This window comes from Leuresthes tenuis, unplaced genomic scaffold, assembly GCF_036924035.1.
Source record: "Leuresthes tenuis unplaced genomic scaffold, fLeuTen1.0.hap1 SCAF_14, whole genome shotgun sequence".
Classification (NCBI taxonomy): Eukaryota; Metazoa; Chordata; class Actinopteri; order Atheriniformes; family Atherinopsidae; genus Leuresthes; species Leuresthes tenuis.
Window position 1 is genome coordinate 15,214,355 of NW_027325368.1, and position 72,089 is coordinate 15,286,443.

At 38.0% G+C, this 72,089-nt stretch overlaps 3 protein-coding genes across 9 annotated transcripts in view; 2 read left to right on the top strand and 1 right to left on the bottom strand.

Moving 5' to 3' along the window:
* Positions 1-758, top strand: part of tnr (tenascin R (restrictin, janusin)) — a 153,710-nt gene extending 152,952 nt beyond the window's left edge. For all 5 annotated transcript variants that reach the window (XM_072363524.1, XM_072363527.1, XM_072363526.1 and 2 more), the window contains one exon: positions 1-758. This exon is cut by the window's left edge and continues 2,677 nt beyond it. The gene's annotated coding sequence lies outside the window, so the exon portion shown is untranslated.
* A 9,051-nt stretch (positions 759-9,809) lies between these two features.
* LOC140268951 (uncharacterized protein KIAA0040 homolog) lies at positions 9,810-15,183 on the top strand. Its single transcript, XM_072363949.1, has 2 exons — positions 9,810-9,987; positions 13,304-15,183. Exon 2 carries the CDS (start codon positions 13,938-13,940, stop codon positions 14,268-14,270), a length of 333 nt encoding a protein of 110 aa, XP_072220050.1. The 5' UTR covers positions 9,810-9,987; positions 13,304-13,937; the 3' UTR covers positions 14,271-15,183.
* Positions 15,184-22,567: 7,384 nt separating this feature from the next.
* tnn (tenascin N) lies at positions 22,568-58,919 on the bottom strand. Of its 3 annotated transcripts, XM_072364587.1 has the most exons (19): positions 58,777-58,786; positions 52,219-52,419; positions 51,792-51,992; positions 51,172-51,546; positions 45,435-45,568; positions 45,215-45,344; positions 42,242-42,424; positions 41,449-41,538; positions 35,248-35,511; positions 32,734-32,997; positions 32,126-32,389; positions 30,483-30,746; positions 28,331-28,461; positions 27,661-27,799; positions 27,403-27,554; positions 26,888-26,984; positions 26,607-26,771; positions 25,916-26,079; positions 22,568-23,285 (listed from the first exon to the last, which is right to left on the bottom strand). In XM_072364587.1, exons 2-19 carry the CDS (start codon positions 52,415-52,417, stop codon positions 23,136-23,138), a joined length of 3,366 nt encoding a protein of 1,121 aa, XP_072220688.1. In that variant the 5' UTR covers positions 52,418-52,419; positions 58,777-58,786; the 3' UTR covers positions 22,568-23,135. The 3 variants fall into 3 exon arrangements, with proteins under 3 accessions (XP_072220688.1, XP_072220686.1, XP_072220687.1); XM_072364585.1 differs by lacking the exon at positions 32,126-32,389 and having other exon boundaries at positions 58,777-58,919; XM_072364586.1 differs by lacking the exons at positions 32,126-32,389; positions 32,734-32,997 and having other exon boundaries at positions 58,777-58,919.
* Positions 58,920-72,089: the final 13,170 nt, after the last annotated feature.

The following is a 72,089-nucleotide window of genomic DNA, read 5'->3' on the forward strand; positions in this document are numbered from 1 at the left end:
CCCTGCATAAATAATGAAAAAACAAACTTAGTAATATTTTCTTCTTTGCTTTTAGGAAATTACGTCAGATTGTGCAAATCTGTCTGTGTTGTCTTGGAGACATACTTCAAATTATGTAGAAAGGACAGCCTCAAAAAATTTCTTGATTATATGCATAATTTGATGTTGTTCAATTTAGTATTAAGTAATGTTTAAGGTTGTTATTTTGGAAGGAAAGAGGGATGTGTGTATGAATTTGGCAGTATCTCGTCTGTATTGTGTTCTTCATCATGTAAAAAAATGAATCTGTACTGTACAACATTATGTTTAAAAAGAGCATCTCCCCCACCATCTAAAGTAAGACTCAGTCCTGGAGACCAGAATACATTCACATTGTGTTTGTACTGAGCTTCTCACAGAACAGGAAACACGTTTCCTTATTTATTTAACTGCTATTTATTTTCTACTTTCAGCGGAAAGTTAGCCCCACATGGTTCCCTACAGCATGGGGACAAAAATGCTTTATTCTGTGATTGAGTTCACAGTTTGATTTTCTGAGAATCTGTAACTGCAGTGATCTGAAATCTCACTGGTGTGGAGATGTAAATTGTTGACAAAATGTGATCTTGACTGTTTGAAAAGCTCATATGAGATGAAATTAAGGATTTATCGTTAGATATCCTTGGATATTACTGTCAAATTTAGCTCTAGTTTGACTTGAACATGTACAATATAGTTCCTTTTTTAATACATTTTCTACATATTAATAAAATATTCAAATAGTGTGATTTGATGTGTGGTTCTCCTTTTGTCTAATTGGGTGTTGCGTACACGTTTTCATATATAAGGTTAACGGTACAGTAAACAGGCAAAACTTATCTTCATCGTCTGCTTTTGAGTTAAAAATTATATGTATCTAGTCAAGCCTTGGTTACTTGCTCCCTGTTTTACCCTCATGAACTAACTTAATACTAAGAACTGAGTCCATAAACATATCAAAGTCTCTCTACCTCTAATTGGAGGCCATTTAAAGCCTTATCAACTGCTCCTGGTTAACAGTGACGGGTGCAGCTATGAAAGCAGAGTGGTGTAGACTGAAGAACTCTTAATGTACACTCACACACTCATAAACCTGACATTGTGACATGACAGATAATTCAATTTACAATAAAGCCTAGGAAACAGTATGGATCCCAATTTGAACTCAGATTATTCAAATTAATGAAGATCGTAAAAGAGAGTCTTAAAACTCATTGCCAGACAAATAGTGATGTTGCATCTCCTCACACTTGGCTGATTCAGACCATATTCATGCATTACAGCAACAAGGAAGTGCTTTAGTCTTGGAATATTGTCAAAGATCACAGTTACACTGGTAATCTTTCATGTAAAAAGAACACCTGAACACAAAGCAGTTTTTTTTTTAGACAATCCTTAATTACTGTCAGGTGGAATAGGACAGTTTCTTTGTTTTGCTTTGCGCATGTATTTAACTATGGAAGAAAAAACTGCATTTTCACCTCCTTACCTCTGGATAAATTCTGCTTTTTTATTCTAATTTTCTGAATGATAATGTCAAATTTATGATTCTACATAACTGGTGAGAACATTCAAAATGCTGCAAGTTGAAGCATATTTTCTCAAGCTGCAAAATTATGCTGGTCTTTTGATACACATGCATTATTATCATAAATTGAAGCCACGGAGTTTACCATAAAATTATCAGAAACCCTCATTTCAGCAATTTTTGACTCACTGTTTAATTATGGCATGTTCTAATTATCTATTAATTCTACATTCAGGTGTCTGGTCAGCAAAAAAAAGAACACTGTAAATAATGAGCCTGTGTAAAGTTGGTGAATATATTAGCGTCAGAAACAAAGAAATGTGCAACACAGCATTAGCAGTCCAGTAAAGGTCAACGAGATTAGCTGTTTGGTTCAGTGTTTACAAAAGAAAACACTTCATATGCACAGCTGCATTATGAAAACAATGTTTTCAATTGGTCAGTTCTGTGGAATTTCATATCTGCAAACTGTTATGAATTTTGAATACCTGGATGAGGATGATTACCAGGGGGGAAAGGTTCATAATAGGAATTATGGTGGTGGAAGTTTATTTTAAAACAACTTTGTTCGTATTAGTAAAACATCATGGTGCAATGACCTTATTAAAGCGTCTACTTATTACAGTTCATTTAGTTCACTCCTTCTGCAAAATACACAAATGTGATGGAGGCAAGAGGTAAACCTTCCACGAAAAACATTGCTTTTAGGTGTCATGAGAAAAGCTCACAATTCGTCCACCGGCACAAACACATTTCTTTTCATGGCATGCCTATTTTATAATAAGATAAAAATAATTTGCATTGTCGTAGAGGAACGAATATGAATTCCTCCAGTTTTTTTCTTTCTTTCTTGTTTTTCTTTTCGTGTATCTGTCAACAAGATTATAACTGCCAATCTGAATTTCATCAAACATGGTGCAGAGTTGCAGCATGTACAAAGGACTTAACAATTAACACATGTTTTATTGTGTCTGTTGAGAGAGTATAACTGAAATAGACATAGAATTAGATATAAAATGCAAATGAATAAAAGCGTTTAGAATTTTATTGTAACCAAAATAACCAATCCTCATAATTTTATCCACTCTATCTGTTTCAACCCTTTCTCTCGTTTTTTTTGTCCATACTATTCATCCAGTAACACATCCATCCACATTGCTCCATAGAATTGAACACAGAGCTGGCCATGGCATGAAACTGATGAAAAGCGGCATTGTGAGCCATCCCCAGCCTCTCATGCGCTCCCAAAGTCTCTTTACATCTCACTGAACCTAGAAATCTAACAGACCCTGGCAGGCATCTGAATAAGAGGGAGGTGCAACCCAGATATTCCGGTCAGACTCTCATTGTGATTGAGTGATAAACACTGGGGCCTAATTGGGCGACCAGCCACTGAACAGCTTGATTTTCATCAGACATTTATTGATGCTCAGAGCTCCATGAGCTGGAATGGAAGCGCATGAACAGACAGGGGCTCACATAAATCACAAACACAAGGAAAAACCTCGGCAAAGATGAACATGAGGTAAGAACTCGTATGCTGGTGGAGCATCAGACTGATTTTCTTTCCCCCCACATGTATGCTTATTTTTTGTTTGTTCTTTGCTGTATATCAAAGGAAAAATTGAAAACACCTTTGATTCAGGTTCGCTGCACATTTGAACACTTTCATTTAAAAAAACGAATGGAAGTTATATACGTTTCAGAGTGTTTGACGAGGCTATTTTTCTACGTTATGACTAACAGCAACGCAGCACTAACACCCTGCACTGTACATTTTGATGTCTCTCTTTTCTACTTCTACAAAGGTTTTTTCTAACCACAAACAAAGCCTAAAGTAGTCACTAAAAGCACTACACTCTAGTGTCACCTGTGATCTGACAGATCATACAATGAGGTTATGACTTCAAGGTCAGACTAATAGCTGGGCTCCAGCAGAAACAAAGGGACGTTTAAAAAGAGAAGTTAGCATGCTTGCGCTTTTGTTTTGAGCTGATTTCAAGGAGATAAGCGAAACTTCCTTTTTCACTCCTGACAGCCATATTAAGTGAGCACATGCATCACTTCGCATTTCGCATACAATACTGATAATGTAGATGGATTTCTTTTAAGAAATTGTTCAGCAGTATTTACCTGCAGATAGAAAAATGCATCTGAGTCCATAAAAGGAATGCCATGGTAATCCTATTATTGTTTATGCATTAGGCTTAGTTCAATTATACAAGAAGTCCCCAGTCTGAATTGAGAATGTAAGTAATTTGTTTATACCCCTCAATACGGCCCATAACAGATTCCATTAAAGTATGGCTTAGTAAAACAGGGAAATATGAGCCTGTAGACCACGGCAAAGGCCAGAGACTATACATGTAGCAGAAGGCTATGTCTCTGTTGAGGGCAACTTGTGACCAATGCCAATTTGACACTGGTAACTGAGCAACAAGTGGTGGCAATGAAAGGGCAACCACTCATTCAACCAGGGTAGTGAGCTGTGTATCTAATACAGCTATCACTGTACCATTCATATCTTGACTGTGCATTAGCTTAGAGAGGCTAACAACTAGCCTCTTGGCATTTTGGCATATTTCTTGGCATTTATAGACTGGCAACCATCATACCAATGCTGATAACCTACTCACTTAGAGGAGTGTATCTCCTGTATATTGTAAAATCTAAAAGCATATAAAGCCTCAACACAAGAGGAGCCCATTTTTGTTTTGTCAGTGACTTCCAATAATTTTGACTATCATTGAATAGTAGGGTTCTCTCGATTTTATCCAATAGAGCTGCCAAGGGCATATTCAATTTTGAATATGCCCTTGGCACCTGTTTTCGGTGTATTGTCTAAATACCAAGTTGCCTTTTTCTGTTGTGGTATGATAATTTACACCAGCTGATCACACCTGACAAAAATCTGACAAACTTCTTCCAACCCAACTATTTAAAGTGCATTTGATTCCTTGTAAGCTGTAGTTTTGTATAAGTGTCAGTAGGTGTCACCATGAATGCTATGAGTCTGTGAAACCTAACACCACCAGCTGCTGGAAAAGCTTTCTTTGAAGACATTTCACCAAAGTAAAAAAAAAAGCACTGCTTTAAACATCCATTTAATTAAAACTCAACTCATTTATACATACCTCAGGCAATAAAGTTACTAACACAAAATAAGGCCACTCTACTTAGTAATGGAAGACCTTCATTTATAAAAGCTGCCAAATTTGCAATTCTTCAGCCTCTATTGCTTATGAGAGTCACTAATGTGGGATATATTTGGATACATTTTAAATCTATTGAGATGTAGTGCTTAAGTGAAAACGTACAACAAGTAAAAAAAAAAGAAAAAGATTTTTACGTTGAGAATACAAGTTGCACAAAAAGGATGCCCAAACACAGTAAGCAAATGTCTTTTCTACCGGTGCTCATGAAGATGCGTTTAACTTTATGTACGCACCCAAAAGATGCCAAAACATGTAACACCACAAAGTTAAAGATTGTTGTTTTCATTTTTCTTTTGATTTGTTTTTTAAAGGAAGCCTTTTAACAATTGATTCCTAGTTTATGGTAGGAGCCACAAACTGCAGTAACAGCCAAGTCAGCAGTAGCTGGCGGCAGCATACTTCACAAACTGCAGCCTAATAGAAAAGAAAATGAGCTAATGCAGCAGCTAATCCACTCTATTTCATCATTCTAACAACCAAGCAATAGATGGTTTGGCACGTTGCAGCCTAGAGCTGTAAATGCCTTGCAGAAATAGTTACAAGCTTGGGTCTGGGGTCTTGGGACTGGATCACAAGCTTAGAGAGTCTAGTAATTAGCCTCCCTAAGTTAATGCACAGCCAAGAAAATGGTTCATCCAATGAGGAGCCACATTTGATACATGTGTTACAACCTTGGTGAAAGGAGGGGTTGCCACATGGTCCTTAATTATTTTTACAATAAGACTGAACCTGCATGGATGTCATTTTACCCATAACCTGCAATTGCTCTTACAACCACTAGAGATTGCATATTCTTTTTCTCCACATATAATACAACCAGCAATGGCATTCATCTATATGCAGTTTATGCAGTTAGACTAACATAGCGGCTTTATAGTGATACCGTTGCTATATTAAAGATCAGAATGTGAAAATGTTCTCATCATAATGTTTGCTTGTTTTCATCCAAAACACTGCAAGATCGACTCTATGTTTTCCAGATTATGTTTTTAAAGTTATAAAAGTCCCCAAAATGTTGTGTCCCACACCCTCAAAAAAGCAGTAACTGTATTAAAAAGAGACTGATGCATCAGTACTAGCCAACAAATGTTCTAATCTAAACAACTTATTAGGTGACCCACTCGTATCCTTGAATGCTGTAGGTGGCATTCTCTAAACTATTGTACCCATAGACAGGGTGGATAAATACAACTCATATGAGCAATTCCATGTTGGTGTAAACTTTATTCTCTCAAGCTAAAACCTGAATCAGTGTATGTCTAGAGTAGGAGTATGTCTGTAAATGTTTCCTGCTTTCTTTGCAAGTTTGATTTTGCTGTGCGTCAGCCAGGATTGTTAATGCTGCCTGCATTGGCTGAAATAAGTCCTCCGGAGCCCTTTGGATATAACAGCAGAGACACGTGAAAGTTTCTGTCAGAGCTACAGTGACCTGAGAGGCGAGCTCAGCAGAGACTTTGTTCTGTACTTTCTCACATCACCTAGAGGAAATGCAGTGTGTGTTATTGTGTATAAGATCCCTATTGCTCTTTGAGATTGCATTTCAGTTCTAATTAAATGCACACTTAGTCTGAATTAAACTGAAGCTAATGGAAAGCTTGCTGTGATGGCACATTTGTGTAAACTCTCCTCTTTTTTTTAAAAAAGTCAGATAAATATCAGGAGTGAATAAGTTATTTTAGAGCCCTTGAAAGAAAAAGCGGACACACTGCAACACAAGCAAAGCCGTCATATGGAAGTTAAAAGCGTCACAAGGTTTGGGATGAATTCTTTTTTCCTCAAGGCTGAATGTTCCATTTTTAAACCATGAACCACAAGCACATGGTTGGTGAACACCAGCATAAATAAAACTGACAAAGTAGGAGGCACATTGCTGTAGTCAACTTGCCCTTCTTATTAGAGCCCAGGAAACTACTGTTAAGCAGCTTGTTTTGATGCATAGCTGTGGTGATCTTGGTGGGTGGGGTTGGGTGGGCTGGGGGTTGATGAGTGGAAAAGTGTCTGTCAGGACAATCGTGCAGTATGTCACTGGGTTAAAGCAATTGAGATACTGTGTTTCAGGAAAAAAATACTTATTTTTCTGAAAGCAGATTAAAAACTTGTTGAACTTGTATGCTATGTAAGCATCTCAGTTCTGTCACTTTAAACACACACCAACTCAAAACAGACTTGAGAAGTCCATTATGTAATTCTTGGTTATCGTATGACCACATAAGGTCATGTCACTGTCTGGGTTTGTTACGACAGTCTGTTATCAGCTTTTTTTCTCAGGAAGTCAGACTGTTTGTAAAATATTATGACACAGCAGCTTTTATGTAACATTTATCTTCTTAAAAGAAATACTTCTGGATATTTAATTTCGGTCTTTTTGTCAGCTTCTGTATTCATCTGTTATATATGAAGTTAATCCAATTGTCTGTCTGTGTTTCTATCTATCTGTCACAGTCTTTATGACTCACTCATACTTATATGTAAACCACCTAAGACCCAAATATCCATAGCAACCACAAATGTCAGCTTACATGAGTAAGTCTTTATTCCCACAGCGTCTCATTTAGCTTCTTATGCATTAGGAAATTCTAGGCAAGCAAAGAGGAACACAGAAACTCCCTATTGATTAAATTTAAGCACTTAAGGAGAGAAACAAAACTTCCTATACTGCAAATGGAGAGCATTTATCTTTATTTATGTATGCAGCAGAATAGGAAAAACCCCTTTGTCTTTTGGTCCAAGAGAACAGCTTGTGTCATATGAGAACTATGTTGCAAATACTATGTAATTAAATGTTAAAACAACTGGCTGATTTCACATGCAATGGGGTGCTGCTGTAAAAGCCTTAAGTTATTACATGTCAACCAACAGCTCTTCAGTGAAGTCTTTTCTTTAAAGCAAGAGGCAGTTCCTTATATAGACTAGTCATGTAGTTTGCTGTCTTACTGCCTTAGCCCAAACATTTTACAGTACTGAGTCACTGCTCAGGTCTTTCTCTGGGGGAGACATGTTTTATTAGAGGGCTATTCCTGGACACATGTCAGATTCCACTACAGCAACACTTTACTCACTTTTCATTGGCTCTCAGATTCAACAACTCACAGAGAATGCAGTGTTAGTTTCATATCGCTCATGTTTCAGTGTGCAGTATGTTGGCTAAGCCAGACGGTTGCAATGATTGCTAATGCTCTTTTATACTCTCCAGTAATTCCACAAGGCTTTAGTTAACACTGCTAGTAATGTCACAGCCACTTTTAGGCTACCATGACTGTCTGACCAGTGATCCAATATGAGCTCAGTGGTCTCTCCTGCAATTTGTTCAGCCACAGACCTGAGCAGGATAAAGTGATGTATTGTTTGAGCTTTCCCTCGTAAGTTCCACTGTGGAAATCCAGATGGCAGCTGCACCCATTGTAGTAGAGGGTCAATGCAGTTTAAAGAGAATAAGATTTCCACAAAGGAAATAGGACCTATGTGAGGGGTCAGTGGGGTTGTGTGAGATGAACATGCAATAAGTCGTTGTTGGAGGGTTAGAGGGTATAATAATGTACTTATATATAAAACAACAGCAAAAATGTATACATACCATATTCCATATTTACCCGGAGACTGCTTTACATTTTCACAGAGATGGCTCCTGCAGTCTGGAGCATAACATGCAACACCTTTTTCAAACTGTTCCTTGTGTTGTTCATGGTTGAGAGGCAAATGGGTGGCACATATGATATATGATATTCAACAAACCCTGCAAGATTAAAAGTGTGTCTGTGCATCAGGGATGACTTATCCCTGCAGATCTTGAAGTAGCAATCAAAAGCAGTATGGAATATACACTGAAATCATTTTCATATGAATTCATTTAAAGAAGGATTTCCATCAAGGGATGTGCAGCTACACTGAGGTCATTAATCAACACTTGCTTGAGGTGACTTGAACGACTTGTGCCTCAAAAGCAGCTGGGGTATGGTTTCATTGCGTGATGGCGCACGCCCTGCCAATCAGACAGCACCCTGTGAGCTGACACTGTTTTTGCGTGTGTGAGCGGCAGGTTGCTATTTACCCAAGATGGCTCTGACACACCTGCAGGACGAGGTGAGGCTTGTTGCATTCATTTTCATGTAACCATGCCCTGCAGCTGCAGATGGGCAAACCGCATATTCAGCCAATCAGCTGGCCAGGAAGTGTGGCTTTTGTGATAATCTGACAAAATATTTTCAGCTGTACTAACTACTGCAGTGGATCATTATGAAATAGCAGCAGTGCCCAATAATCATATTTCAAGACCAGAACATTTTTTACATAAAAAAAAAAATCCAGTTCATGAAACTTATCAACTACAGAGGGTTATATTCCAATGAGACTACGCAGGCACACATTATATACTTTGTGAATCACTTAGTGTAGTGTCATACAGTATGTGAGTGCAAGTACACATCATTGCACTGTAAATCAGATTTTCCCTTTGAGAGAAGACCTGAACCCTTTTTTTTTTTTGTCTTACTTGAATAAAAGTCCTCTCTTGGTTGACTGAACTGAGAGGGCATTGACCACAACGCCACAGGCAGAGTGAGGTTGTTTGTGAGTGTGTGCACTTCTCTTGACCTCACTCTCTCATATTTTGCATGCATCTCGCTCTTTCTCTTCTTTACAGTATCTGTGCAGTTTTCGTTCCCTTTTTTTTATTCTCACTTTGGAGCTCTGGGATGGGGTGGAGTAGTGTTTTGTGCTATTATGCAACATGTCTCCATCATGCCTGCAACATCTGCTTATGTATTTCAGAACACTCCATTTACAGGAGTTGAGCTAGTCTGTGGGGAGTATATTTGATAAAGCAGTCTTGTGCTTTCATGACACATTTCATTGCTAAGTTTATACTTACTTTCTGCCTCGCTGTCTGACATCACTCAGTGTTTGTTGAATGTCTAAAGTACGGCAACCACAAGAATCCAGCACACCATGCAGGAAACATAAGCTAAGACAGAGGGCCCATTCTTACACAAAGTGGGCAGGGTGCAGTGACGTTGTGACCAAAACACACACACAGTGGAGGGGGAGGAGGAGGATGACGGGAAACAAGCGTAGAGAGGCAAACAGGAACAGAAAGTGAAGACTTGTCAAGATGTCTGGGTAAGGGGGACCAGAACAGAGCAGAAGTCAGATGCCAAAAAGGAAAGCACAGAAGTCTGAGCAGCTGACAGGAGGGGAGAAGTGACCTGCTACAACAGAAGTGCCTGCAGGGTAAGGTGCCACTTTCAGAGAGATCTGGAGTGCCAGTAAATACTTTGAAACAATTTTTAAGTGGTTTATATAAGCTGGTGATGCTTTTTGTTGTGTGATTCAAGGAAAAGCGGATGCTATTGTGCCAGACTTAATTTTAGAAATGTGTTGTTTTGGCTATGGTGAAGTTTGACAGGATATTTAACGAGTCGCAACGGTGAACTGATGAGTTTCTTCCTACCTTTGAGTGCTCCAGAGTGTCACTGACAAACAATGCTTTTTATAGTCAATCTATAAAGAGAAAAGTTTACATCTATTTGCTGCATCAACCTTATTTAATACTTTATTGATTTAATGATAATGGATTCTATTTTAATCTAAAGACCTTCCTGCTTTTCTTACTGAAAGAATGTCCTCCACTTAATTTCACTCAGTCGAGGTCGAGTTGACACAAGTCTGAACTGTAACAGCACTGTACATTTGCCCCTGCTCTCTCTGGAGAGCTGTTCTCCAGAAAATCAGTTACTACCAAAGCAGAACAACTACACTGTGATCCAAAATGTTAAATCTTTTTTTACATAAAAAAAAAGAAGTGCTCATTGATGGTTGGTGACTCAAGTTAAACTGAACACGTACAAGCAGTATGCATTCATTAATACTGACTGATGAAGGATCTGCTCTGACCATGTGCTTGGGGCAAGTCATTAAAGATTCCTGCCATGCCTTCTGTCACGACTTAGTCTTTTAGGTCGCACATGGTCCTTAAAAAGCAGCAGGGGCCAACTGGGTGCAATCAAAACATTCTCCTCAGCTCTTTCCTGGCTTTGTGTGCCCCAGAAATGGACTTTTCCTGTATATGAATGGCTCAAGGAGAGAGCGATGTCATGAGAAAGTGAAGAGGCCAGTCAGAATCCTAGAATGGCATCTCAGTGAGATCATCTGAAAAAGGGATATATTTAAAAGGCTGGAGTCGCATTTCAAATGTCCTGAGAGTATTTTGTGAACTATGGCTTCATTCTTCTTATTTTTTATAAACTGGCCTGATCTTTGCTGTCATGATATCATAAAGTAAACTCAGTTAAGCCCTGCATCCCCACCAATGTGAGCACCTTTTGTTACTCTCATAACAGCGTAATAGGCTATTGGCATGCTGCTCAAATGAAGAAGGTTTTACATTTTTTTCTTAAAACTGTTAAAAAATCTTTTTTTTTTATTGTTTTTCTACAGATAAACCAAAATACACTGATAACATTATTTAGATCACAACAGCAGGTTTCCAAGATCCTTTTTTCATTTTCTCTGTTGTTATAAAAGCCAACATAAGAAATGTTGAAACTTACAGTGACCCCTCAGATCTGAGTCACCAAGTGACTTATGCATTACACTGCGTGACTTTACGACTGATTCAAGCCCTTTGTTATCTCTTCAAGACTGCTACTGTGGACCTCTGTGAAGCTCTCCAGCTTTGGGTCAACTACAGACTTATTGTTCAGTGACTCCTGCTTGTCATGTTGACAATATTTTCATAATATGAGAAAGATCACAGTGCACACAGAAGCACTGCAGTACAACCAAGCTCATCAAAGCAACAACAGCCATGAATAAGATGAAGACTTGGTGGAGAGTTCCACACAGTACTGGAGGAAGCAGATCCTTACTTAAATGTACATGCTATGTAGAAATTCTTCAGTGAAAGTCAAAGCCCAACATGAAGATGGTAAAATTGTCTTTAACCATAAAAGATGGTTAGAGCCTTCAGATGGATGTGGTGGTTTGATTTATCTGACTGATATTTCCTTGTAAATGACATCATCAGCTTATTAATGCTGAAGTGTTCATGTGTAAGCTGCTTGTGAATGTTCTGCAGGAGGGCAGGCGAGTGTTTTATATGCAGTTTTACAAACGGGGGAAGCAGAAAAAACAAAGGCGTAAAAAAGAATAATGAGTCAGAGAAGGACTTTTGCTGCTGAAATGAATTGAAGTTTTTGAGGATGATAACGAAAAACTTATATAAAACACAAATACCTGGTGCTTTCATCTGCCGTCATTTTTACTCTACCTTGTGGAGCACTGAGTGACATTTAAGCTTCATTATTCACTTATTAATCTGTTTCCATTTGATATCATTGATACAACACCATTTCTACTTTCCAAGCCTTCCTTTCTTCATTGTTTTTCTTACTCCTTTTCATAAGATATAAGGTTTTATGAGGCTATTGAAATGTGTGTTAAAACAAGTTATAAAAACAAGGTTAACATTTTCAACTGAAAGAAATACATGTGAAACATATGCGATGGTTTCTTTCAGCTCTGTTCTGTTCTCTAAAAGGAGATTTCTCTTTCTGAGCCCTCAGTTTGACAATTCAGGCAGTACTTTGCTTCAAGTGCATAGTTTCCTGTTGAGCAAATGAGCAGGAGGGAAGTTAGCAGGCTCTCTGCGGGTAAACTAATTTCACACATGAGACGCATCTCATAGTGACAGCCATGCCAGATCTATTTGCTCTCCACTTGCAGGTGCATCTTCTCTCTCTCTATAAGAAGCAAGCAAATGTGAGATGAAAATCTTTTCTCCTTCCTGCCACCAGAACACAAAGAGTACATGCAGCTGAAAGGAGCAGAACTTCCAAAGTAGATACTTGAGTCAAATGGTGTTTGAAATCATTTGAAAAACACCATTTAAACAAAGACATTGGCTCAAGGCTTCAGACTTAATGAAACAGTTTGCATTTCTACTGTTAAAATGAGCAGCTTACTTGTATTCCTAGTGAATGTTCCTTTGCACTTCAGTGGAGAACTCAAGGAGAGAATTTTAATGTGAGGCTTTTTCTGAGGCCAGATGAAAATATTTCAGTCAGACATTTCTGATTGCTCTGGCCACATCCCATCTGTCTCCTGTAATATAAAGCATTAGCTGAATCTATTCGGATGAATCTCGTTCCACAAGTCTTTCTTTCCTCTCCTCTTTTTTGACGCTATCACACTCTCCAGCTCAGCAAGACTCTTAGGAAGATTGGTCACCCCTATTTTTGTCTCACTTTCCCCCCAGACACAGTTTCCCTCCACTTTTACCGCTCTCTCCTTATCTATTTGCCTCTGTCTTTCTCAACAGGACTCTTGCAAGAGTCTGCCCTGAATCGCAAATGACTCCTGTGCAATATTAACGAGTGGAAAGCTAGAAAAAAAATCCTGAACTGACATTGACAAGAGGCGGAGTGGATATGTTTAAGACAGAAAGATGGATTGGAGGCAGGAAAAGGCAATGAGGGAGGAAGAGAAGCTGTCTGTCTGAAATCAAATTTCTGTCTATGTTCATTTTTTTTCTTTGCTTGTTCCTCAGATACAACCATTCAACACTTCAGCAAAACCCGAACCGAAAGCCAAAGAGCAAGAAGACAGGACCTGACTCAAGAAAACAATTAGTGGAATGTTGACCTACATAAACAAACTGAGATCTTAGAAGTGTAGAGTTTCCTGAAGATCAAATCATCGCATCTGGGTGATTTCAAAGAAGACATTCCTGCGAGCAAGTGAGCCATTGCTCTTTTAGACAAAAAAAAGGACCCTCTAAAGCAGCCATCCATGAAGTTAGCTTCCAGCGTTTCCACGTGATATAAATAACACAAGTCCGAGCACACATCAAAAACAGCTGTGCCTCAGGGCACCTATTTCAACTGGGATCGTCATGAATATATGGAGTATGTAAATGTTAAGTGTCAAGTCAACAAAAATATCTGACCTGACAGCTGTGGATTGATAGGTGTTTTTCATGAACACTGAGAGTTAATTGGGGTATCATATATCTTTTAACTTGAGCCAGATCACATAGAAGGACTCAAATCAACATCGACTTCATTGTGTTGGGGTCTCAAACAGAATTTTAACTGCCTTCCTATCTCTCTAAAAGATTAATTAAAGCCTCAAAAAAGTGACAATCTCAATTAAAAGCGTCACATTTCTTCAACCTTACAGCCATGGATGGGAAAGTAGACAGCATCCAAGATTTTTTTAACCAACTATGGAGCTTTGCTAAGGACAAACACAACCAGGGAGTCTACAACACTGTCTGCCTGGTTGTCCTCCTAACGCTTCCCGTGCTGGTCTTCCTCACTGCTGTGGTGGTGTGCTGCCACTGCTGCTGCTGTCGCCATGCCAACAGCTGCTGCCGCTGCTGCTGTGAAGACGCCACATCCACCTCAAGGTCAGAAACGAAGAAGAAGAAAAAAACAGCCGACGCGGATGATTTGTGGATCTCTGTGAAGACGGGGCCCATGACACCTGACAGGGTTGCGCTCACCATGGTGTGAGAGTTCGTTCTGTATTATGAGATTGCTGATACGGTGCCATTTCGTATAGCTGTGCTATCTTGGACTCAAGAGTGGCTGAGGACACTTTTTAAATGTGTACATAGGACTTTACATTGTAGTGAGCACATATATATATGCTGGACTATGTTAACAGTGTATATAAATCCTTATCACTTTGTATTCATATGATGTGTGGTCGATTTATGACAATGTTTACAACATTTTTATGAGCTTTTTCAGTTTGTGGTACATATAGGAAGAAATGCGCAGACGGAGGCATACCTACAACTGCAATGTGTGTATGTGTGTGTGTGTGTGTAAGAGAACGAGAGAGAGAAAGAAAAAGAGAGAGAGAATAGTGAGAAAGGTGCAGTTATTGAGAGCACTTTGTTCTTAGAGCTCCCATGTGAAATTCATTGCATCTCTATTTTGGAGAGGGAGCCAATTTAAGGTCTGCCCAGCGTTCAAATAGCTGTATTACTGCCTACTTTTCACATTCAGGCTGCAGTGCAGACTGTGTCCGTCTCTCACTTTCTGAAGAAAAAGGCTCCGACATCTATAAAGCTGAAGTGATTTAATGCAGAAAAAAAAACCTCTTTAACTTTCTCCATTCAGAGTTTCTTTTTCAGTGTGATTCTTATGATTTAGTTTTGTTCACTGGAGAGCTCATTTAGGCGTTTTGAGAGATAGATCACGAGTCTTCAAGGCACAGTTTATGAGGCTGAAAAAAGAACAATTAAATTTGAATAGTTTTTGGAATAGATATTGTATATTTTAAATTGACAAACCCTATGTAAAGTGTAATGTTTACTGACCCTGCTTTTATTTCAATTTTGGAAAAAAAATTGGAAAAACGTCTTTGCCTCAAGTTTCCACTTCAAGCTTTAGAATAAAAGTTATTTATGACATTTAATTTGACTCCCTGATGTTCTTTAGTTCAATCTTTTTAGGAAAAGACATATAAAAAAAGCCTTTTCATCAGTCTGACAGAAGCTGTTCTGTACAACTTTTTCACAGAGACCGATACAAACACTCACAACTAACACCGTTACTGAAATGGCCTGCCAACAGCACAGCATCAGGAATCAAAAATAACTATTTAAAGATAAAATGAATAATAGGAATGATGGATAAGTTGGGCAAGATTTCTGAATGCTATACTCAAAACAGGTCAAACATACACACAAGTGCATTAATAATTGTATTTTTGTGTTTGTCGCCTTAGACACACCTAAATTCATTTTCAGGTCCCTTCCTGTGAACGAGAGTGGTTTCCATGGTACCATGACACAAATGCTTTGTTTGTTTGTTTGTTTATTTGCTTGGGGTTTTGCCTGTTAGTTTGTTTTGCTTCTTGTTACCCATATTTCTTTTATGTGTGTCACTGCTGGATTGAATTGTGGGAAATTTATGCTGGTATAGTGTCCAGTGCTTGCATCATGTGATTTTACCCTGGAAATGTTCTGCACTTTACATGCGCTTCACTCATGGTGAGTTTCATGCTGTTGTCCATTCTCATGAGATTTCTTGCAATTGCATGCTGTGTGTTAAGCTTTCTTGACCTCCACAAAAAGAAGATCCTGCATGGATGGAGGTATGGATGCACACTTTGTTTTTCAAATCACTTCACTGAAAGTCATTGACCTATATACGGCCACAAGTTATATGTGATTATATTTGAATGCTACACTATATTTCCTTAAGTTTAAAGTTTGTGATTATTAACCAGACAAACTGCTCCACCAGCTAAGAACTACCATGCACCATCGCCCACAAAATCAAGAAGGAGCTATCAGTCTGTTGAGCTATCAACCAATCTCTGGGTACTCTCAGAGTGCTAGGTTATGTGGCCCTGTGATGGTCCGAAGACTGATCCAACTGTACCTCCTCCCTAACTCTGAATTGGAATAGACAGCTAAACATCACGGATGGATTTTTGAGATCATTTCTTATTCTGCTTCTATAATTTCTTTATTTTAACTCTGTGGCCAGAGTTTCTTCTCCAGTTTCCTTATTCAGTCCAGCTGATTATTAAACTGAAAGCCATGAAAGCAATGAAAACAAATAGCTATAACTAATTTAAAAACAAAGATTATTAAAATTGCATAAACCATTTGACAAATCCTTGCCTCTGATAGACTCCACCGGCTTTGATCATACAGTTTGATCTGTCTAGAGCTGCTCCTATAAAGTCAGAAAGTTTCTTATTAATAGTGTCTTATGTTTCTTCATTGTCTCTTGGACCATTTTGAATAGTTCTCAGAAGAAACTATAATACAGTAGAAAATATTTGTAATTACAAGACACTTTAATTATAATCTAATTAAAAAAAAAACAATCCTGATGATTTGTTAATTCTTGAGTCAAACTATTTACATACCTCAAAGTTATACAAACAGCCGTGTCGAATATTTGAAGTTTATTCAACTAAACAGGTTTCTGAAATATTCAAGGAGCAGAAATACTAAAACTAAAAATAATTAAATGATTTGGGCTTCGAGTGTTTTGTGCCTGTAGGCTGTTTTTCTTTTTTCAAGTATGAGGCCTCTCAAAGCCCAATTAAGCAGAAGCATCTCCACAGCATCGTCATCTTTATGCATTAGCTTACTCTGGTGCTAAGTTGATGCTCTTGCTGAAGTGCTGCTGGGGGAATGGGCGCCACTCATTCCATTACTGCCCAGGCAGATTCATCCCAATAAAGAGATCAGGATTTTCCTCCTCTGCCTCGTGTTCTCGAAGAGTTCATGTAAAATGCAGGTGATGACAGCCTCGATAGTCATCATGCACAGCAATACAAAAAGATAAGATTGAAATGCTCAGGGTCCAATTGAACACGTCACTCTCGTTTGTGTTTGTCAGAGAGAGCTTTACAGGCAGTTTACAGAGTTCTTCTGCATTATGACATCCTGATTGTGGCAGGCTTTTTAACTGCATACTCATAGCGAAAGCAGACTAGCTGTTTTGTTTTTTGTTTCCAGTCCTTGGGCAGACATGAGAGCGATATCCTTCTTCTCAACCTGTCAAACTATTCCCTTAAACTTTTAAAACTGAGAAACAGAACCAGGCAGTCACAGGAGAGTTCAACTGTGAAAAGTTCCAAACTGATTAGATTTTAACAACTGCTGAATGGGAGAAAATGTCATTATACAGTGGGTGAACACAGTTTTTGTGTCCTCGACAATCTCGAAGGGCTTTCGGTCTCTGATAAGCAAATTCTGTATTCAGACATGAATCCTAATAATTGTACTGTTTAATTCATTTAAGCTTATTTGCCTCCCAGCTGCATTAAGTTACCAGATGACCATGAGTAGCTGCAGTTAACGATCAGTCTCCCCATCCATCATAAAGTATAAAAAGTGGGTCTCTCTCAACCTTGTGCTATGAATATCTATTCAGCTTAATTGTTTGAGATCACTTTGTCTTCTCTTAATGTTTACAAACTATGAATCAGCTAGAGGAGTCAAGGTGAGTATGAAAAATGAGTTTAAAATGTTCAGCTTTTTTCCTGTTCTCTGTGATCAGAAGGGTGGAGGTGGGAGGATTTGTTATATATGCCCTCCTGGGTGGTTCACTATACAATAATACTTTTTTTTTTTTTTTTACCATTTCAACATCACATCCAATGATGCCTGGCATTGTATATTTAGGACATGTTTTTGTTGTTCCACAGCAGGGAAAATGCTGAGTTTATTCCTTTTGTTTTAATTTTGCGCTTGACTGGGTTTGTTGGTTGCTCTGTATGCATAATTTATCCTGACTTATACACCGATAAAGCACATAAAGCACAATGTGAAAGATGACAGTGAGACAAATATTATTCTTCAAGCTTGATGGAATTTCATTTTTTTTTTTCTATTTAATCTCAGTGCAACAGAGTTTTAATACAAAGTTTGTGTGGGACATTGCTTAGACAATATGCTCTCAAAATCCACGGTCTACTTACCTTACAGTATGTTCATGTCAACAGGAACACAGCTCCTTAACATCTTGGCAGAGTGACAGCATATTGTGCTCGCTGGAACCATAGGGACTGACTGGGAACTCTGACAAGAAACAAGCATGAAGAGCTGCATTTGTTTTTTGTGGCGCACTCACTTGGAGGGAGATGTCTGTTACTGTACATGATGTCTTGAGTAAGAGATATTTTTGCTTATACAGCCAGTTTACTGCAGTATATGACTGAAAAAAGGGATTACACATCGGTTCTAAAGAATCAAGCTGAGTAACTCTCAGATAACTAAAACCTGAAGCTGTTTAGGCAGTTTACTATGCACTTCTACCTACAGTGACCTTAATCAACATATAACTATGAAACCGAATTTGTGTTAATATTTAGTTTTTATGCTACGAGAATGATCTTTCACTTCTTGTTTTCTTTTCACTGTAACATGGGAAAATAAATTTCATATGGAAGTATGTCTTAATTCCTGACTAAGATGTGAGAAATCGTTGTTGAGTTATTGTTTATTCATATAGAGACAGCTGCTTAGGTTAATACTGTGCACCGTGGCATTTATAGCCTATGGAAATTTGCAAGGGCCTTTCAGCTACATAAAGATAAAATAGTGTGAGATCAGATTTTTTCATTGATTTTTTTTTGCATTTCACATTATTTTTAAACGTTTGGACAGAATATTTTTTTTTTGCTTGTTTTTTTTCTTGCCTTTTGAGACAGCTAGTTTGACATTAAAGTCTGATTCTTACCTTAAGGCCAGCCTGTAAAGTGTTTCCAGCAATGCTTTTCTATTTCTATACCAACAATTAACGTACCCAAAACATGACCTGTGAACTATTGAAATCAGACAGCTCTAACATCTCAGCTCTAACAGTTGATTAAGCCATGCAATCCTACACTGCACCAACACTGCATGAGCAACATGGTTGAGCAGAATTTTAATACTCTGAGGTCACAACATACAAAATCAATAATCAGGTGTTTTTGATATAAATCATTGGTTATTGTGACAGGCCATCTGTTGTCATGGAAAAAACACCCTGAAACAGTTTGCAAAAAGACAGGAAGACAGGCCTTTTGGACAGAAGACTCTTCTGTGGTTGTCTGTCAAAGCTCAGTATCACATAGGAAGTCTACTCTGACATGACTAATTATTGAGGTTCAACTCCCACCACATCAATCAAAAAAACAGAGCAATCGTGTGACTGACATGGGGTTACCGCCCTCCTCTGTATATGTGCCTGCTGCGGCACACCAGGCGTTCTCTTCTCCATTAAGATCACTAAGTGTTACTCAACATTTTTATTCTGGATTATCCACTGTCACAGCGGACCAATCTTCTAATGTTGGATGCTCAAACTAGCATTAGTTATATACCTAGGTTATTTTGGTAACCACTGATTCTTCTCAGGGCCACATGGCCATCTTCAAGGCTATATGAGCAACAAGGCATTTTTTTGTTTGTTTTTTTTAATCCCCATCTTGGAACTGTTCTTATATTTAACAGGGACAATAATGTTTAAAATTGATCCACTACCAAGCAAGAATGCCACAACAGACATTGACAAAATGGCTGCGCTATAGACCTAAGGAACCACTAACTATGTCAAAATGCTTATAGTTGGCACTGACAGGTTTACATGGTCACAAGAAGCTTCTGACAACATTTTGGATTTCGAGAGACACAGAGGTGTGTCTAACAAGTAGGGGAGGAGAGGGAGGAGAGGAGTGTCAGCTGAAAGCAAACAAAAGTGACTAATCACAAAAACAGAATAGTTAGATAGAAATCTACTGAGCTGTGAAATATTTGATTTGCTGTGTTTCGATTAATTTTTTATTTGACTGCCTAGAGCTACTGTTTCTATAGCTCACCTAGTTTTTCCATGCAGTGGACACAAGCAATATCAATCTCATCACGGCATCATGCAAATCATACTTTAATTTTACCTTTTAAAGTTTTACCATCCAAACTGTTTCACCAACTACAGATCTGTTCAGAAGTTGTTGCCCTTGAGAAAATCTATGAATTAGTTTATCATTGCTGTTGACCTCAGCATTGTCCTTGGCCCCAGGCATGGTCAGAATGATGAGTACAAAAGTTGGTCATCAAACCAGAGAAATAGGGTTCCTTGGTTAAATAGGATCAGGCTGTACTTTAGTCCACAAGTCAATCTAAAAAATGAGTTTGGGGCTTAATCCCAGATGAGTGTTATGTATGTTGAGAGATAGTATAGTCTATCATGATTGTCATGCTGTGTCAAATGTTCTCTGGAATCAGGAGCAGCAAAGCTACAGAAAGATCACTGGATGTGACTTTGCACTTAGTGGCTCACAGGCCCGTTTGTTATCATGTGTAACAAAATGCCCATGACTTTGATATGAGCCAGTAGTTCTTCTTTGAATTCTTGAGTGCCGGGTGATCTTGGAAAATTAGAAATTAATCAAGAATGTGATTTGATTTTATGCATTGTAAAAAAAGATTATTAAAGGATCCTTTAAAATATCTTCTCTTGTCTTCTCTTCTTTTCTCCTCTCTTGCGTTGAGGGGCACAGCTTTACTCAGTGCAAAGCAGTGGCAGCATAAACAGTTCTCTCTTCTCATAACAGAGGGTAGGACCCAATCTCCTTACAGTAATTTGCAGTCACTGTGCCTGAAACAGCGTACTGTGTCAGTGAGATTTTGTGAGACATTTCATTTTAAAAATTAAATAAGATGCTATGCTAAGAAACCTTCGCTGCCACATTTTAGGCAGCAGCCTTCTCAGACTTCATTCCGATAACTGAACAGTCAACAGTATTATCTGTTCCCTTCTGTGTTTAGTCTTATAACCTCCCTGAAGTGTTTCTGTGTTGTTTAAATGCAGTACATTTGATATATGTATATTTTTGTCTTTAAATGGTGCTGTGTTTTTATATATTTTGCATACTCTTTTTGCAAAAAAAAGGTTCCTGCCCAGACAGTAAGAAAACTCTTGCCATCTGCAGAATATGAGACAGAGAATTGGGCAACTGTAAAGGGACCAGACAGCAAACAGTAATCATTTCCTGCAAAAGCAGTTGCTCAACTCAGCAACATGACAGTGGTGTTTCTTTCAGAAACCCTGGAATTCTAAATAGAGAAAGTCAGCTTAACTGTTGGAGATCATGGTTTGTATGTTTCAAAGTTAAGACATTTATATTGATTATGATAGTTGGATCACAGCCGTCACCCATATTGCTAACATTGACAGATTAATGATTTAAACTCAAAATACAAACTAAGGAACTCCTTCTGCTGATAGTAGAAGAGTAGAAGAGGCTCATGAACTGTCCTTAGGATAAAATGATTCCATCAAATTAATAATGCAATTTAGCACTGTGTGGACTTTAAAATATCTGAAACCACAATAATCTGCATGTAGATTCTGATATATATGAATATTTTGTGCAACAGAAATGCTAGAAGAAGGATAAAATACACATTCTGATGTTTTCCAGTAACCAGATGATGATCCACTGACTTTTCCTTCTCGTCACGTTTGGATGAATTACCATTATCTGTGTAGAAATGCATCAAAATATATTTCATATTCTCCTCTTCTCTTTAAACAACACGAGTGAATCCAGTAGAGAAAAAATATTTGTAACTGCATGCATGATAAATGTTTTTCTTCAATTCATGACGACGACGACAAGGTCAAATAAAACACCTTTATTTTTTTCTGTGAATGACAACACTAATATGAATGAGTAAGTATAATGTCAGTTTGTCAATGAAATAAGTAAAGGAAATAACAATATACAGATTTTAATGCCTTAATGAGCATCCTATTTTCTGACTTTGAAACTTCAAGCGATTGAATGTGGACTCAAATAAAACCATGTCCCATTAAACCCGAAAAATTGTATTTTTGTTTTCTTTTTTTTACAGAAAAACAAAATGCATGAAGGGCCATGATTACAAATCAGTTCTGGCAGGTTAGCCAAAAGGTTGAATGATGTGTATCATTTATGTCATATAAACTGATTTTGTAATAAAACTGTAAAAAAAAAAAGTATTATGTAAAGCATTAATTACTTCTGTCAGTTATTGAGACTGAAAACATGAGTTTGGTCATTGAGTTCCAGAAGATGGCCCTAACATACCATGTTCTTATTGACATTTCACATCACATTGATTGATCTGAGCTGTCCCCATCATATGAATGTAAAGCTGGGAGTAATTTGGCTATTCCAAAACAACCATCGATTCTTATTGTCTCCCGCATGAACTGATGTGATGTGACTGTAATGGAAGAACAGTGGCAGCTTAATGTGACAATAACCAGTAGACAAAGGGCACTGATTCCATTCATTAAACATTTTTTCTGCTTTTTCACTCATATTATTTATACTCTAAATACAGTACTGCAATACATTCTGTTTCTTCCTATGACATAAACTAAACACATACGATATAATGCAAGTAAACTGGGTTCTGGTTTGAATGAACACTGTCACCACAGAAAAATGTCTTGGATTTCCATCAACCCTTTCCTAATTTAGCAATAATTAAGGTTTCTACTTTAATCAGTAAAACAGGAATTTCCGAAATTACAATTATAATTTAAGTGAAAGACCGAATTCAGCAATGATCAGCTTCATTTCAAAACAATTCAAAGCCAGTTTCTTGTTTGCCTTTTTCCCACAATCACACTAAACCTTGGAATTTCTGATCTGAATAGAAACAAATAATAAGTTAATTATTGAATGTGAGCATTTCTCTAATTTCCAAGAAAGTGTAAAGGACTTGAGCCTTTAAGATCCATGTTAAGCAATAAGAATTCTGGTGTGGTTAGTCATTTGTATCTACATATGTACAGAAACAACTAAAGCTAGTGTGATCACAGGTCAATGGGACTGATTGCATCTGTTGTGTTGTGAGTGCTCTCCTATTTCTTGTGGACATTTTGGGTTCTGCTTTTCTCTCTAACCATCAACCATCGTCTCTTCCTGCTGGACATGGCTCCCACAGGTCGGATCTTCATTTCAGTGAAATCAAGTGATGTTAGATGGCCCTTCCATGGTTCCCAGTTCACTCCCTGGCAGCAAAGCAGCAAATTAAGTGGTGAGAAACAGAAGAAAGGGAGAGGAGAGATGGAGGGGGAAGTATTGTGATGAAGGGGAGAAACAGAGCACAGAGAAAGTCAAAGAAGAGTCGAGCAGAGTGACAGGCAGAGCGACAAACAGTAATAAATAGCACCTTCTGGCTTTATTTCATATGAGTGCAAACTTGTTTTGACTGTTATTGCATTTTACTGACACATTGCAGGAGACATTTGTAGGCGCAATATTATGGATGGCATCTCGACAAAAGCAAAGAAATCCTCTGGCATTTCCTGAAGAATCAGTCTCCCTTAGACATAATAACTGTTGTTGTTTCCCTATCAGCCTGGTGAAAAAAACTCTTATACTTTATAGCTAGTATGAGAAACGTGTTTCCTTTTCACTGATGATGGATTCTAGTCGTTTCTGTTTTACCCTAACAATCTAAAACAAAACAACAAGAAGTGGGTTTAAGTTGTGTTTGATTTCCGACCAGGGAAAAGCCTCCCAGTCTGTATTTTCTCTTTTCATTTGGCTTTCTGTAAACATATAAAGTCACAAATAACAGTGATATATATTTTCTAATCACTATGGTACCTATTTTAGGTGTTGGAAAATGCAACAGAGGTAGCTGTTTATTACTGTATTTCTTTTTTTCTGAGTTGACAGATGCACACACAATGAAAAGTAATTAGAAAAACTTCTGTTCCACTGTGGAATTAAACAATTATCTGAACAACTAATTTGATATGGTCACTTTAAGCTGAGAGGGACTGAGCTAAACTTGAGAAATAAAAGATTATGGATCAAATAACAGTATGAATTACCACCTTGAATGCTCAGTACTGTTTCAGAGACTGGTCTATTGCATTTTACCATCATAATTGCTGATACAAGTGATAGAGCTTCATGCCATCAGTTTTGATTCAAATCTATTTCCTTTTTTATTTTCAAGAGTTAATTTCCTTGTCTGTCACTGATGGTGTTATTTTCTGCTCTTGTGATTTTTCAGTTCTTGTAAATGTTTAATTATGGTCACATTCTGTCTCATTAAGTTCCTGTGCATTCATACCCATGTCATTCCCAGAGAGCCAATCACAAACCCTGTTAACCCTGCTGCAGTAATCCTGTCACATGGAAAAGAAAGTACCAGGATCAGAATCAATTAAAGGAAAATAATCTGGTCCTTATCAGTTCTTAAAATGAGGTAAATGCAACCTTAGACCACAGCACATGACATGTTATACTTAAATAAAAACTAAGCCAAGAGCAGATCAGTGTGTGGAAAAGGTGAAAGCAAATCATTTCTGCTTCCATTGGAATTAAAGAGTAAATAGTTAAGTGCTGCTCATCAAACACCCTTGATGATCTGACCATCAGCAAGTGCGATCACCTCTATAAAAACAAATGTTTGTGGATAGTTTGCTGTTCTGGAACAATCTGGGAAGGGCTATAATACCCTTTCCAAACTAAATGGAGTCCATCAGTCTACAGTGGGAAAGATTATTCATGAAAAACATAAAAACAATATTACTTATCATCTTATGAGTAGCTGTCCCATCTCGTTCACACCAAGGTCAGACGCAATACTCAGATATATCGCAAAAAATCCAACAGCTACAAGTCAGCCTCAGGAAGTTTATCAAATGTTCATGGCACTAAGTATGGCTTTGTTGTAAGGGTTGCCAAGAAAAAGCCCCTTGTCTCTAAAAAAGAACATGGTAACATGGCGTAGGTTTGCAAAGTTACATCTGAAAAACACCAAGACTTCTGGAACACTTTGTATAGACGAGAACAAAGTGAAGATGATTTGCAAATCAGCAGGAATACCTCATACGTCAGCTGTCAAGCAGAGTGAGGTAGAGATGATTATTTGGGCTGGTTTGCAGCCACAGGGCCCAGGCAACCTGCAGTCTACAAGTCAGCCATGGACTCTTCTGTCTACAAAGGCCATCTGTTTAATAGCTAAAGGTTAGCGGAAAATGGTTGAGGCAACAAGACAATGATCCCAAAAGCCCACCAGCAAATCTACAACAGAATGGCTGAAAAAGAAAATAATTATGGTGTTGCAATATACAGACCTCAGGCCAAATGAAAACCTGTGAAGACACCTGAAGAGAGCTGTACATGATGGAATGCTTGCTAACCTCAATGAACTGAACTAACTTTGTAGAATGAGCCAAAATTCTTCCACAATAATGTAAAAAACTGATAACATCATTACACAAAACAATTAGTGCAAGTTATAACTGCTAAAGCTGGTTCGAGCTATTGAATCAAAGGGTGTAGTTTTTCACACACTGCTTCTACAGAACATTTTGACTGTTTTTTGTTGACACCATGTAAAATGTCAGTGTTTTGGTTCATCCCTGGTTGCTATTTGCCTTAATTTAAGATCTGGTAAGGACCATATGATTTTTCATTATCTCTTAATACATAGATTTGAAGGAATACATACCCAGAATATGTGAAATAAATATTCTAGGCATCATCTATGACATGCTAAAATGGCACGTCATAGATAATATGCCTTGAATATTTAGTTTTTTTCACTACACACTAACAGAGAGGAGAAAAGAGGGATCACTCAACAGACCACATGAGAGCCGTTTCTTTGTTCACTTACCATACTGTGCCTGATGTCACCCCATTTACCATTGAGATTGGCCAAATGACAGTTTTTGTACCACCAGGCACCACGGTGGGTCAGGGCACAGTTACCCAGTGCAATGTCATTATCTGAATCAACAGTCGTCCAGGGCCGGCCTTGGTGGTAGGTCATAGCATCGCCTGAGGAGCGTCAACAAAAGTAAGATTTCACAATGGATTCTGGAAACTGATTCAAAACTACGAAGAACAGGCTTTTTTACTGTTAAACATTCCTTTATCTTCAATATATTTCATGTTTTGCTTATCTCATGTCTTCTGTGTGTTTCTCTGACGGAGGAACTTTAATGAAGCAAATAAAGACTGATTCAGTGCTGCAGTTTATGTTGTGTCAGCACACTGTGGTACAGGTAGACACATTGTCTCACTTGTTGTGTGTCTATATCTGTCTGCCTTCAGAGCCCATTAAACCCTGCCTGCGTCAGACACAATCCTGTTACTGACTAATTCACTGTAAATTTCACGGACAAATATTTGACAGATGGTATGGTATAGTGCTGGAAAGCGTCCATTTTGCCCTTATCTGTTTCATTGCTAGATCTCCCATGACTTCTTCTGATTTTCTGATTTGAAAACAGCATATACACGCCACACGATCTGTCTTTTATAAGGCATGTAGTCCTAAAAAGACATGGAAGTGTGAGACCCACCAGCTGTCCCCCTGTATTTGCCAATAGTGAGTTTAAACTTCTGCTTGACTGGCGCAATCTTGAAGTTGTCATACACAGCGTAGGCCCTCTCTGAGCCCAGGCCCAAGTCAAACCTCAGCTCATACTGAGTAGGAGTGTTGGTAAGCTCATATATCTTATCCAAACCTGAAGGAACAAACATAGAGACAAACAAAGGATGAGGATAATAATGCTCAATTACTGCTCATAAAGTATGTGCATGTTTCAGTGTCTGCAGTGTTCCTTAACACTGGAGTGCTCACCAAGAAAGAACTCATCCGTCATGTTGCCAAAACCAGCTATGTACTGCCTCCAGCGTTTCATGAAGTCCAGCTTGCCAGTGTTACGGCGCTGTAGCATCTGCATGCACAAGATTTTACAGGCACATGTTACACAAACAACTCAGTTTGCTTGGGGAATTGCCCACAGATATCTCAGGGATAAAAACTGCCTTCATAGCATAATCTTCTCATAAACACTTATACTTGTATAATCCTGACAGACTCAAAAAGAAACAGATTTTTAAAAAGGCCAATACGTCTTCTTTTAACCATCTTCAGAATCAGATTCCAAACACTAGAAAGTGAAGGATACGTTTTGCACCTTCCCTCACAGGCTGAGTGGTTCTCTGTCATGAGTTTAATTAAGTTGAAGAATTGTCTTTCATTCAAAGTCAGTGTAATATTCCATTAACTTTGGTATCTATACAAAACAAGCTGTTTCGTTAATTCTACTAAATCTAATCTAAAAGACTGTGGAGATGACATATGATTCGTACCAGCCAGCCGCCTCCATCAGTTTCCATATCACAGTAAACCTCTATCGGTTTGGAACGGTCGTTGTTAATGTAGACGGTGTAGACACCACTCTTCTTATTGCCATTCTTCATGATCTGAACACAGTCCATGGGGAAGGGGTACTGCGCACCAACTAGTATAAGGGATGCGACGATATGACAGAATAAACACAGAACAATTTACTTAACATGTGTTGACAAAATAAAGGAAAATTGCCGTGTGAAATTTACAGTATATACCTGTTTGAAAGATGGTCTCTACCACGATGCTCCTCTTGTAGCCCCTGTAGGCAATAATGGATACAACGTAGCTCTTCCCGATCTCCAGGTTGGAAGCAGCAAAGCTGTTCTCACTGGCTCCAAGTTGTATTTCAACGGTCTGATCACAACATAAAACAGCAGAAAATCATATTGCTGAGCTTTCAGTATACTGTAGAATGATGTATAGAATCATCCAATCCTGATATTATAACATGCTTTTGATCAAGTCTATTATATTTCAAGTTGCACTGTATGCATGTATAATTAAAAGCACATACATAATTGAGTCCCAGTTTCTTTTAAATGAGCTCATACCTGTATTAGGCTACATCCAGCAAATTCAATTGATTTTTGGCCACAAGAGGTCAGTGTTCTACAGTGCACTATTTTTAGATGGTGAACTCAATTAGGTTTTTGAAGAACGTGACATTTAGGACATTTTTCACAGGACTCTGCTTTATTTACTATTCAGAGTGAGAGGATTCACCACACTTTTCCAAGTAAGGCTGCACTGTTTGTACTTCAACCAGTGCATTAAACAGTAAATAAAGCATGGTGTTTCACCGAGATGCACTATAGTGTTATAAGATACACTATAGCATAATATTTATATCTGCTTGGGTGGGAGGATATGCGCAGAACTTCATACCTCCATTTTGCCTTCTTCATCTCTGTAGGTGAGGATGTAGCCCTCAATGTCTGCCAGAGGAGGAATCCAAGTCAAAGAGGCAGAATCCAGCGTCACATCTGAAGCTTTCAGGTCCCTTGGAGAATCAATGTCTGTGTGTAGTAATGCCAACAATTTATTCATTGATTAACACATCTTATAATGTCTTGGTTATGACAGTAAAGGAAGATTTATGTGTAGCTTTTTTCAATAAAACTGGGGTGGGGGGGATTTCTGATGATTTCTGTTATTTTTCATTACATTTGGGTTTTAGTTCCTGCATTGCTATACTTTCTGATATCAATCACTGTTTGGTTTCTTCCTTGGTTTAGTTAGCTGTTCAGCCTTCCTTCAACTGGAGTGTTACCACCAAAGACTACTTCCATCTGCCTTCTCAGTTACAGTTTACAGATAAGCTGGCTATTACCCTCTGTGTTATTGAAATGCTTTGAAAGTTTAACCAGAAACAGACACTAAGATAATTTGTCTGGCATGTAGATGTGAGCAGTGGGAGCTTTGACTTTCCATGGCTCAAGATATTGGAGAAAGTGTCAAATTAAGATACAAAACCATCCCAAACCTATCAAAACACCTTTTCCCCCCCTTTCTTTTCACAGAATGGCAAAACAATGCAAAGGGTGACAAATGCAGCAGCGCTGGTATTGCTGGTGAAACCAAATGCTCCTTAGAAGTCTGCAAAAGGGTATCGTTTGAAAACGTTTTACTTGACATATTAATGGGGCTTGTTACTTTGTCAAATAAAAACACAAATTTAATAAAGCATGCTTTTATGTACCACGGATGATTTCGATGCAATAACTGTTCTTTTTTAATCCAGCACCACGCTGGTCTGTAGCTGCTGATGGTTTCTAATGAGTTTCAATTTGAAAAGTTTATAATGCAAAACATATCTGTTTGCCGCCTAATTGAAAAACATCCAGCTTTCTATTTAGAGCTCCCAGGAGATTTTACAGATCATCTAGCTGACACAAAGATACCCTGCAACCCACTCACATGTGCTGCAGTTTTTTACTTCTCGCTGAGTTATGAGACATAGCCAGTGACCTCCTCTTGCCTGTGGGAAGCATTTCCTGGTAGAACAGGAGCTTTGTTGACTTTTTAGGAATTTTGTACTTTAATAAATCAAGTTTATATGGCATGTAAATTTATAGATTGCCCTCTAGTGTGCAGTAAGCATCGGTGCAGACTAAATTAATTCTACCACAACCACTGCATTATTGCTGCTGGCGATACTGATTGTTCTGAAGAGTACACTGAACACTTCCAGTTAGCAGGTTGTTTCATATTCACCAAAACCTCACTGACTCACACGAAATGTAAGTGAGAATAAATTACCAGGATAAACTTACTCGTCCACTTAACCCCTGATCCCTCTGAACACCAGGCTATGCAGTACAGACATTTAAAACGACATCAAAGAAATAAGACATACCAACAACTGATGGAGTATTTAATCTACTTAAGAGCTGCTAATTAAAATATTTTGTCCTCTTTTTCTACAATAAAAGACAGTGATGTTCCTACCTCTAAACATTGAAGTTAAAAGAAAAGGGACTACCCCTTCCGTGCGACTATTATTCCCCCATAATCAAGGCCACATGCGGTGCCCCTGACTGCCTGGAATTTGTTATCAGTGTTCTTAAACTAAGATATTTTCATTAACAGAAATATATCCATAATCTGTTGGAGCTTGTGTAGGTAACACATGGGACTTCTTAGTGAAGGCAGTTATGTGTTAAGTTCTCACAGCTATGGTAATTATGAACTGTTTTTCGATGCCAGATGCCGAGTAAGACTTTTAAAGAAATATATATATTTTTTCCAGCCATATAAGGATTCCTTTTACCAGTTTCCAGGCTTGCTTAAAAGAGTGAAGTGATGTGAATATATTTTAACGGTTAATTTCAACTGACCGGTGAGTTGGCTCAAAATAACCCCAGAGAGCCTCCTTTCACTGAGAATACCTAGTTTTTTCTAAACGGTCAGCCGTTTTTCCCCACAGATTTTAAATGTAGACTCAGATTAGATTTTTTTTTTTAATGGAGTCTTTATAAGAGAAAAGAGAGCTTTGACATTACCAAAATAAGACTCCCACTGATTTAATTGTATTAACCTGTTTCTGCTTCTGTGGAAATCTTCCCGGTCGCTTTGTCCCCCTTGACGGCCCATATGTAGACAGTGTAGAGAATTCCAGGCCTCAGGTTTGTCAGCAAGTAAGAGGTTATGCTGGACCCAATGTGGATTTCCTCACTAGAGCCCTCAGAGGAGCTATAGGTTAGGATGTAGCCATCAATTTCTGCCTGGACAGGTTCCCATGACACGCTGAAGCTGGACTCTGTTTCATCTCGAGCTAAGAGGTTAGCAGGAGCATCCAGTTCTAGAGGAAGATGTTAGTGGAAGTAATTTAATACTCTGCTCATGCAACTACAAGATGTGTTACTTGATTACCTTTTGCTACAAATATCAGAATCATGGCAGTAAGTAAACAAAGATTACGTGAACATACAGCAAAATAATAAAAGGTTTGTTAGACTTATTAGATTTTTTTTGTATGATCTGACAGGAAGTTCAGTCAGATTCTGTACCCAACAGAGTCAGGCTTATTTGCACCTCTGTTCCGTCATCATGTCCACTGACATCTTTCTTTCTAATGACGCTGAGGATGGTCTCTGTTCCTTGAGCCAAAAGAATTTAACCAAAAAAGCATCTATCTCTGAAAAACAGATGTGGTTATAGCAAAAGTTGAGAGAAGTTGTATGGCTTGAAGCCAGACCTCGAGGCTTGTTAACCTGGCAGCTCAGCCAGAAATGGTGAAGGGACAGGGAAAGGAACCAAACATCGAGTTTACATCGTGGACGCACTCACAAACGCTGGTTGTTTCACAGACAGGAGTTCTGCTGTTGCATCCGCATGTTACAGGACGAATACGTTGCTCCAAAATATTTCTGTAACTCTGCTTTCATCTCAGGTTTCTCTAATCAGTTATGCAACAATGCACAGGTGCAATGTGCTAAGGTTTGAGGATGAATAATGCTTGTGTTGTAGCACAGGAGGTGCTGGTGTACATGACCACTGAAAACAGATGTAAAACTGAGAAACAAGTCCCCTTGGGTCTTCTATCGTCCTCCTCTGTCGCAAGCTGTCTCATCCTATTCAGATCAAGTGGCAGCTTCCCAGAGGATCCCAGTAAACGATGATTTAACACACAAGTCACATGTGGATGAATGAACTGCAGCAAACATTATCCTCAGATGATGCTAATGAAGAGATAACCGTAAAGCTCTGACTTAGTTTTGGAAGTGGTAACAGACTTTGATGGATATCTAAAATGAGTTAATAGTTGAATGAAAGGGTCTGAGATGAGCTTCTACAACATGTTGGTAACCTCACTCCGGATGAAAGAATAAAAGATCCCTTGAGCTCAGTGCAACTATACCAATGGAATTAATTCTCTTCAAGCATAGCAAATAGAAGCCAGCATTTTAGTCAATGGGAAGAACGGTCCTGAGTGCCACCTTGGGCTGCAAGAGGAGAGCGCAGTGTTGTTCCAGGACATGAGGATTACATCTCTGAGCTCTCTCTCAAAGAAAGCTGATACATTCGGGAAGAAGTTTTTTTTTCTATTGGGTTTACAAGGGAGTTGTCTCATCGTCATGTCAAAACGACTGTAATGATAAACCACTCAAAGCTCTTGGAGGATTGAACATGAATATGCTTAATAGGTAATTTGCTTTAACAAAAACGGGTGTTTGACACCTGTCTCAGCTTGTGTCGAGATCGTGCTGCTGACTTTGTTTCCCTTGAAGGCTCTGATGTGGACAGTGTAGAGGACTGCAGGCCTCAAAGCAGTCAGCATATAAGACGTGCTGTCAGGTCCAACAGAGATTTCTTCATCGGCACTATCAGAGAAGTTATAGATTAGGATGTAGCCATCAATTTCTGCCTGGACTGGATCCCATGACAAGCTGAAACTTGACTCTGTTTCATCTTGGGCAATTAAGTTAGCAGGAGCATCCAGTTCTAAAGGAGGATATCAATACACAAACTGCAATGATGCAAACCAAACCGAACAGATGGGTGACAAATTAAAACCTGATAAAAGATCTCAACCCAACTAGAGATTTTTTGACATTTAGATAAAACTGAAGCTGCTCTGTTAGCTTGTGGTAGCCTCATACCTCACTAGGATAATTTATTTGTTTCTTTTCTCTTACCTGTCATCTGTCTATATACCATCGTATTTAACAGGGTTTTATCATGTCACAAATAGGAAAAGAGCTTTCTTTCAGATTTGTCAAGTTTGTCACGATCTGTTCAGATGATTAAGTGCTTTGCTTTTGAACATAGTGTTGTAGATCTGAGACCTGTCTCAGCTTCCGTCGAGATCTTCCTGCTGGCTTTACTCCCCTTGATGGCCCAGATGTAGACAGTATACAGGACCCCTGGCCTCAGCCCAGTCAGCATATATGAAGTACTGTCGGGTCCAACTGGGATTTCCTCGCTTGAGCCCTCAGAAGAGCTATATGTCAGCATGTAGCCATCAATTTCTGCCTGGGCTTGATCCCAGTACACTGTGAAGCTGGACTCTGTCACATCTTGGACGAAGAGGTTAGTAGGAGCATCCAGCTCTGTGTGGGGAGTTAAAATTAGTAGACACAACATCACTACATCTAATGCAAACACAACTGGAAATACACATCTTATGAAAATGAGAGTGCATTCAGTGCAGATGAGGTTAGAGACACAGGAAAAGTTGTCAAACTTGGATCAACCTATGTGGTTCTTTGGTATTTTAATCAAAACTTGCCAATTTTAAGCAGGTTGTGTTTGTGCTGCATTGCAACAATTTAACGTAAGTGAATTTAAAACATTTCTTTTTATAAATGCAAACGTTAACTCCAAGTTTGACATCATATCACTCTTATATGCAGTAGTACCACAAATATACTATGAGCTATGTTAAACAAAATCCATGCAAACTAGAAAGCAGCGCACCTTTGAACCCATTCAGACCTGATGCAACGTATCATCCAAGTCCCATCATTATTTTAAAGATTCCTTTCTTAAAGAATATTGCAGATTATTTTAAATGCAGCATTAGGGTGTGAATGGGTTAAGTGCTAAAAAAACAACAACAGAAAGCTGTCATTGTTAGAACAAATCTGAACCATTGGTCTTTTTGTAACACTGATTTAGAAGTATCTCAGTTTGTTTCAACAACTCATGCCATTATGAGAGTAGATCTAATTTATTCTCTAACTGAACACATCTATATTTATCCCAGAGGGTAGAATGCTGTAAGACATTTGGTCAAAATAAATATCTAACTAACATATATTTTCAATAGAATGTCTAATTTCCATGACAACATCACTTTAGACTTGTGGTAACACCAACATCAACCCTAGCTGTTATCTACAAAAGAAAAACAAACAAAAAACTACTTTATACCGGTAAATATCCTGTGATTCAGTGGTCAAGTTATTTTGTAGAATGTCTTGCAAGGATTTTTCTGCTTCCTTATTTACTGCAGTTTGCCTTTAAATTGCAGTGTATGTATCTTCACTTCTGGAGAACTCATTATGGAAAGACACTTGGGGATAAGTACATGTATTTAATATAGTTTGAGATTGCTTTGCACTTGATATCGTATTCCTTGTGCAAAGTTGTAATCATCTACATTAATTCACATCCCTCAGCTGCATCTCCTTAAAAGGTTTGTTTTTAAGGAGATGCACATCGATTCCAGACACAATTTAGATTCAGATGTTTGCATTCTGCTGTTTGATGTTCTACCAGGTTTACTGGAGCTAACATGTCTGCAAGCCTCATTAAACAGAACAAGGAATAATCTGGATCTGTAGTGAAAACTTAAGCAGACGTGCAGAAGTGCTACTGTGAAAATGATGAATTCTACTAATACATCTTGATATATAATTATTTGTAAATGTGAAACATCTGCTGCTCTCACATTACATATCTGATCTTGTAAAATATTTATACCACTGATGTTAAACTATTGTTTACCAAACTATAAGTACGAATCAGTGAGAAAGACTACTGTACTACTGTAGTTAAATACTTAATTGGATTTTTAAATGCATCTGGATCAACTATAAAGTCGTTTTAAGAAGATGTTCTGCTGCCTTTCTCTCCTAAACATAAATGCTAGGGAACAACAACAGCTGCAAACTCCCATAACAACCACATTAAAAGACGAGAATATGAGAAACAAGAGAGGCAAAGCAGCAGGCTTTGTTGACTAAGCTAAATTGTCTCTTCTCAAACTTCTTACAGACATTCAGCCTCAGGCTAAAGTGAATGCGTTTTTAAAAGGAATCCATTCTAATTATGTTAAATAGTCCTCTTCAGACAGAGTTCAAGTCCGCCCCTAGGCAGTTGGGAGAGGTTAATGTGCTTTATATAAAATGTCAACACTAATAGTTTTTAACTTGATGCTGCCACAAAAAGCCAAGAAAATTATCCAACACTAAAGATCAGACGGAAATGATTGGTGCATTACACATTAGGGCTGTTTGAGGTAGGAACGTTTTGCACAATCCATTTTAAGATTAAAGATGCTTAGAACATCTGTCCTTCTGTTTAACAGGCTGTAAAGTACAAAGAAAAAAAGAAATGCTCTGGTTTCGAACACTTCTTTGAGGATAACAGGTCATTGTACAATCAGTTAAAAAAATGAAGAAAGGAGAAAAAAAAAGGATCCATGGTGCATGTGTGTTCTGTGTTTTACCTTTCCAGATGACCTCTGGTGACCACCATTTACCCAAATATAAGCATCTTCTGTGACGCTCATCAATAAAACATAATTTTCAAATCCAATATTCTACAAACGAGCCATGGTCCCATTCAGGGTTTACCTGTTTCTGCTTCCGTTGAACTTTTCTTGCTGACTTTGTCTCCCCTGAAGGCCCAGATGTAGACGGTGTGAAGGACACCAGGCCTCAAGCCAATCAGCCTGTACGAGGTGCTGTCACGCCCTACAGGAATGTCTGAGCTGGAGCCCGCAGCAGAAGTGTAGCTCAGCATGTAACCCTCTATTTCAGCCTCAACTTGATTCCAGGAGACTGTTGCTGTGTCTTCGGTTACTTCAGTGGTGACGAGGTTTGTTGGAGCGTCCATCTCTGAAATTGTAAATATACAAAGATGAAAAAGAAATTAAAACCTTGAAAAATGGTTTATACCAAAATTATACCAAAACTGCAACAGAAATGAGCTTTAAGCTGTCCTGAATGGACATACTCAAAGGCTGTGTGATAAACCGACTGACAGAAACTAAAGAGAATCAACGATTCCTTAAATGTGAGAATAATGTGAGTTTTTTTCAACCTGTCTCCAAAGTTACAGTTCTCCTCTTGCGTGCAAGAGCGAAGAAATAAAGAAGTTGAAAGAGATGTTGAAATTGTCCTCATTCTTACCTCCACACAATTGTTTGGAGTGAGCATAAAAATCTAATTGTTTCAAAGTTAGAAAAATGTTCACGGTTCCCCGCAGATGTGTGGGCAGGGGAAGTCTTTCAAATCTGTCTGATCAGTTGACAAGCCCTTCTAAAAAGATATAATGCCCCCTTTGAAGACTACTCTGTATAAAATATCTGCAGCAGTGTTTCTAGAACAATACAGTACTTTGTAGAAATGCCTCGGTGTCTGTTATTTTTTCCTCATGTACAGGAAATTTACAAACACTCATTACTGAGAAGTTTGGTTTTGGACACTAAAGATGATAGATGAGCCATCATAGGATTTGTACTCTGGCTCCGAAGAAAAACTCTGTGAAGCTCTCCAAAAGAACATCACTGGCAGACAGCTGAACCCATGGTCATCTCCTGTTCACTGAACTCCACAGATGAGCTGCAGAGTGAGGAAGACCTAGGAGCAGAACAAAACACAGAGCCTCTGTTTCTACAGCCACTTGGCTTCAGGAAGGTGACGCAAAGGAGATGCAGGCGGAGCGGTTGGTTGTGTTGAGAGCAGAAAGGTGTCGGGGTCCTCTGGAGAAAATTTCAACGAAAGCGAAAAAAGAGAGCAACAAAGAGAGGATGACAGAAAATATAAAGTGAGAGTCACAGATGCGTAGTAAGAGAGACACAAAGGAAGTGAAGGGAAATGTAAAAGCAATCATCATTTAGGATTATTCCTCTGTGGCAGCGGCTCAGTCAAGGTCAGTCTTGTGTTAGTGTGCAGTCTCCATCGCGAAAACTGATTGATGATGCATCCACAAGAAGAAAGGAACTATGCAACTGTCTAACTCCATATCCCCTTTTCGCATCTCCTCTCCTGCTGTCACTTTCCAATCCTTCTGCTTACACTGCATGACAGTCTGTCGTGAACTAAACTGCAGAAAGAATTCATAATCGCTCCTTTTTTGTTTGTCACCAACAGTGTCTCTTTAAGTGGTCTAGTAAATAAGTTTAAGGACCTTTATTGACAAATATTAAGAGAGCTTGAGATGCTTCCTTAACATTCACTTCATCATTGGTGTCTATTTTCACAGTGCCACAAAAGGCCAATATTTCTTAATGTGACTGTAGCAGTTTCCTTCGAATAAAACTGATGATTATAAATGTTCAGTTACACAGTGTGTAGCTCCAATCACAGTTATGGGAAAAACACTCAAGCAGCTCTGAAGTCATTGGGGGAAGAGAGTAAAATTAAATGAGCGCATACCAATAATTTGAGACTTGAATGCAAGGATGGAACTATTTCATTTGGTCACATGTTAAAACCTGGCAGTTTGAATATGCAACTTTAACACTGTCATGGGTGTACCACAAATCCAAAGTGGCAATAATTAGCCAAAGCACTGACTGCTTGTTTTTCTCATGTCTTCCAGCTTTTCACCAGAACTGATTTTGAATGCATTTAACAGTTTTTAATCTGCTTTAAGCCTTACTAAAAATGTGTTTTAAGTTCCAGCGTGGAACACCTTGGGTGATTTATTAGCAGAAATGTAATACCATATTCAAAAACACATTGTTATTCTTGGAGAGTTGCTTGCACACTGTCTCCAAAGAGGGCCTTCTGCATTTTCCATAGCTTCTGTAGATTTGGGTACAGGGTGGTGCTTCTTTTGGTTGCAATTTTCAGTTTGTGCCACTAGATGTCACTACATACACACTAGGAAAATAAATTGTTTTAAAAGGATTAAGAATGAAAATTGCATTGAACTGTTAGTCCTTACTCTCCTTTAGACCTTATAAAATATAGTTCATTATAATACATTATTACAGTTACATTCAGGATAGCCTTGGCCACGTAGCCTTGGCCATCTGCCATGCTCTATATGTTTGCAGATTTTTTTATTTTTCTCCAACTTTTGCAGGCCTTCATTTGTTCTGAAGTTACAATGTATGATGGATCCAGTTACTGCAGACGTTCTACCTCACTAGCTGTGCTGCATCTGCGGTTACACAACATAAGCTGTAGCTTCAGCCATTTGGAAAACAGCTTATCCATTATGGGTGGCATGTTCAGCAGAGGCATTGACCACAGGGCTCATAGTAACAGGCTGTCTTTCATCATTTGCAGCTTTGCAGTTTCTCACCCTCACTGTGCAGAGGAAGCCATACAACATGGCTAAAGACGGAGCAATAGGGTGCCATTCTTTATGAGACTACATTATGTCAGTTGTGATAAATGATTTCTTGTAGAGTCCTGTGGCAACTACAGACTTATGTCTGCCCAGTACTTCTATGTAGTGTATGCCGCTAATAACTCTTCATGACTGAACTGATTTATCAATCTGGCAATATCTTTGCCAAATACATGATATACTGTAGATCATATGAAATCCTTGTTTTATTGTTACAAATTGTCCACTTATTCATTCACTGTACATAGGAGGGAAATTAGTTAAAAACATAATGATAAGACACTGGTTATCTCTATTGTTAAATGGGGATATAAACTATCAAAAGAAAGCACAACTTTTACAAAATTATCTTAAAATTAGGAGAATTATACACGCATCATTTCAAAATAACCAGGAAAAAGTGCAGCTTTCAACTTACCCACCAAATTATACACTTACATGTCACTATATATGTCTTTCTCTACTCCTATAAGATATTCCCTCTCACATTTTACCTGACATTATTCTTACATTTTATTTGAAGAGTTGGCTCAGAAAGCTCTGAATGGACAAGTCTGAGTAGATGGGGTACTCCCACTGGGTCACATGAGGTGCTATAGTGTGTCCAGATAACATAAAAGCTCAAAATTCAACCAATTTTCTTAAGCCAAGCCATCTGTTTTTGGTTATGTGGGACTTTTTGGTGGCTGTTTTTATCTGAATCAGCAGTAGCAGTCATGGTATGTTGGGTTTATATGCCTCGTAGCCTTTTGGCAGGTCAGCGACTAACTAACATCTACAGCACTTTAAGTGTAAAGATTTATTCTATCCATTTGCCTAAATGTTTGCTGTCGTTGAATCATTTTACTCTGGAAATAATGGCTATGAAAGGATACCATATAGACACCTACGGAATCACCCAGCGGAAAATCAGCAAGACAAGCATAACTCACAGAATACCACAGGCTGTGGTAGAAGAAGGATGATTTATAGAGTTGTAGTGGAAGCACATATGGAGGTCTCACTGTACAATATTCATTATGTACATACATTTTTAACTCCTTCTGCTATCCTGCAAAAAGATGAATAATGAATGAAGTTTATACACTTGCTAAAAAATTTGCCTTTTGTGTTTAGGATTGTTTTTTGGTTTGTGTCCACCAATAATGTTTAAATGTTTAAATGTTTTATAATGTTTAAGTGAAATGTATTATCACTTGAATATCTGATCATAAATAAGGGTGGAAGTAAACAAATGTGATAAACAAATAGGTAGATAATGGGGAAATTATTTAACTTTCTCAGGATAAGTAAGGCTAAATAAAGGAAAATCATAAATTATACACAAATGGCAATTATTTTGGCTCGAGCAAATTGTCGTTTACCTTAACAAGCACTTAAAAAGATCATGATTGTGATACTGTGAATCTTAAGAGAATTTAAGCACATTGGAAGGTAAAGTCAAATCTGTATTACTAACTGGAATAATCATCTGGGTATTTGAGTCCTGGACCTTGGTATTCCCAGACACGTTGAGCATCCAATGATATCTACTCTAAGCTTTTGAAAAACTAACTTTTAAGGAACAAGATTACATTTAGATGTGACTGTTACACTGAATAAACTTTTCAGATTTGTGGTGCTCCCTCATGGTGAAATGCAATCCGCATCAGTGCATATGCTAAGTGTACAAAGGTGCCTCTAACATTTGAAACATTTGAAATTATTTGCAATCATGGCCTTGCCGTGAGAAAAAAATGCAAACTTGGCAGCAAAATGTGAACTTAATTAAACTTAATTAAGAAAGAGCTTGAAAGAGACTGGGAAGAAAATAAGAAGAAATGCAGGACGGATGACAAAACTAAATATGGAATGTGGTGAAATCTATCTTCTGTGACGCTCTGTTACAGAAGACATCAATTATAGCCCCTAAGGACAAACCAGTATGCAATAATTCATTACATACTACTATAATATCACAGAAACTGCTTCTATGAGACCCGTTATTTTCATAACCAGCCCTATTCCTGTTCCTCATTTTACTACAAACATATTTATTTCTCACTGTTGTCCCTGCACCGAACCAATGTTGTAGTTTTTTTTTTTGTTCAACTCACAACACCAACAGTCTTATTTTTCTTCATTACTTTTTGCTTGCATCTTTTGACACTATACATATTTCTTGCATCATGTAGCTTTTATCTTTTCTCATTCTATAACCGAGCTGGCTGGAGGCAAACAGCATTTCAGTGAGATAATTTGTGACTGTGCTCTCCATGTCAGTCATCATGAAACCAGTAAAACCACTCTGGCAAACAGAGCCAAGAACTATCCTCCTCAATCACCTCTAAGCCTTTTCGTGTTTCACCTAAAATGAAGGATTGTAACTACTGGAGTGGAGACAAGCCACTGTCTGTCTGTTGTAGATTAGCCCATTCACACATGTGCACACTCAATTACAATCCATGTAGGTGGCACACTCGCACAGAAAAAAAAAGATTAGCAAAAGCAGGGACCCTTGAGTACCTGTCTGCCTTCATAAGAAGAGAGGTGAGTCTTGAAAGTTCCCCGCTAAGGCTGATGACAAAAAATTATTAAATTGGCTGTCTGAGAGTCTGAAAAATGAAGAGCCATCAACGTGGAGACTGCTTTTTATCTGAGTGAGCTCAGATGGTGGATGAGAATGGAGGTGGATGAGAGAAGGGAGGGGGAAAGAGAGAGACTAAAAAAGAGAATACAGGGAGTAACCGGAGACCTCTTGTGCCGTCGTGGACTGAGCTGAATGTCAAGAACGGCTGTTGAAGTGAAGCTGAGAAATGAATTCCCCCTCACGTACTTAAACCACTCAAAAACATGATTAGACCAATGTGCTCATATCCAGCTTTACCAGATGGACTTTGTAAATCACATAACTTCTCACCTTAATCATCAGGGAGCATCTAACAGTCATTACATTCATATCATGTTTCCCCTCAGCGACTCTGCACACCACTACCATTAAAGATTGTCCAGATTATTGGGCCATAAATTCCAGCCCTCTATCATTAACCCATAATGGTGCCTCTTGCAATCTGTATTCATTATCCTGTTTTGATTGGCTGTGTGAGGAAGGTTGTACAAGATGGTACGTCAGTATTGTGACCCATTATTTTGTTTTCCCTCTTAGGTTCTGACCACACATCTGAATTCGAGATGGCTTTACAAGAGCTAAGTACTGTCTTTTGCTGCACTCTTTTAAAATCTGAGTGAAATGTGGTTATCCTCACTGTTTCTTTAGTGTGTGTCAACTCTGCATGTGGCTGACCTGTCACTGTAGATGTCAACCACACTCAAGCATCTCCACTGTCTGCTGTTCTCTTACAAAAGCCATCTCAAAGCATTTAATGTCAAGCAGAAATCGATTCAAGGACAGCTAGGCTCAATTTCTACTTACTGATAATAAGACAGTCATACTCGTTGTGACCTGTGAATGCTGATGTGTTGACACTGACCTGTGACACCAGTGGTGAAAGAAGGATTTCCCTCAGTCTTTCCTTTGATGGCCTGGACCGAGATCTGGTACTCTGTTCCTGGAAACAAACCTGCGGAGAGAAACTTTTTTTTTTCCTGAATTCCAAATTGGGAGTGATGTACTTAGCTTAAATCGACTTTATAATTCTCTGGTGGTTAATAAACTTAACCCGAAGATCATTCTGAACTTCTTGTCCTTTCCTTGTTGAATGCTAAATGTCTTTATCTTGTCAAGCCTAAAATTAATCCAAATTAATCTAACTAGATAAAAACACCAAAGATTCCCTTTTTTGAAAGATGTCAAAAGCCACAGTAAATGGAACCACTGTGTTTTACATGAATATCATCCTCTATCGATTAGGTACTACTAATGCTAATGATTAAATATATAATATATATTTGTGATATCATGGGATTTCATTTTTACTTATTCACATTACATTATCAAATTTTATGCAGTCCAAAAAAGGATTTATCTAATTACAATATTTTATAATGTACAAATGTATTAAGATATAAAAGTGGGCATATTCATTGCATATGTGTGGTTATGTAATTTAATCTTTGCAATTTAACTTTTTGAAGACAAATGTCAAATTCAAGCACTGAATATGATACCAAAACCAAAAGAATTCTTAAGTTAAACTAATTTCGATGAGCAAAAGACTTTAGGTACATTTTAATTGAAAGGTTACTATACAGACCAAACAACTTCAGAAATGGTCACAAGAGTCTTCTGTGCAGTCTTGTGTTTCTTTCTGTTAGAAGACTTACCCACAATAGTGTGTTTGGTGCGTGCCTCTTGGCTCCTCTGTACGTTCAACTCCTCCTCCTGTCCTGATGGGTCGGTGTGAATGAGCCTAAAATAATCCACTTCAGCCTGTGGGTTCTTCCAGTCCACTTGGATAGAGACCTCTGTCTGGCCAAGGACTCGGACATCGTCAATAGTTGAAACATCTGGGAAGTAGACAGGGTTTGTTGAAACTGGGTGCCCAAACAAGAACCTTATGCTGGAAAGCCTATGTTACAGCACGGATAACGAAAAGCATGTGCTCAGCTCTTCCTTCACATGTCCTCAAGCTAGGCGATGATTGTCTAGCACCTTGAAGTGTGCAATTCCTGGGGAGGGGGCCAAGAAGGAATTTCCCTTTTAGCTATACAAGAAATATCAAAACCAAATGATGTTATGTTTGTTTTTTTCCCCTACAAAATCCCAAAGATTTTGGGTACAATTGATTTTCTTATCAACATAATGTAAGAAGAAGTGCACATGATGGCCCAAATGCACATTTTTCAGTGTGAAAATGAATACCACTAGAGAATAAAAGGTGACCCCGAGGCGTAAAACACTATATTAGACCGAACCCAATATCTAAACAGTTAACACATTTCCACATAAAAGAAACACCTCTGTAGAAAGAAACTTTGTGAAATTTCTCTGTCCTGTCTTTATATCGTATGCTTTGTTGCTGTGTTTTGTCCGATATTGCTGTGTTTTGCACCTCAGGGCCAAGGTAGAATTGATTCTCAAACGTAATCCTGTCAGGACACAGAAACACTTTTGATGATGTAAGAAGATCCTGCAAGTGAGTAACCGTCAAACTAATTTGGAAAGAAAATATGTAAATCTCTTGTTCTAGAATTCTAATCACAATACTCACATAAACTAATTTGAATTGTTTAGGCTTGAGGCATATGATTTCTCACTTGAATATATCTTTCTACACAGCACATCTTCTGAACTAAGGTAATCGACATTTCTTTATATGATGGAGTCAGGTTGTGCAGCATGTGATCTGTATTGAAAATGGACTGCATACAATTTAAGTGGCATTATTTTGAGTGTATGTTAACGATTTGAGGTTTAAAACAGGAAAAATGATTACATAGTTTCAGATAAAGACAGCTTCCATGCACCATCCAGCAGTTATATTAAGTGACCCAAATTAAACGTGTCGCATGACCAAAAGATGCATGCTGGGTTTGATTCAAATGCTCAGTTTTAGAATGCTGAAAGTGGGACTGAAAGGACTGGCTATATTCTGGAGGTCAACTTTGAGTGAATTTAGCTTTAAACTGAACATGTAGAGCAGCGCAGAAGGATATTCAGACAAGTGAGCTCAACATTTTCACTGATTATCCTCTGAGGATCATCTATAAAAATACTGTACAGACATGCTAATACTGGAGGTTAAGTCAAGTGAACCATAAAAATGTGTTTATATCAAATTGTTTGTAACTGCAATCAGTCCACAATAGTTAGATCCAGACAAAGAAGGAAACATACTTTGAACACATTTTCATGGAAACATGAATGAAATTCAATTGTTTTTGCAGCGTAAAAGCCAACACTGAATCTAACTCATAGACAGGATGTCCTCTGGATTTGTGACACATGGTGGAAAAAAAGGAAAAAGAGACAGAACAGAACCATAAAACGAAACAAAAGACAGGGTTTTGCATATTTTATGCCATCTTTTTTGTTTTTCAGAGAGAAAGATGAAAACATTCAGTTAAAACCTCCTTTGAAGTAGACCATCTTTTGAAGTTAAAATGAAAACTACACAACCAGTCAAATGTGTGCCTCATTCTGTGTTCTCCTCACACAGCCATAAGCCAGATGATGTTGTGTTTTCTTATGCCCATGTGGGAATGCCATGCTCAGTGAGGTTTTCCATTCTAACCAGAGGAACCACAGGCCAGAATCAAACTTCTCTCCTACTTTGTGCGAGTCTAGCTCACTTCCATTAATTCTGTCAATGAATCTCTTCCTCGACACATCTGTCTCCTACCACATCTGTGAACAACAGTTTACGTTAAACACATCCGTACAGCCATTCCCTTGTAATTACCATAAGATTTAATGTTTTTTTTAAAAAAAACAGCTCTTAATCAAACACTAAGCAATGACAGACTTTCAACATGTTCACTGCTTTTTAGCACAACATATTGAGGAGATTACAGGAGAATGACTGCTCATCCTGCACTTTGAATAACATCGCTGTTGGGCAGCCTACTAGTTAGGGTCAACAGAAATGTAATGTTGTAAAATAAGTGAAAGCACAAAAATGAAATTAATTGTTAAGTTAGTTAAGCAGTTCCAAGATGGGGTGGAGATTTTGCAGACAGTCTGAGGATCCAATAAATGAACAAGATAAAATTGCAAGCTTTTTTGATACTTCATTCAATTATTATCTGTGGATCATAGACAAATGCAAAGGGCAACCAATTCTTGGTGATCGGTTCATGAAAAATGAATAATTTTCAAATAATTAAATCAAATAATGAAATGCAAATAAGGAATTGCAGAGAAACAAGGCGTCTGGCCAACAGTGAGAATGAGTGATATGGCTTTCCAATAAGGCATTAACAAAACACAGGTGGCAGCTTTGATCAAGAAGTCCTCAATTTCTGCTTAGATCTGAAAAGTGTATGTGTGCAGTTTTTTTTCTTTGTCTACAACGCATTCTTTCACTAAACATTTAAGATCCTGACGTTTAGGTGTTCTTTTTTCTTACCCTGCCTTCCTATACATTCTTAGGTTTGACCTCTGATGGGACTGCCTAATCCACACAAAATTCTCCACAATCCACACCTGGCCTCATAGCCTAATGACTCTTAAGAAGTCACATCTACCTTATCTCTTAACCACTGGCTCACTTAAAAAGTTTTTTTCATTATTAGCTTTTTAGATTACAAGAAACACACATATTTTAAAGTCTCCTGATCCCAGCAAACCATGTTCACCTGTAGTGGCTTCAATAATGTCCGCGTCGCTTTGGATCTCTTTGATGACGGCGTACACTTTGACGATGTAGGTAACCCCTGGAGTCAGTCCCGTGATGAGATAGGAATTTTCGGTGTTCGGAACCTGAACCTAGGATACAGGAGGTAAAAAGTGTTTTTTAAGTTGTAACAAAAATATGGCTCTTAATCAGCTATTTGACAATGATCAAAGAACATATACCTGCTCCATGGCACTCTCATCATTTTTGGGATGATACGTCAACACGTAATATTCTGCCCCTCGGACGGACTCCCACTCAACCAGAAGAGAGACTTCAGTCTCTTTGACCAATCTCAGACCCTGAGGGCTGAGGACTGTGAGAGACACAGAGGGGCAAACACATGCTGATTTAAAACACTGTCAATAATAGAGATTGATAATGTTTGTTTTTAATCGACTGTTAATTGTTTTTTTCCTGTCTTCCTCTGAAAGTCTTTATGTTGTTCACCTTAAGTGACAAGTCCACTCTTTTTACTTGCTTTGTAACTTAAAGCAAAGACAAAGTTATGAACCAGGCTTAAGCAATCCATTATTTAGAAACCTGAGGGTTTTATTATTTTCAGACAACTGGAAAAAAAATGTATATATACTTTAGGTGGTTAAACTGTACATGGCCAGTTTGCTTCAGCAGAAGTGATGGAAAACCAGGGAAATGGTTATGGGTAAGAATGGTATATATTCCTATGGGGGAGTACAATAACAAAACAGAAGCTAAAAGAAAGAAGACAGTATGTCAGCAGTGTTTGGGAGTGAAGTTTTCCTTAAACAAGATGGACTTTCTGTGGGTATGATGGAGGGAAGTGAACGGCAAAGGGCAGTAGATTTTAAAAAGTAAAGCATTTAACAGAAACAAGGGTATATATTGAGGGTAAATTTGTTCAACGGGTGCTGAAGGAGTCTGCCATAACTCTGGCAGGGAAGGAATTCACATCAGGTTCAGATGCTGTTCCACAAGGCAGAGTCCGGAAGCTCGATGTTTTCCCTTAAGTGTAGCGGTCCTTTTCCATGCTGGAACAGTTAATGTCCCCCTGTTGCTACTCTAGACATGACTGTCAACAATCTTTTCCCTTAAATAATATGTCAGACCAGCTTGAGTGTATAAATTAACATGTTAAGACCGGAAAAGTGGAGTGTTAACACACAAGTTCGTGCTGAAAGGCAAATATTTTGTATTGTAAAGATGCTTTGTAGACTGCCAAGCTACAAAGCAGCTGCTTTTAATCATGAATGCAAAAAAATTATGTCAAAGTATGTCACTATTCTAACTATTCTTCAAGAGCAGAATTGCAATCATCAGTCAGAAAGCAGATTGACATCCATCATCCGGGTGTTGAAATGGAAAGTAGCCACATAAAACGAAGAATGTTTGGACTGTTTTGGTTTTGGGTTCTATTTCTCCCGGCGCTTATTACCACTATTATTACTAACACCTAAAAAAAACACAATGTATTTTTTTTCTTACCTCCCACTTTCCCCTTCCACCCTCCTCTGACACGGTGCCATTATTGATGTTGGATTTGGTTCAATAGCACCTACACACAAAGCTGTAGATCTGTCTCTAGCTATTCTCTGCCACTGCAGGGAAAAACACAGCTTGAGAAAATACGAAGATATGACATAACTGACCTGCTACTGTGAAGCCTGAACCATTTATCCACTTCTTCTGGTTTCTAAGACTAAGAATGATTTTGCTGCGCTTAATCATTTTAAGGATTTCCTGCTTCAGAAAATAGGATGTGGACTATTGATCAAATGCAGAGAAAGAAATGCCATAGACAAGTCCAGGCAGATATGGAAAATTGTTTTATTAATCTGGAGAAAAGGCAGAGATTTATGCTGTTTGCTTGCAGCAAAGTTTTTAATATTGTGTAGAATTGATTTCCAGCATGAATTTGCTGTCCATGCCTGGCTGCCACTGCTCATGTTTCTGCTTTCCTGCCCTCAGATTCCTCCAAAATGCAATTTCGTACTCTGCTCCTGAGGCATAGTTTAGTATTAGTGGTCCGGTGAGTAGAGCATTTAGCAGGAAAGTTGATGATTTTCCTGCGGCTTAAAAGGCAGGATTGAGCCCCAAAAGACTGATGTGAGATGTTATATTTCTGGGGTATTATGTGACCTGATGTCATAGGTTGTCTTGAGGGCCAAAGATGCTGTGGTCATAGTTCAACCCACTGAAAGGGCCCCTTCAGCTGCTCAGTCTGGAATAATTGTTGAGAGAAATACCTTGAATTCCTCAGAAGCAGGCGGCAGTGGTGATAACTGCCATCATTTTAAGCACATCTTGAAAGACTTGCATCGTATAACAAACCAGGTATTGTACCTTTGTGGCAATAGGGGTTTAGAGGAAAAAAGGGATCTTTTAAGAAGTTCTTAACGATTTTCATTAAAGATTCATTTAGGATTAAGTTTCATATACATATATATGATGATGTGGCTCTAAATAAATATTTGAGTTCAAATAATAAAAATCGGACAAAAAAAAGTCTAAAGCTAAACATCTCACGGATACTAGTGTGTTCTTGATGGCACTTTGCCGTCAGCAATCAGAATGCCCTTTTACTGTTGATTTAAAATCTCTCCCTAAGCACCTGTATGAACATAATGGGAAGTACCATGCCAGGTAATTTCCATTTAGCTAATGGATGCGCCGGAGATGATGACACATAGATCAAACAGATGTTTGAGGATAGCTGAAAGGCCAACTTTTTTCTTTTTCGCTGTTCAGGCAGGTTTTACAGCCCCAAGTCCAAAAACGTTGTGATTCTCTGTAAATTAAAACATAATGCAATAGTTTGCCATTCTCATAAACCTTTTTTTGTTTTCACTATTTTATAAATACCATATCATCTTGAATTTTAGGGCAGCAACAGGTCTCAAAAGAAGTTGGGATGGGACAAAAGAATCTCTGACAAAAACATGGATGTAAATCAATACTTGATGTCATGATCTTCAGGCCTGAAACACATAATACTCCCAACTCCCAAACTTTTTTAAAATTGAGGTTGTAAAAGTCTGTGCTAAATTACCTCAAACATAGATTTATATGTAGGTGACCCTGGCCATGTGTTATACATCTATGGCCCCAGAGCTCCTTGTAGCACCTGTGCTCTCTCTGTGGGATAACAATTTCTAAGAACCATAGAGGTGACAAAGTAACAACTTTAATGGAAGTCTTGGCGAGAAAAGTTATTATCTGCACCACATGCATTTTACTTATAAAAAAAAGTTAATGGTCACTCAAATAGCTTTGTTCTGAATAGATTGCATCACATGGTCATTAGTGAACTTTTATGAATAGGACATGAACTGATATCCATGAAAATACAAGTTTTCCTTCATTATTCAATTCCTTCAGTAAATTCACTGAAAGGTACGTTTTTAAATTGAATAATTTTTCACTTCATTTGTGAAAGGCTTTCTCATCATCAGAGTATCGACAATGCAGGTTTAGTCCACTTATAGTATCAGAAATTAATCAAAACCACACAAACTAACCAACAGAATGTTTAGGACTTAATAACGTCTTTTAATACCTTCTTGTTGGCTGATATAATATTATACATATAACAAAATGAGAAAATAGAAGGTAACTCAGAGGGCTGTTGACAACTAGGTGTTTAATTGTATTAGGTATTAGTTTGATAGTTAGTTTGATAGCCCTCTGGTTGTCAAAATATGAGTTCCTCAGTATACATTTTGACCTTCAGGTCATGGAGGGAGGAAAGAGTTGCTCTTTCATCCACTTTTTACTTTTATTTGATATGTTCATTACTTTATTAAGTTACTGGTGAATTTATGAGAAGGAAGTCCCAGTATCTGAGAAATCCAGGCTTGACTTCCAAATATCATGTCTGTTGGATGCATGTTTTGTTGAGTTTTAGAAGCTTAATCTCCAAGTCCATTCAAAGTATAACAACAGTTCTCATTGTTAGTCACACGTCTGCAGTGTACTAAGGACAGATTTTGTGCCCATGCATGGAAAGCTTTGGAGCGGCTGACCCAAAAGGATGGATGCATAGGACTATGTGCGTGTTTGCAATGTCCCAATTGGTTGGTGCATATGGATCTTCAAACTATGTAGCCAGCCTCACAAGGAATTCTTTTCAGAGCCTTTGACAGAGCCATTTAGCCCGTTTTCATGTCCTTGGCATTTTAGGTATACCGTGCATTCTGTTTGTCCATAGTAACACATTCAGATTCTGTCTAATTACCAGTGGGTAGGACCGAGCTCAAGGACACAGGATGTGTCTTTAGCATGTATCTGCATGGAATAAGATCTTTTTCTCTATATCTATGTGTCTAGGGAGCTATCTGCTCTGTCTTTTAAAAGTGAGTATGTAGAGTACTTGGTTTGTGAGTGGAAAGAACTTTTCTGGGAGTCAACATTTCCAAGATGTCCCTGGCTCTTGGTTTTGGTTTCATCTACAATGCGGGAGCCATTCCAGTCAGTTTATATATTTTTTTTTCATCTATTTTTTGTACTTCTGTCTCATCTGAGACCTTAAGCAGTCTAATGCAATATTCACTGTATTGATCTTTTCAAGTTTCACTCTAATATAAAGTGAAAATATCTTACTGGAACATTCACTGAAAGTTTTAATTATGCATGGCTTCTGACCAAAATCTGCTGACACAACTGATCATTTTATTTAAAAAAGGACTGGTTTAAAGGTTGGATAAAGTTTTCTAGTGTCCCATCACAGACCTGTTAGGTTATGTAGACTATAGAAAACTGTGCAACGTAAGTTTTCAATGAATCTTGGACCGCTCACTGGGGCAGTTTTGAAAAGCCAGAACCTGTTTCTCCTTAACCCAGTGAAACAAAAAAAAAGTTAAAAGTAGATTTCTGAAAAAAAAGAACAGGAAAACTGATTCCTTATACCTGTGAGTTTTCTGGAAAACATGGAACTATTTTTTCTTATCTTCTGAGGAACCATAGCAGCAACCTAAACAGCATCAACACAATTAGATCTGCTAAGTCTCACCAGTCCTGCTTCAGAGGGTTGTTGCTGGGAAGTTTTACCATTACATCCTCTGAATTTGACCAGGACACTTCTGGTTTGTTTCAATATTTGCTCACTGCTGAACTACATGGCATTCTTGAACTCATAAACAGCAATACAAAAAGATGGTTGTGCACCTGATCAATAGTGACTGTTGAAAATTCTTTAAGACTCTTTGTGCTGGTTATTTCCCTGCCAGAAACTTTTGATTCAAGAATACTCTAAAAGGTTCATGGTGCATCTCGCCAGATACCAGATTAAAATCCCACATTTTTTTTACCTGGACAGGCTATTATATCATACACTGCCAGGCATCATTGCAATTCTTGTCATTATTCATCTATAATTTTATATCATTGTCATCCATCAAAACAAAGGTCTTTCAGGTCTCGACTGTGAGCAAAATGGTCAATATTGTTGCTATAATGTGTTTTTGAAAAGTTTCCTGTCTTTATTTTAAGTGAACATATCACCTTAAAATTGTCACTGATTATCTGCACTTTTGACTGTTTAGTTTGACCTTATTAAAGAGCAACAGTAATAACGAGGCGTTATTGTCGGATAAATCTTTATTTGGATAACCTGCTCTGACAAGTCCTACCTACAAGATTTTGTTTTCTTAATTTTGGAAAGGCTGAACCTATTGACTGTTGAGACTTAAGACTGTTTGCTAGTGCACAGCATTTCTATTTGATAAGTGAGTCATGACTTTGGCAGCTCATTTTGCTAATGAGTTGTCTTCTCGCACAAAAAAATGCCATTTAACAATATTAACAAGAAACTGACTGACTTTAATCAGTGTGCAGTCTCCACAGGATCAAAAGTTCACTGAACTACCTATGCTCCCTTTGGACACACGTTCAAAAACGACTATGCAATCCATAGAATTTCTGTTTAGCATTTTAATAGCTTACCTGATGAACAGTCCTTCCCATAAAAGCCTTCATCACAGATGCACTGACCATCCACACATTGGCCATGGCCCTTGCAGTCATCAGGACACTTTGGGGTGCTGCAGTCCTCACCAGTAAAGTGTGGGAAGCACACGCATTTTCCATCCACGCACTGTCCCTTGTCGTTACAATCACCTGGACACCTCAGCTGGCCACAGTCCTCTCCTGTGTAGCCCTGATGGCAAACACATTTTCCATCCACACATCGGCCGTTGTCATTGCACTCGTCAGGACAGGTGGACACAGAGCAATCTGGGCCTTCCCATCCTGGGTTACAGAGGCAGCTGCAGGAATCGTGTTGATAAGTACCGTGGCCGCTGCAGCTTGTGTCGACACCTTTAAAAAGACATGGATGAAAAGCTTGTACTGTTTGTATCTGCTTTACCTCTAATTATCTAAATATGATATACTCATACATATCATTATAAAATAGCCAGCTCACAATGAATAATGTTCTCAGAGTGTAAAATAAGTTGTCCTGTGTCTTCCAGCCATTGCAAACACCACATGTTGCCTGACTTCTGGGCCAGTAGCTGACTTCCCATGTCAGCCACCTGACTGTATTGGTCATGACAGCCTACCTGCAGAATCTCCTCTTCCACAGCATCCCTGAGAACACTGGGTCTTTAGGTAGCTGACTTCTTCTTCCAGTCCATTGACTCTGTACAAAAGGGACTTGAAGCTTTCCGACTCCTCACAATCACACGTGGGTGTTTGCAGCCTGATGTTGTGTTTGAAGATAATGTCATTCTCCCCTTTTTTTGTGGAGTCGCTCTGCAGGCCTAAAACAACAAGTGTCACAGTTCTTCTTTTTAGTCTCCAAATAACACAAAGCAAATACAAGACGTTAAAATTCTCTATCTGTTATCTAGCTATACCTAGAGTTACCTATATAATGAGGAAACTAACACACATATGCACACTACAGTCATATTCCTACATCTACCTGTAATTGTTCTCAGTTGCATTGCCTTTCTTTATCTTTTAATTCTGTCTTTTCTGTAAGACCTGTTTCGTCCTGGGTTGGCAGACGTTCGAGTGTACAACTGGAACTCCCTGGGATGTCAATCTTATAGATGTGGCTGAAGGTGACTCCCTGCTCTGGGGCTGCGGAATCCGGCTGGTTGTCCGTGGAGCTTACATGGTGTGACAAGGTGCAGAGTAGGGCCATGAGGCCCAGGGCCCTCCACAGGAGTCTAACGGTCATTGCTGCAGATCAAGAAAGAGCAGATATTCATTCATTTTTTTTCTCTTTTTTTTTTCTTTTGACATCAGGCGGGCAGCCACTGCACAAAGGACACATAGACTGTTGATGGCTTGTCGTTGGGTGTACATTTAAGGCTAAGGTCCAGTCTCATTGTGGAATGCAGAATTAGGCATGTGCCTAAAGGAAAAACAAAAAAATGAAAAATTAGGGAATCATACTTCATTTTTTTCTTCTGAATTTGGAAATCAATACAGGCATGGGGTGCCATGGTCTGTGGGTTTTGTTGTGTTGGAGTTTGTACTTTGTTCAGATACTTTGCTTGTTAAGCTTCTTGATTTTCTTTGTTACCTTTTTTATTTAATAGTTGCTGTCATGCTGTCTTTGTTCCCTCTCACCACAGGTTTTTGTTTCTGATTGACACAACTGATGTGCATTACTTTATTTCCCTCAGTTTAATAAATACTCCCTCAGTTTCTTTCGTTCAGTGTCAGATACTTGTCTACGCTGTCACAGCGGGCCTTCGTCTACCAGTCATGTGTCTTCACTTGTACCTTGGTACCTTGTATTTCCTGCCTTTGTAGGGCCTTTCTGTATTTTTTTTAATAAAGTCTCTGTTTCTTCATCTGTTTCTTCTTCAGTGATGCCTGTGTTTGGGTCCTATTTCTCCTTCTCCTTCAACCAAGGACTGTGACATGGAGAGCACTCGTTAACCCTTTTACGGTAAAACTCATAAGAAAGTAGTGATTGACTCCAAACTAATAGCATTTCATAAAAGTATTCTTTCCATGAAATAGTAAAAATGAAGAATGGTATTTTTTGCCAAAATGTCATTAAGTGTTCCAGGACACAAAACATCATTCTGCCAACTGCTTTGCTGATGAACAATGGAATATTTCTGAAATTATGCACCTTTTTTTTCTGAGAGTATTTTTTGTCAACATTAATTTTGGTGTAATAGTCAAACTGGGTTCCTCCAGCTCTTATGTTCATCACAAACTGGTCATGAAAAGTTTTTTCCCAAGCACAGTCAAAGGACAAGGAACAGCTTTAAAGCAGGTTTTATGTACATTTCACACAGTATAGCTATTTTGGAACTGAGGTTGCACAAGAAAACAACAAATTACTTCACTCTGATTCAGAGTTAATCAACACAACCAGCACCACATAAAGGAATCTGAAAAATCTGTTATCATTGAGATTCAACCTCAGTAAATTAAATGTCTGATAAAAGCGCGATTGCTCCATTTACCTAGAGTGAAATAATATGGACTGAGCCTTTTTAAAAATCCTGCCTTGATCAAGCAAATCAAGTGGGAAACATCAAAGAAAGAGAGATAAACACCTCACTGCTGACTTCTGGCACATCAGATTAACTTCAGAGACTAGCGATTGAATATTCCATCTGTTTTTCAGTACCGGTGTATACATTTTGTACAGATTGTATCGTTGTTTTGAACTACAGAATGTGCAACAGACCACTGAAACTGTAGATGTTTGTCGTTGCGCCTGATTGCACCTGAGTCTCGGGTTGAGGGAGGGTCACTTTTGTATTCTGAATGTTTCACATAGAAGTGAGAACAGAAATACTGTCCAGACGATACATGGGTTACATTATATTCAGTGAGGCACACAACTGTATATTTAATCACGGGAAACATTAACCATTATGTTACTGTGTGTGTGTGTGTGTCTGTGTGAATGGTTGTTCTTATTCCACAGTTATAGCAGCAGAAGGTGTGCAGTCATCACTTTACTGGAGATCTTTTGGCTCTAAACTATGAATTGTGCTCAGTCAGGCGTTTTAAAGTTGCAGAAAGCGCAGAAGATCTTCCACAGTGCTGATGTCATTGTGCCTAATGACAGTGATGTCATGTGAACCTAAAACTTTGTAGCGGCTTCTACCAGAAAGAAAATTACATGCTTTCAAAATAGTGTGCCTGTTTTAAACTTCAGAAGGCCTTTTTTCGGTTCTGGTCTGAATTTAACTTTCTGGTGTAAAAGTGGTGAAGCCTTTCTAAGCTTGTGTGGTCTTTGGAAACACACAACCTCTGACAGAGTGAAGGAAAGATAAGTAAGAAAGTGTGTGATGGTTGACAAGTGGAAAACTCCATAGTATTTTGCAGAAGTACTTATACTTTGACTAGCATTAAGTAATACAGATTTGATTTGACAAACATGCAGGATAAATCAGTAGCTTCAGTAGGAAAGAGTAGCTTCAGACAGGACAAAAAAATATATAACTCTCTTCCTCTGCTTTAATTTCAATGTTTCTGCTACATTTAATGTAAAAGCGCAGCAACAGCACACTGTTGTTTTGAAATTTACCTTTGCTTTGAAAGAGCATTTGCTCTCTTGTAGAATTTGTAAGAGGACAAACCAATCACCTATAAAAGACAGATTTCAAAGCATGGGCTTATTGAGCATCACATGCTTACACAGCTGGAAAAGTAGAAAATGTGCAGAGCGAGAAAGAGATCCTAAAATCCCCATGATTCCACACAGCCAGATTATTAAAATGTCAACAAGTGGACTGAAATCCCGCCAATCTTCCATCCACCGTGATGATACGATTATCAGATTTACAGCTGTTTTTATGGGGGAATCCTTAGACACTTCAAATATTTGACAGTATCAGTAGTAAGCTAGTTTTATCACTCAGTTTGATTTATGGTTTTTTTGTTGTTTTAAGCAAAGTAAATGTTGGCATGTGAATCTTAAATCTGAATGTCTAACGTCAGTAGATATCTGTGATTCAAAAATACTCTGATCCTGTTTTGGGGAGACTAATAAATGTGGAATTACACAACCTGTCCGGTCCAAACTCAATAGACCTGACCTTGTCTGGTTACATCCAAAGTCTGGTCGACTGCTGCTGGTCTAAAGCTTGAGGTCAGAGACTGGTGCCTGTGCAAACAATCCAAGCCATAACATCTGGCAAATTGTTTATTCTACCCTATGCGCTGGTCAAAACTATTACTTAAGAGGCTGTTTCATCAGTGGCCAAAACGTTTGACAGTAATTCAGAGATGTAGTTAAGAGACATTATGAAACGGGAACAGTGACATGGAAGGAAGGACAGTAAAGATTAATAAACTCGAAAGCAAGCTAGATCGAGTGATAAAGAGTGATAAAGAGTGAATAGGTGACGGAAGAAGTGATGGAAATACTGTGCTTTACTCATTGTCTGGCAGTTGGCCACATTATAGAGGGGATACTATGGTCATGGGTAATAGCACTGAGCTGTAGTGCAGAGATGCTTAACAAGCATGTTTATAGAACTCTGTCAAGGTTTTATTTAATGCTTGTCATTTTCAGATCATTTTCTTGTTTCTTTTGGAACACATAGCATAAGCATATAGCAGAAGGTCTCTACTGACTGATGAGTATGTCGTGTTGTGGAGAAGAGAGGACCATGAAGGGATTCATGGAAAAAGGAAATTAGGAGCAGTAGGAGACAGATAGATTGACTGGAGGATGGATGAATAGTAGAAGAGTGGTTGAATAGTGAAACGATGAGTGACTTGAGAAACAGAGAGATTTGTTGATTGAATAATAAATTGAATAGTAAATTTGTATTTTACACAAGTGGCAAAAGGATGCAAATCTCTTGGATTAGTCATTAATAGGAAAATGAATTGAGAGTCAGATGTTTTTAATCAGTACAGAAACAAGTTGGTGACATTAATACAGAAACATAGACAATTCTGAGGGCTTCGCAAGCTTTGAAACACCAGTGTAGTTAGATCAATGGATACATATGGGTGTATATGTGATAGCAGGATGTATGAAACAGGTGGTGGCTGGATGTCAAACTTTAAAATCTGAAATAACCTTGTTGCAGCATACAGTGGCTGTGACAGAAACAAAGGCATGACAAAAATCAGGACAGAGCATTTTCACACAAGTAGATTTGTGTTGGATGAACTCCAATGTAGCAGCAACATAAAGATGTTGAACACATGTTTGGCTTTTGTATCCAATACATTTGTAACTGAATGCACTTGACTGTCTCTAGTCACTCCAAAGCTGGAGCACACAGCAGGGAAACAGGATGGCTCTCTGTCAGCATAAGACCTGGCTTTCAAGCTGAAGCAAGTAAAATTCAACATGTCCGTAAACGCAGTTAGAAATTCCTTCCGGACAATAACTTCTCTATGTCAAAGCGGGGCTATGTCAGCAGACCTGTAAAAATGTTTGTTGACAACATGCGGTGTGTGTTCACTCTTTTATAATAAGAGGTGCCCAGTCCATGTGTGTACAGTGTGTGCAACTAGGCCTTTACAGCAAACCGGGATGGGAGAAGGAAACCTCTGAATCAAATCCAAAGACACGTCTAACAGAAAGCACATTGATGTGCTCTAAACATCCTTTAGAGCTTTGAAAACTGGGTTTATGTTGAACAATGGACCATAAATATGGTCAGGAAGAATAGACATGCAAAGATTTTTTTTTTTTTTTCTGAAAGCAAAAGACTCCATAAAAGCCTTAAATTGGGTCTACAGAGACAGAAAGAGAGAGGCAGTCGAACACTCGGACGGGTGGAGAGAGAGAGAGAGAGAGAGAAAGAGAGAGACATTAAGCCTAAGACAAAGGGCTAACTGTTTGACCAGGTTTCAGCTCAGGACTAATTTATTTGGAAGAAACCAAGCAGGATGAGAATGAGGAGAGACAAGGTCATGCATGCCTTTATGTGCGGTTGCAAACTTGTGGAACTCCTTTCCCTTCGCCTCTTCCTTCCCAACGTAGCAGCTTGCAGACAGAACATGGAAACTAAAATGATAAAACGCGTCTGAGAGCAATTATTGTCTGAGAACCTAGCTCATATCTTCACGATTCTGTCTGCCTCCTGCTGCCAACAGACCGCAAGGAAACCTCGATAGAGACCGTGCTTTAGAAACACAGATGCTCTATTCCCCTCAGTCAGGCTGCCAAATGAAAACCATTACTGGTATCAACAAACCAGCCTAAAGTGTTGGCACAGATACGTTTTTAAAATGTATGTTGTTTTTTTTTCATATCTTCCATATGCTAAGGATTGTTGTCAATCAGTGAGGGAACTGTGGATTAAAAATACCCACACCATAAGTAAAGTTTTGATATTTCCATGAAAGCAGTCACATTACGCAATCTTTTTATAAGCCACCTACTCAGGGTTGTGGGTCTTTCTCTATGTCCTTTACCTCTCTTCGCCGCCTCCTCTCTCTATCATTTTGCACAGCTGAGGGCCCACATCTGTAGCTCATTTTGCAAGAGCTTCTGTGTATCCCCTGAGCCAGCACAGTAGCATTAAAGGTAAATCTACTGGATCAACGACCCTGTGAGAATATCTATCACCCCAGCACACAGTTAAAGTAAATATTTAGATTATTATCATAGAGGAAAAATTTGTGCGAGCAGCTTTGTTGACAGACAGCATAGGATTATCTACAGTACAATGAGGCTATTTAGTTGATATATTAGTCACAAAAGATAGTTTCAATATGCTTTTGCAGGCACTAAAAGCTGTTACGGCTGCTGCAATGGGAAAATAATCATTCTGATTTATGTCACACTGTCTGAGGAGAAATAAATTCTTGACTTAACTTCTTCGCTCATCCAAATTACAACATGTTTTCATGTTGAATATCTAGCTTAGCCTGACTTTGAAATGTTTCTCTGTATTTGCTTTTAGTGTGAAACTCAATATATTCAACAATGGAGACTCTGTCTCTGTCAGATTTCAACATCCTTTCAATACATTTCATTGAGATACAGTTATAAAACAAACACTGTCACTAAGATTTCATGTAACTGTGTATGAATCAAAATCATATATCAATAAACAAGTGTTATTGATGAACAGGATGTCCAGAATTTTCCCTGCGCAAACTCAGACTAACTCAAGAAAAGTTTTGGTCCTGGAAACCAATAAATGAGCCTGTCATGTAACTGACAGCCAAAGGTGTGAAAGTTTTTGCCTCTGATCATGATATAAGACATTTGGAAGAGGAGGTGAAACATGGATAAAGTAAAATATAGAGAGTGCAAGAAAGGTGACTGGGAGTTTAGATGGATGTAAAGAGAAACAGGGGAGAAACAAAAGCTGAAAAAGAGCTGTAGAATTAATCAGATCTTGCATGAGAAAAACTGAAGATCATGCATGCACTCACAACTTTTATCGTTGTCCTTTATGTGCCCACATTTAAAGTTTTCATGAAACAAAGTTATGTTAAAAGTTACACTGAAATTAAGCCTGCTAGTAAACCTCCAAAGGATGGGAAATATTTTAAACCCTTTAAAAATGGAAAAGACAATGCAAATGAATCTAAAAGTCAGCATTTTCTGAGAAAAGAGACCAATTTCTAATTAAGCTGGCTTACCCTTGTGGGTTTTCTTTTGCTTTCTCCTCCTTTAACTTCTCTGCTTCCCTCTTTTCTCTGACGGACTGAAAGTCACTCTCCAGACCGCTCCCTCTGCCACCTGTTGACAGGCCAGAGCAAGTGATTCAAAGAGCTCTACGCTGCCAGTCACTTTTTCTCTCTCCCTCCCTTTTTAAATGGTAAAATCTCTCCAAATGCCCGTAGGCCAGTGGGCGGTCAATCTGGGAGTGTCCCCGCTCCTCTTCCCCTTCAGTGGTTGAATGAAAAGGGTAAAGGACTAGAGGAGGAGGAGTGATAATTAAATTTTTTCTTAAGACACATACCCTTTACTCAAACATACTTGTCTCATTGTCTAAACCATGTATCCCCTCTGTATTAAATGTTTCTATCGCTGTGTGTTTTTAGTTGCTTTAGCAGCGAGATTTGAAATTAATCTATTTTGCAGAAGGGTCTTAAACACAGTAACTGAATAAAGGTTTTGGTGAAAGTGGTATGGCTGAAGCCAAGATAAACCCAGAGTGGGTTTGGGATAGAATTAACCACTTGGGAGTAGTTGCATTTGACTGAATACAGTTTTAAAAGTCAAATTAGGACACAAGAATACACATTTGGGCAATAGCATGTTGTGTTAGGGATGGAGGTAAAAAGAGCACCGGGTGTATTTCATAGAAAAAACTGTCTTTGGGTATGGAGTCCTGATAATATCTTTGAGACAATCATTATTGTTTTGAGGATTTGCAGTTAGTAACCAAATACTCTCGCCCTGATTTGACATTTATTGTCTTTCAAATATTTTTCAAATACTTTTTTGAAATTGGCCACCACTAAGTGTTCTGCGAGGACACATAACCCCTTCCTGTTGACAGGAAAACCACAAGTTTCAAAATCCTACCCAAATCTTTTCTTTCAGATGGTTCCTGTTAAAGAAAAGTACAATCTCTGAGTAGGAAGTGTGTTCTGTTTTCATGACCAGCACCAAAGAACCCAGGTGTCAACGTTAACAATAGTTTATGCTAACAAAGGCTGCTTGCTGAGTTGTGGACTTGAGTCAGATGACCTGGACTCGTGTCACTCGAGTCCTGATTTTAATGACTTCTGACTTGATTTGATAAAGTCACAAGGGACTTTGAACTTGACTTGGACTTTAACATCAATGGCTCAAGACTTCACTTAGACTTGAGCCTTTTGGCTTGAAAATACATAATATTTCAGAGCGAACAAAAAGCTGTATGTGTCGTTTTTTTTTTTTTTTTTTACGTTTCAAATACCTTATAATATCAACTGACTCAAAATTCAAACCAATTCACTTTATCAATTTCCAGTTCATTTACACTAACTACCCAGAATTCCCTGATCCAACACAACATACAGTTATGTCACAAAAGAGATTAGTGGATCCCAGTTGGAAAATATGATACCTAAGGTAAATTAGCTGGCTTACCTAAATTACCAAGTGGTTAACAAAAAGTTAACTGCATAATACAAAAAATACAGGCCGAAAATTACGGACCGGGAGGCAACACCGTCAAAACTTAATTTTGATATTTGAAGCTACATAAAAAACAGTTAGTCAAGGCTGTCACAGTGGTTAGTGGGTAGTTAACGTAGGTAAGTTTTTAAGCTTGCTAGTTGAATAATGGAGGCTTTTAATCCATGCTTTATTTGTTGTTAAATGCAATCCCAGCACTTTTTATTATTGATCAAGTTCAGTTGCTCTTGCTGCTTACTTTGTCAAGTGAATGCACCTTTTAAGAAGCAGTTATTATTTCTGGAAATCATCTATTATTATTATTCATTTGAATTAGATATTGGATCACGTGACTTGATAAGGACTGAAAAATTCAAAGTTTAGGACTTGGACCTGACTCTGGACATCCCCATCTTGACTTTGGACTCAACTAAGGACTCGTATATCTTCATTGGGATTTGACTCAAGACACTATTGGAAAGACTTGAGACTTACTTGAGACTTGCAAAACAGTGATTTGTTCCCACTTCTGGCTGCTTGTCTTGAACTATATGAGAACGGTATCAAAATCTTGCTGGAACGGACAGGGTGTTGAGATTGTCCAAGTGCCACATGGCCTGAAGCTGACAGGTCTGGTGTGGGTAATTGTACAGAACAAAGCTTTTTATTCAGAGTATAGACATGTTGACCAGGTACAGATTTTTGCTCAGATATACAGCCTACCCAATATATGATGACTTGCTTGGCATTGTACAATAAGAAAGGAGTTTTATTCATCTATGTATGAAAATCAGGTCTGTGAAAAAGGAAAATGTATGTATTTTTTTTCAACATTTGAGGATCATGAATATAATATAATGAAATTTTTAAAAAGCACGGCAAAGTGTGAACATGAAATCAATTATTTACATATCTAGCAGGAGGGAAAAACAATCACACAGAAGAAATGCCTTCAGTGCTATCTGTTTGTTGACTCTGCAAGATTATGCAAATACTGTGTTGTGCATTTGATGATACATACAAAATTGTTGCCATAGTTAATGAAAGAAAAACCCACAATGGTCACTTGAAACTGACAAAAGTAATAACAGATTAAAAATGTACTAAAAATTAACCAATGAAAATCAGACTTTGCTTTTGAATTGTGGTTCAACAGAATCGTTTTAAACAACAAACTAATGAAACAGGCCTGGACAAAAATGATGGTACTCCCAGAAAAGCTTGAAATTAATTTGACAATAGGGACATATTAAACTAAGGTGTGCCCTCTAATTAGCATCACAGGTGTCTTCAATCTTGCAATCAGTCAGTCTGCCTATTTAAGGGTGACAAGTAGTCATTGTGCTGTTTGGTGACATGGTGTCGACCACACTGACCCTGGACCAGGAGATTAGAAAGAAAATTATAGCATGTTAAAGATAAAGGTTATAAGACCATCTCCAAACAGCTTGATGTTCCTGTGACTACAGGTGCACATATAATTCAAAAGGTTAAGGTCCATGGTGGCAATGTAGCAAATGGTAACCAAAGAGCCCAGAACAACCTCCAAAGAAATTAAAGGTGAACTCCAAGGTCAAAGTACATCAGTGTCAGATCGCGCCATCCGTCATTATTTGAGCCAAAGTGGACTTCATTGGAGACGACCAAGGAGGACACCACTGTTTATAAAAAAGTGAGGCTGGAATTTGCCACAATGCATATTGACAAGCCACAAAGCTTCTGGGAGAATGTCCTTTCTCCAGATGTGACAAAACTGGAGCTTTTTGGCAAGACACATCAGTGTTTTGAGTAACTGTTAGTAAGCTGTTCGTTGGTTTGCAGTTAGTTTTGATCATGTTTTTTCTAAAAAAGTGTGCCACGACATTTTGGAAATTCCCTGATGTTTCTATTTGATGTTAGGAGATCAAGTTAGAACACTTAAATGCTGTTTTTTTTTTTGGGGTGGGGGGGGTAATACGTCATAAGGTGCCAACTAACTGAAAGTTTAAATATCGATTAACTTAGCTTGATTGCAATAAATCCAAATTAATTGATAATTTAGTAGATTTCCTTATTTGTTGAGATTTTACTCAACAAAGGTGTTTAAATCCAAATATTTTCCACATAAACGTGCTATCACTGGCAATACTATTGCTTTAAAAAGATGTCATTGTGGGTGACCAAGTTGCTATGGTGAGAGTGAGTAATGGCTGAGGCTGGTTCAGATCTGCCGAAGGGACACTGGAGTGGAATCTAGCTGCAGCTGTGAAATGCGTGCCCGCACAGTCGAATAGACTGTATGCAATCAGTCAAAAATATCTAAACGGGCCCAGGTGTGAGGATAAATGTTATACACTGTGTCTGCAGTTTCATGAGTGAAAATAAAGACCGGCATGATGCAAAGTCATTTATCCATCCCAAGAGTCGGAACAGACAGTAAAAGCAATCAGCAAGTACTGTATGACACAATCTAGAGTAGAGTGTGAGAAATTGAACATTATCTGTCGTGCAGTGCTAAGGCTTTTACTGTTACTGGTAGATGTATGACTTGTTATAAAGCTGAAAGTGCTCTGGTGATAAATAATTGACTTGGAATTCTTCATTTTTATTGTTCCCTTTATTTGTAAACAACGTTGCCACCACCAGAGAAGCGGCAGATGATGGATGTATAGATAGATGGGTATACCACCACCAGCTGAACTGGATGTGGATTCTAGTACATACATACATATATATATATATATATTCATTCACCTGCGTTAATGTCACCAGTTTTTTAAATCAGCATTAAAACACATCATTACTGTGTCAACTTCGGCAGCTATAAAATGTAACACGTAAGCGCTTTCCCCTGTGTTTAGCTGTCAGTGTTTTCTCTTTTGTTAAACTACGCTAGCTGGAAGCTACAGTTTCCAAATTATCTCTCAGATGTGTCAACAAGAAAAGAACATAGATTTTCCAATATGTCAAACTGTTGCTTTAAATGTGGGTTAAACTACATGCTCACTAACAACAGCGTTTATCCTCAAGTCTGGAACAACTGTGAGGAGGCAGACAGATGTTCCATGCAGAGCATATACTTAGGGTAAATTTGTCCTGAGTCCTTGCATGTCTTGTATGTGGGTAAAGTGATTCAAGCAGTTCTGTTATTTATCTGAGATCACTTTGGAATGTTTCACCTGACAACTGACTCTACAATCTTGACACATGCGTAAGGATTCCAAATTATCGTCAGTAGAACAACAAACACTACAAAAAGATATGTACACATGCATGAGCACATGCACACACAAAGGGATAAATCACCCAAAGAGAAAACATTTGTCACAAATGTTAGCAGATATTAAAACAGTGTAAATGATGACAGTTCTGTCACTCATTTTGGGAACAATCAGAATATAAAAAGACTGTTCAGAGTGCTTTGCTGTTTGATGGACGATACTGATTAAATTTATCATCCCTCCTTCTTGTCCTCCATCCTTTATCTTGTAGAATCAAAACGTTCCTGCACTTTTGTAATAAGTAACTTGCTGGAGCTTTGTCATCATGCAAAAAGTAGATTCATGTGTATTAAATCATATCATCTGTTCTGCATTAGATTTAGCTATACATTTCTTTTCCCTTTAATAATTTAGCTAAATAAATATATTATTCTTTACAAAAGAAAGTGAATCCTTCCTTTCAGCTAATATGAAGAATAGACAGAATGTAAAGATGATGTAAAAATCCATACATACACAATGTTGCAGGGACATTCTGTGTGGGAGTTGATGACATCCACAGTGCTTCATGGGACAATGAGAAACTATGTCATGCATGTCACCATATTTTAAGCAAAATGTGTCTGTTTCCTATTGTTTGTGTTTGTGTCATCCCATGCTGGGAAACGTACCCCACACAGATGTAACAGAACTCTTCGCAGCAGGGTGAATTTTATATTATGTTTTCTTTAAAGTGATGCATGTCTGTACCCTGCTTCCTTTCTCTGGGAAAAAAAGGCACACTGAGCTGTTGTTCGAAGATCCCACACACCTTTAATTTGCTTTCTTTATTTGTTCCAGCTCTGCTTCTGCCCAACAGGAAAGCTGACTGTAGAATTAAAAATAATTCCCCCTTAATGGTATCGAAATATAAACCATGGCACGCATAAAGGTCAACACAGTTGCTGAGTATTTGCTGTCTAATCCTATTAATTTGGCTTGTGTTTAACAAGCATTTGCAGATTAGATTAATTAGCATCTGTCATTTTATATTATTGTCTGCTCCCTTGGACTCCACTATTAAAGTAAAGTTAAAAATGTTATTTTCCTATTACCTCAGTCCTCATACTTTTTGTGATGAAAATGCCTTCATTTATCAGGAAATCAGCAATATGCACAGAGAAATTATAAGATTCTGACACTAGTAAAAATAAATTATTTGACAGATAGGCCATACTTACGGAAGCCGAGAACAGCCATCCTGTGATAACGTAATAATAAGTCGTTATCACGAGACAACAAAGATCGTTTTCTCGTGATAATGAATTCATTCTTTCGTTATCTTGATATAACAAAGATCGTTTTCTCGTGATAACAAATTAATTTTTACCTACAAGAGCTGCCACGAGCTAACCAGTAGCCCCTAAACAAGCCCATTCAAGTAAATAAACTAACGTAAAGTGTAACTTGCTGATAGGCTGCAGCTACAGCTAGTGGCTACGGAAGCCATTCATGACAGCTATTGCAGATGGAAATCAATACGAACACATTAGAAATTAATTCGTTATCACGAGAAAACGATCTTTGTTATAACGAGTTAATGAAATGATAAGTCGTTATCACGAGATGACAGTGCAGAAAAAAAAATCCATGGCTGTTTTCGGCTTCTGTACATACTAAATAATTAGCAACATGTTCATTAAACTTTTTTATTACTCTTTAATGCCAGGGAAACAATGATATGTGCTTCTTAAAAATTCTCCTATCAGTTGTATAACTTATTAGTCCTACATCTCACCATCTCTGAATTCATTGAGACACTTTTCGCTTAAAAAAACATCATTTGTGGTTTTTAAAAAAAGCTGTTTCAAAAAGACATTTGTGCTCTGTTAAACCACCCAGTGACTTTTAAGCGCTTACATAGCCCAACAAAAAAAAAATCTAAATAAATCTTGTCAGTTTCATTTCAATGCCAAAACAACACAACAGGACACATCAGAAACATATTTGCTATTGCTATTAGTTGATCTTATTCTATTTTCTGATTATTAATTACAGTCAACATTACAGTCAACATTAATACCAACATTAAGTGGATATATCTGTGTAACCCAAATATTTATTTATTAACAGAGGCTATTCTAATTCTATTTAACCTATATATCTATCTATCTATCTATATATATATATAGATAGATAGATAGATATATATGTTATGTTATCAAATGTTGGATTGAAAAATCTCCAGAACCCCTTAGTTGCGATGGGAAAAAGTGAGCTTCAGTATCAAGGATACTGTTTTAATAATAGCAGATTGCTTGTATTTAGAAAACAAGTCTGTAAATTACATTGACAAAACACTTCACTGTGATGAATGTCCCTGTTTTGTCTTTATTTTATGAAAGTTGAAATTCTCTAAAATTATCCTTATTTTTCACTTAAGTTGGGATCTGGTAAACAGGTTTGGTCACGGCTTGTGGTTTACATTTTTCTCATGTTCTTCAATGTTCTTCATGTTCTTCAATCACACACACACACTTCCCCTAAATAATGGTTAAAACCCTATGTTTTTTTTAAATTTTGTATTCTTTAAAAATAATTGTTTTGGGTTTTTCTTCCTCTTCATCAGTCAGTCCCAGACCTCAGTTATAATTAGCTTTCTTTGGCCATTGTTTATAGTTGATCGTTACGTGTTAAAGCATTGGGTTACGGCAACAGTGAAAAAGTAGGACAAAAGGTGCTCTTCAAATTTTGAAAATTCCACATGAAGCCACGATGAAAAAACTACTTTTGACAAAACCAGTGTTGTGATAAGCATTGCTCAGATACCTTTTCCGCTTTACCATGGTTGCTCAAGCAGATTTTTTATTTCAGTTTGATTGCCAAATAGAAGACGTGTGCTTTTGTCCACTCATCAGAGCTCATTGTATCTTTTCGATATCTTTCCTCTTAATCAAGATAGAAAGCAGGCTCCCTAGTATTCTTGTGTCTATTGTGAGAGCAGCTCAAAACATTGGAGTTTTACATTAAAGGCTCTAAAATTTTACAATTATTATGTTTTCCTTACACTGAAATTCTATATAACACTTCTTCAAAGGTGCTACTATATTATGATGCCAAGTCTCCACATCTCTCTGTTGGTCATTTGGCCACAAAGATCGATGAAGAGGAACAAAGGGATACATGAACCTTCACGCATGAGCATCAGTTTGAGACTCAGCCACCATTTTCTGAAGTCATTATACTCTTCTACAGCACTTGCACTCAAGAATGGTTCGGGCTGGGAGTTAAAAGTACGTGGATATCTTGTATGTTATGTTTGCATTCAACCAAATACACGGTTAAAAAGTTGCAAAAACGTGAAAAATCTGGGTTTTTTTCATGCCACCCATTGCTACTTTCAAAGTAATGCGTTTCCAGCATGGTCTCATTGAAAATCATGATATCGTCACCTTTAAGACAACTATGTATTCACGCTGACAAAGACTTTCGTGCCATCCAGCATGATTTTCGGACACAAATAAATAAATTACATTTTGATGACTATTTCATTGTTTGCTGTGAGGCAGTATGTTGAACTGTATGTTCATGGCTTGTGATGTCATGTGAACAGCCATACCTATTTCAAAGTTTCAGGTAAGACTGGGCTGGGAATTTACACACAAAATCCAAAACTGGATTATTTCTTTGTTTGTTTTTAAGCTTTTTGAAAAATATCACAACAAAAGCCGTTCCTTCAGCAACACTGTATAAGTGTTTAAGAAGGTTAAAAGATTTCAGCTGAGCTGCAAGAAGGTCAGTTTGACATCTGTTTTAAGAGAAAAATGAAGATGGAAAAATACTTTATCGGTCCCAAATGGAAATTATGCTAATGCTAACATGTTAATTCTGTTGATGAATGAAACTCAAAATGAGATTTTAAAAAGAGTGACAAAGCCCAAAGTTCACATGAATAATTCTGTCTCAATTATTCAAAAACACTGCATTTCCCCCTATTGAACTGACATCACCACGTAACATATTTGCATAAAAACCACTTAGAGCTAAATTGACAGTTTAATATAAATGCTCAAATACGTGTCATTGTTTCTGTTCCTCTAAAAAGGTGCAAAAATCTACTGACCGGCACCTACACTGCATGTGTAACTGACATGTTTGAGAGCCAGCACTGAAAGAACACCTATTTCCCAACTGTTTAAACTATTCCATCAAAGTTACGATATCCGACACTCTCATGTACTAAAAGAGGTTTAGCACCCATCCTGAAAACATTTCAGTCTATAGATCAGACCAGACAGTCTGAGGCACTGACCTCATTAGTGTAAATACATTTGGTATCCATCAGACATTTTAACTACTATATGTGTATCTATGCTTTCAGTAATATAAACCTGAACCATCATTGGTTTCCTAAGATAAATATACAAAAAGCCCATTACCCTCCCCTTTGAACTTTACGGTATATTTAATCATGAAAAGACAAACTATGGCTGAGGGAACTAAAACATTGCTGATTGTGTTTCCGTGTGGATCTTTGATTGAAAGGGTTAATTTGATCTACTTTGTGAAAGCCTGTGAGTGAAATAGGAACTGTCAGACAAATCTGACAGGGACCTGTAAACACATAACACATTGAACAGGTTAAAATGCTACTAGAAAGTCTGAAGACCACACAAAAAAATAATAATAATAATTTTTCCCTTTTTGTTTGACAAAAAAATTGTTTGAAAATGGTCTTTCTATTTCTACATTTATATGTTAAATGTTTTTTTATTGTTACTCTGACTTCAGTGCAACATTCTGCACGTTTAAAGCTGTCATGAGTTTTGGAGGCTTTTTTTTTTTTTTTTTTTTTAATTTTCTTCCAGTGTAAAGTCAACCTTTCGTGGAAAGCAAATCAGGCCAGAGGAAGCAGTGTAGATAAAACTTAAGTGATTTAAGAGAAAATAGATTAATGCCATATGAGGGTTTGGTTGAATGTGTTCCCCTCAGAGCCTTTGTTGTATGCTCAGATTTCTTTTGATGGCTACCACATTGTACCCATAAGAACAACTCGTGGAAACACATACACACATAATGCGCTTTCTCATAAACTACAAGCTTTTGCGTTGTCTGCAGTTAGCACACCACATTTGAAATATGTGCTCTGTCAAACACAGAAAATATCAAAGGGAGCATATGCTAAATATTTGTTCGTCTATATCATGATAATCTGTTTATGTTGTTGAATAGCTGCTATATTTCAGGTTGAAGCTTATTTTATTGTTGCCTCTGCTTTATGAGGCAACATATGGTAATATGCAACAGAAAGCCTTTAACAAACTGTAGTCCCAGCTCACCAGACAGAAACATATCATACAGCCAATGTGACATTTTGGATACAGATTAAAACTGAGAAAACCAGCATTTTTTTTATGACAATATCTCTTTTTGCAAAACAAATAAGACAAACTGCTTGCTGTTTGTCTGTCCCTTCACAGAAATGTCATAACAGAGTCCATGGAAGCGAAAGACAAATTGTCTTAAGGCCAAAGAAAATCCAAGACTTAAATCCTTGCAGATGAAGGCATACATTCAGAGGTGTAGAATAATTTAAAAAACTGGAACATATATTTCACTTGGACTGGCAGTGAGGAAAAAAGTTTACAACTGAGGTCAATCCCAGAATCTTTCCACCATCTCAGCCCCTCACAAATTGCAGTTCTAAGCTACATCATCATTTCATTTTTACAGCAACAGTTCTGCAGTAAAGGGCATGTTAAGTGCACGATAAGTGCAATTTCTTTTCGCACTTATGTCCTGGAAGTTTCTTGTTGGCAGCATACACTCCATGTATTTCCATATTTCTTCAATTTATGCTGATATCAAATGTACTGAAACTAAGTATTTTTTTGTTGACTATGTTCCTTATTAATGCAATACAACTTTAAACAAATCCTAAAAACAAATGTTTTGTCATCTCTAAACCAAACGACAGCTTGCTGTAATACTGGAGGAAGAATCAAAAACTACTATGAAAAAAAAAAACAATATCACAGAGATTTTAAGGGAAACCTGTTAATGATATATTGTGATATGGAATAATTCCTTCACTTCTGAACTTCAGGACAAGACCCGAGGAGATGACCAGGGTCTCACCATTTAGTTTACATTCATCGTAGGTAGGAGAGATGGATGTAAAAATGATATTCAGTTTAATTGTGTGACTAAACTTGAATGTGTCTTGTTATTTAAAATATGAATACTACGGTAAAAAAAAAATTGAAACACGTTTCTATCCTCTTCAGTTAACAAAAACAGATGAACTTGTCATTGGAATGATAATTGATGAGTGATAATTGTTTCTAAGGGAGTCGCTGAAGTTCATCAACAAATGAGTTAATTGGAACAGACAAGGGGAGTCAAGCAGGAGTCTGACAGATGAGTTTGTGTCAACAGCTGTTACAGAGCTGCCTGGGCTGATGTGGTTACCAGTCCTCAGGGTTGGGTCATCTAGTCGTGAGATGCTGTGTGAAGATCTGACCCTAATTCCACCAGCTGACATAACCCAGCACTGCCCAGGCTTTTGATCTTAGAAATTCTCCAAAGAAGAGTTGAAAAGTGGGAGTTTAAAAGAGGGACGAGTTAGAGCAGGAAAAGTCCAACCAGTTCCTGCCAACACTGCTGGCTGGTGCTTATTTAACAGCATAAGTAGTTATGGAATGGACTGGATGGTGTGGATTTTGTGACTTCCTACCATTAACAGACTTTTGTCTAGATTTCAACAGGAAATACATTAACATTAACAGGGAGTTGTATTGCCCTGTGTTACTGCTGCATTTTTGACCAATTACTGCAATGAAAGACTTTCTGCATTTTCAGGATGAAAAACTACTTTTTTTGTGAGGCGTCTATTCTAGTAAAAACAAGGTTAATCGCCTCTGACTGACAGACTGAGACCAGGCTGAGGTCTTTGTCGTAAAAAAAAAAGTTCTCAGACACTCAGCAAGTGACAATGATAAATAATGTAAAGGACAAGTTGGTCTAGTGTGCACAATCTTTCAGTCAACACATTTTCAGCCTTGTTTAAGGCAAGAAAAATGCAAACGCAGGAAAAGATTGAAGGCATGACTGCAGACATCCTAAAGCACTGACACTAAGGAAATTGCTTTAGCTTTGTAAACCAGCACCTGGAGTTACCCATCTCCTCATTCTTTTTTGGTCAAGAGAGATTTGTTTTCAAAGCGTGCAGACTACACTTCCTAGAACATTGGTGGTCCTGTAACTAAGTGTAATCACAGATGTTTCAACCCCCCCCCCCCCCCCCAACCTCCAAAAACCTCTTCAATAATTCCTCTCTCTCTTTGTCTTCACTAAAATGTACTGGTTTTATTCAAATTTCCCATCACCTCAGAGTCTTTTCTTCTACTTTAAAATTAATATTCTAACACATCTAAATATAAAGACAAGGCAGTTGTCTGATTTGGCTTTTCCAAAGTTCACGTCTTAAAAAGTTTCTGTCTTAAAAAGTTTCTGTCTTAAAAAGTTTCCGTCTTAAAAATAGGTAGGATGAGAAATAAAACATTAATGAGCTAGTTTTTCGTCCACATACTAAAAGAGAAAAATGCATTTGTACGTTGTTGGTTGCATTTTTAAAGATGTTTTCTCATTTTTCAAACCCACCTAATCCTATTCAGGATCGCAGGGGGGGGCTGGAGCCTATACCAGCTGCAGTCGAGTCCATGTCAGGGCCAACACAGAGACACAACAACCATGCACACTCACAGATACTCCAGGAGTCAATCTGGAATCACCAGTTGACCAAACATGTATGCTTTTTGGACTGTGGGAGGAAGCCAGATTACCCTGACAGGATCCATGCAAGCATGGAGAGAAAATGCAAACCACACACAGAAAAGCTCCAGCTGAGATTCAAACCAGGAATCTCCTTGCTGTGAAGCAACAGTGCTAACCACCACACAACAGCCCATAATTGGTTGTTAATTTAAATCGTTAAGTTTTACACAAGATTTTCAGGTTGAAGAAAAAACAACAAAGTTGTGGTTGTCTTGTTTTCTTATCTCCAGACAGTGCTCAGATTTGTACTCACACGAGTTGTAAGTTAGGTATAAAAATGTACTTTCCATTGTAAGACGCAAGCGAGCATGATGGTGTTGTTTTGACCATGTGAGTGTGTCTGCTTAGTTCATCATGAAACGTGATATTAAAAAAACTCTAGAAGAAGAGGGAAGCGTGTTCTGTTGTATTTGGGACTGAAAACTTTCAATCACTGTCACAGCACTCTGATCTGGTGTGTGCAGATGCCTTCAATAGCAGTAGTGTAGTTACCACTGGAGCAGTAGGGTGTTGGTGATCAGAAATGGTCAGTCTCTTAAACACAGTAGAATACATACGATTTCAAAAGCACTGTTAATTTTAGATGAAGAACAGGGATTTCAGAGGTATTATCCTACGAAATGTGCTCTTGCTAACACCAGCTATATAAAAAATACCACAAAGAGAGTTGGGAATGCTTTGAGAAGTGTTTATGTGTCTTTGGATGTCAAATTTAGTCAACCAGTTAACAATGAAATTGTATAATCGGGAAATTCTGCAGGTGTGAAGTTGAGATCAAAACAAGGTTCCAAAATGGGTATTATCTGACACGGAGTAAGAGGCTCATAGGC

Excerpts from the sequence above, each read along its gene's own strand:
- tnn (XM_072364587.1), bottom strand. The coding sequence starts at position 52,417 with ATGACCGTTAGACTCCTGTGGAGGGCCCTGGGCCTCATGGCCCTACTC. Across the intron at positions 32,998-35,247 it reads TTCAACGGAAGCAGAAACAG|AGCTGGATGCTCCTACTAAC; the intron begins GTAAACCCTGAA and ends CTCCCCACACAG. Across the intron at positions 28,462-30,482 it reads TTCCACAGAAGCAGAAACAG|ACATTGATTCTCCAAGGGAC; the intron begins GTTAATACAATT and ends TACTACACACAG.
- LOC140268951 (XM_072363949.1), top strand. The coding sequence starts at position 13,938 with ATGGATGGGAAAGTAGACAGCATCCAAGATTTTTTTAACCAACTATGG.